The 72,089-nt window shown below is 41.8% G+C and overlaps 1 long non-coding RNA gene across 1 annotated transcript; it reads left to right on the forward strand.

Annotated features, from left to right (window-relative positions):
• The first annotated feature begins 12,016 nt into the window (after nucleotides 1–12,016).
• Nucleotides 12,017–31,760, forward strand: LOC116449977. The gene is made up of 2 exons (XR_004242618.1): nucleotides 12,017–21,649; nucleotides 21,968–31,760. It is a non-coding gene; the product is annotated as an uncharacterized LOC116449977 (long non-coding RNA).
• The last annotated feature ends 40,329 nt before the right edge of the window (nucleotides 31,761–72,089 follow it).

Raw genomic sequence — 72,089 nt, forward strand, 5'->3', positions numbered from 1 at the left:
ACATAACAGGAAAGACTGGATGTTTTCCATTCATATTTTTAGAAAAGTTGCTTCTCATCTGTGCATATTTGCTTTTCAACATCTCTGGCAAGATCTAAATGAATTACTTAACTGGAATTGAAAAGCAAGTCTTACTTTTAAATTAAGGTGATAAAAGCTGTTGTATTTTTTTATTTTTTGGAATATTACTATAGAAGATAAAGATCAAAACCAGACCCAAGGGGAGATAAGACTAACAAAACACCCAACCTCTAACCTCATGGCAGGAGACGGATTATTTTAGAGAATGACTGGCTACGATCCGAGGCATGGTCCATGGAGTCTGGTGAATCCATGAGGTTTCAGTCGGAAGCGTTTCCACGTGGTGTCAGTGTTTTGTGACAGGGAGTACAGGGTGTGCAGAGCTGGGAGTGGCACAAGGCCATGTGAATGAGCTTCTACTGCAAGAACCACGCCAAGTTTTGTGCAAAACATGGAGAAAAGCTGAGAATGGGCCTCATGGAGAAAGACTGAAATTGGAATTTCAGTTTCTTCTCCTCTGTCAGTGGGAAACGTGTAAAGTATGGTGAGCCAGAACACAGCAGGAGATTTTTGTTCAGAAACCAAAACTGTCCTCGGAAAAACACTCAGATGTTGGGTGACCTCTGCTCATTCCATCGGGATTTGGCAAATTTGAAATTGGGGATGTTTTTACAAGTTAAACTGACCCCTCTGAGGGCAGCAAATATGGTCTGAGTTGTGTGAGAGGTGGTAGCACCCACTCCTTGCTCCATACAGCTGAAAACCCCTGTTTCCTTGGAGGAGGCACAGGTGGCATCTATTTTCTGCAAAAATCAATCACCTGAATTGTAGGGCAGGAGAATTTCTATGCCCACACCCACCCCCTGAAAAAACTCTCCTCAGTATTTCCATGCTTCTCTTTTTGCCATTAAGACAAGATTTTCTCCTGCAACTGAAAAGTAAGTGCTTCATAAACAGTTCCTCCGTCTGCAAGTGGACCTTGAAAATTGATTATTTTTTGTTTGTTTCTTTTAGTCTCCAAATGTTTCTGCCATTATGAGGCAGGCAGTTATTTTGCTAGGAAGGAATGTGAAGAATTAGAAAAGTTGAAAGCGATTAGGACTCTGTCTTTTAAGACAGAGCCTTTCACAAAGCCTGGCATGCAGCCTGCTCAGAGTGAGCATCATAAGACACCCTGAAGCCTTGAAATCCCTCAGTTTTAAACCCCATGGGGTGGCTTTTACATTATCAGGGAAGAGATGATATTGCAGAGACTATTTGCTTCATATTTTAAAGGCCTCTGAGTTAATATTTATTCTAAGTAGATGTTTATTTTTGGATAGTTTTATTGTTTATAGGAAGGCCACAAAGAGTTCAATGTTATGGAGAAATGGTTACTTTGTATTTATGGTTAACGAAAAATAAGAAAAAAAGAAAGTTCCAAACAATCCTGCCCCAGTTCTTTATTTCAGGAGACAATGTACTTTCCACCCATGCACAGGCAGTGCTTTACAGGCTGTATAATAAAACGCTGTTCCAGATATTGTCTAAATAGAAACAGATTTAACCCTGCTGTTGTGACTTGCATTGCTGGGTAATGAAAGTTTTCAATCTGGTTTTACTTTGTTTTATGCTCACTGGAGAGCTGCACATCCACAAAATCCTGCCTTATGCACAGAGACCTGTTGTTCCGATGCCATCTGTTTGCATATAAAAGGTGAACATCCCCAGAAACAAACAAACAAACAACCACAGGATCTGGCATTTTCTGATGGACAATGAAATGCAATTCAGCCCTCAAAGTGAAATTTCCTGCAAAGACTGAAGTTTATGGAAAAGAACCCAGTAGTTTCAAATGAGACTTGAAGGTTCTTATGACAAGGAGGTGGTGGTTCCTATGCCTTCCTAACAAAAAGTCAGAAACCCATAAAATTTCTAACCTTAAATCTTTTTGTGAGTGAGTCAAATAATTTACCTAGGCAGTCATTCACTAATGGCCCACTGAAAACTGCTAAAAAGACTCTAATTTAAGTTGGCTTTGAAAATTACTCATTGCTGTGTTACCTAAAGCAACCTCCAAGTGCTTCTCTACAGGGGAAAAGCCCTGTGATAAGAGATAGTCCCTGAAGATCTGAGAACAAAAGATGGGCTGCAGCATCTGCATATCAGGAAACGGTCCATTACTCATTAATTGCTCCATTTCCGTGCACCAACGGGGGGTCACCCTGTCACTGAGGACCAGAAAGATTATAACAATAATATAAATACCTCTTTATTTACAACTTTGCAAGAAAACAGCTTTCGGTGTTTGTTATTATATATAAACTGGGGGTTTTTTTAAGTTTCCACGAATAAAACACTCTTGGAGGACAGTAGGAAGTTTGTAATTTGAAGCATTTTGCTGTGGGACTAAAGGTGTGTTTCCATAAGTCACAGAGCCACGTCCAGCTGTTGGGACATGAGCTAAGGACTAGGAGGAACCAGATTCTCCTCTTTGCTCCCCTTCCGATTTCCTGTATGACCTTGAACAAGTTACTGAGTTTCACTGCCTGTGTGTACAGGCAGTACCCTGTTATTCTTCCTTTTATAATCTATGAAACTCCCTTTTATACTTTTAAGTACTTTTTATCCAGAAATGTGACCCTAGTTCGAGTTCCTGTAGCTTCTGGACCTATTGGTGGGGGTCAGTATAATTCCCTGCTCAGAAGTGGTCCCATCCCTGAGCTGGTGCTGAGGGAGGATGGAGGGAAGGTACCAGTGCTCAGCTGCCCCAGCACTGACAGGGGCTGCCTGGGGCTTGCTGGGCCTGGGATCTCCGTGGTTTTCCCATCTGCAGATCAGAGGTAACAGGAATCGCCTCCTGCATGAGAAGCTGGGTGGGGGTAAATACAAGTGACACTAAGGGCAGGCATTATTATCATAATGTGTGTCTTACAAGTGCTTGGGGTAGTCACTGTAACAACATCCCCTAGAATTTGTGTCCACTTGAACTGCTCTGTCTGTGTAATCACAGAGCAAGAATGGGCAGGTATGACTCTGATTCTTATCATCGAGGATTAAAACACAGCAATCACCCCAGCCCACCTCTTAGTATTCATTTTACTTATTAAAGCTTCCCAACAAGTCTCTGCAGTGATGTTATCTGCTAAATTGTGTCAGGTTTCTGATCATTAAGTGGATTGGTCTTCAAAGAGCTAAATGAAAATGAGCAATAAATATCAGTGTTACTTAGGTCATATAGTGTAAAATGACAAGGAGACCGAAAGACCTTCTGGCAACTGCAGAGCAAACAAATATGAAATAGATTCACTAGCTCTTTTTGTGGGTTTTTAAAAAGTTTCTCAATTATTTAATTAATTTCTTTTTAAAGTAAGTTAAAAGGGAGAAGCAGACATGGTCTTAAAAACCAGAAACTCCTGAATTCCCCTGTCTGTTTTTTTCAATTGTTGTGACCTCAAATGATATATTTTTACCCCTGCACTAACTTTCTTCTCTACAGAAGGGACATTGTAATATTTATGTATGCTCTGGGGAAGGTATCATTATTATGGCAATTTCTCCAGTGCTTTGCACATAGACAGATGCATTTAAGAAGGTGAGCCTCCCGCTGGTGGGTGTAAACAGGAGCTTGGAGTTCTGCACCTGCAATTGTGTTTCCTGTATAAAACTGAGCACTTGTACCAGTAGCAACCTGACTGCAGAGATAAATGAGGCAGCAGCAGTTGCAGTAACTCCTGCTTGTATCTGTGTTTTCATTCATTTGGAAAAATAACCAGCCACAAGTGTTGCCAGGGCAGATTGTATCCTCAACCAAATACTGTGAAAATCTTCCAGTGCAATATTAAACACTGTGTGATTTCTTAGGTAATATTTTAAAGGACTCATTTTTTCTCAGTGAAAATGTAATGAAAAAAAAAATCAAAATGCTGCAACTTCTTATGTCTTGATTATTCTTTTTAGTCCCTCCCTCTAGTCTAAAATTATGGCAGCAGCCACGGTGAATGGCAGCTTTCTCCTTGAAAAGCAGCCTAACCCTGTGAATATTGCTCTGGTGAAGCCTCATGCTCCTCCTTTATAACGTGGCAAGAGCTCTGAGAGCCTGATGTGTCCATGCATGCTCCAGCAAACCAGGGACAAACTCCTCACCCCACTAAAAACCCACTCACCCAGTTCTCAGAGGCCAGAGTTTTGCTCTAGCCAGATTTTCCCAGTCCTTTCACCAGCTTTTGTCCTTCTGAAGAAGCAATATTTGAGAGGGAGAATTTATCTTGCAATAAAAATAACGAGATTTTACTGTGCTCATTTATATTTTTCTTTTACTGTCTTAGATGCTGGCATCTCTGCTGTGGTGACTGAAGCACTCTTGAGTTAGAAGTGGGATCAAAAAGAAAGAGGAGATTCAATTCAAATAAGGTTTAAAGACTGAGGCACAGAGAAATGGAAGGAAGAGTCAATTTTTGAAACAGAGGAGAAAGAAGGCTATGACCCAAAAACCCACACTCTGAAGGTAACTGTCATTTCCTTCTTCTGTGAAGAGTGTTGGGGTTTCTCTAAAGGAAGTGGGGGGTGGGGAGAGGACAGTTCCTGGTATTTTCCTCAGCTTAGAAAGCAGACAAAAGTCATCAGGCTTCCTATGTGACTGAGAAGTGTTACGGAAAGTGTGAACTCTGCAGTCAGGTACCCTGGTGAGGACTGTCAGGACTAGGAATCTTTACTCACGTTTCAGTCCACAGTGCTGTTCCCTGAATATAAGGAAAAAAATTCTAGTTGGATGCTAAAATGATTCAGGGAAGTGTTAGAAGGTCCTTGGCTCCATTTGTCCTGCTGCTCAGTACTCCATGAACCCTTCACACTGGAGTGTGCTGTCCTCTGCACCTTCCAAACATATCTGGGCCACATCTGCCATGTGGTGACACAAATACACCCAAACACTTTCTACACCTTGGTAAAATGTTTATTCCCAAAAGGTGCCAGCAACAAAAGAGTCAAATGGGATGGCTGGAGAACACATGTTAATTGGTTTCAGGAGATCTTCAAACAGGGCTCAGAAACAAATCAAAGCCATGCAAGGTAACTGTAAAATTTATTGTGCAAAATTAAATTATGGGATACTTGTTAAACATAATATTTTAAACTTCCATGGAAGCATCATAAGGCTGCTAAATTATAACTGTGATCAAAGCATGATGTGAAATACTCTGGCTCCCATTCTGCAGATAAGTAAATCAGGCACAATGAAGAGGAATGGAGGCTCAGATGTGTTTCCTGGGAATGGGTATAAGGACACACATCACCTGGGCTCTCATCTGATTGATGTCTGTCTCCTGCCTCCCTTTTCCTGGTGAATGTAGAGATCATCCATCTTCACAGCAAAGGGAGGGGGGCCAACTACAGAGGTTTTGGTTGCTCTTATGGGATCAGATCTCTAGTGACTTGGACAAGGACACAGAACCGAGTGGCAGCATTAGGATGAATGCCAATGGATTCTGCTCCCATTTTTCAGTTAATAGGTATTCAGCTGAGGAGGGCAGTTTTGTGCAGGGAAAAATTCATTATATAAATATGTACTGAGGTGAAGCAAAGCAGAATGAAGATTAGAAGGAAGAAAATTCTGGTCTTGGTTCTCAGCTCCTAAAGCATGAAATTCTAAAGCTGGAATGGTTTGCCTTGTGCTGGAGCTTGGTGTGCAGGGCCCATGTTTTCAAGGATGTCATTTTGCATTTGTTGCATCAGTTAGGATTTACATAGCCTTCTATGAAATCAGGGCCATAAATGTTGATTTTAAACAAAGCTATTTCCATAGGATCTTTATTGTCTGTGTAGTGGTAAAGTGCTATGAATAATTTTTCCCAGGTGCTTAAACAGGTGGTGTCTTCAAGGGAAGCAGGGCTTCTTTCATGTTCCCTATAATTTGTGCTGTCTTAAGCCTTCATTGTCAATGTCTTGGGTGAACGTTTACAGCTGCCTGAAATGTTGCATCCCCACAAAGATGCTGGATACCCAGCTCCACGATTGGAGTAGAAGTGTTACAGTTATTTATTTACAGGGAAGGAAATAACACAGTGGCTCTATTTGCTACTCCTAAATTTATTTTCTCTTCTTTTGTGCAGTGTAAAAATGTTAGTCATCTCCAATGGCCCTTGGATATAAGCTTTCCAAATATATTCTCTATATAGATGCACTGATGACACTCCAGCAGTTCAGCAAGAGGAAATCTGAAATAGTGGCACTAAATGACAAGGAAAAAAAATCACCAGGGAGAAAACTCTCCATAAAAGTCTGAGGATTATTATGGAGCATTGGGAAATGTTGCCAGTGCTGGACTGAATACTTGTTGAACCTTCATTTCTCAGACATCATTGATTAAAGGTGGATGGAAAAGTGCCATATAAAAGAGCAGACTCACGAGCTTCAGCTTCTGGTTCCATCTGCTTTGGGGCTGTAAGTGCAAATCCATGTAACAAAATTGGGATTTTAAACCTTGTGTTTAGGGCCCAAGCAGAAGAGGCTGGACTGAGGACGGGCTGTGTTGCCACCATTAGTACATGATGCTCATGAAGCTGTGCCCCCTTCATTAGGAGCTTCATTCGGAAACAGGAAGCAAACTGCAGCAGCCAGGTTTGAAAATGGGGATTGATGTGACTGCAAGTTTCCATCTCCTCATTCAGTTTTTTAAAATGCCATAATACTTTCTTTTCTAAGAAACACGTGTCATGGACTTGGATTTATCAGCATTTTTAAAAGCAATGGATGTGTCTGCTTGCTGGGATCCATCAATTATGAGGGCATATATAAGCTATTTAAACATTTCCATGTGGTTTTGGGGTCTCCCTCAGTGATGTCCTACATCCATCCTGTCCATGCTCATTTATTCTGACACACAGAGAATCCACCATGACTGATGACATTGCTAAAGTGAGTGATTGACCTTTCCCTGGTGTAAATGTGCAGAGATTACCCATCTGCACACAGAGAGAGGGAAAATGCACATAGGTTTCAGTGGGGGTACCCAAAAGAGTTTGTACTGGGATGATTCAGGAGATTGGTTGTTCAGCCAAAGAGCTCAAAGAAATAAGAAGCAGAAATATGGTAGTATATGAAAATATCACTTCTGCTTCTCCAGCCACATGTAGGTCATCCGGAGGATAATACTACTTATATATATTTATTTATATAGAGATATATTTATGGGTGTATATAAGTGAATATAAACTTTTTTCCATTAAAGAAAAAGCTGTGATTAGGGCATGCAAGCTGAAGCAAACTACTGACTATCTATTTTGTTCAAGAACTCTGGGATAATTTTTTTCTTCCTGCTCCTCATCATTTTTCCAGCCATATGGATTTGCCAGTTCACTGCATCATTGCATGTTTATAACACAGCATTTCTTCAGCAGCTGTCGCTATCTCATAATGCCATAGTACATCTTGTGTACCGAGCTGCAGGCCAGAGTGAGATAGAAAACAGCTTACACTTAAAGGAAAAAAAAAAACCAAACAAACCTTGACATCCATTTGGATGCTGGTTGTGGATGTAGAAAAGGCAGCGAAAGTGCTGTGAACTCTCTCAGATACATCCGTTGTTCCAGCTTTGTGTCAGGCTGCTAATTCACCACCAGGGCTTCACATTTAGCCTGATACAGTTTAAGATACATTTACCAGAGACAGATCCTTTCTCTCCTTGGCTGTCCTGCGTCACACAGGTTGGCCTCTGGGACACAGCCTGGGAGCCTGACTTGCTAACCAGTTCTAAGTACTGTTTTTGACTGGGAAAAAGATGGGTGAAAATAGAATAGGTGGATGCCCACACAAAAGCTGTGTGCAAATTTTGGAGATTTCAATGAAGTGCATAAAAACTGCCCCCAGTCTGGCCATAGGGATATATTCAGGTAACAGCTGAGATACCAAAACGTTGATTGATGTGTGGTGGTCTTCCCTGTCCTAAAGATAAAGGATCTGGAAGAAATGACTTAAAATGGTGCTATCTAGAAGGGGTAGAGAAGTACTGACACAAGTACTGTCTTCTTCTACTGCTGTTTTCTTCCTCACCCAGCAGCCCTCAGACATGGCCAAGAGCTGGAGCAGTTCCTGTCAGGACTCTCTTGCCCATCACCCACACTGGGCCAAAACGGGATCTGCTGAGCATGTGGGAAATGCTCCTCTGGCTGTGTGAGAGCAAGTGTGGGTTTTGGGTCACAGGGAAGGGAGTTTTTGCCCTATTTCTCATGCAATCACAGAGAGCTTGAGATTCATTGTGTTGGGGCTACCCCAGCTGAAAACCTGCCCACACAGGCTGCATGTGGTGCAGATGTTCTGGCTGTGGTACTTTTTCAGAAGTTAGGTGTATGTGACTTCAGTTCATGCTTATCATTTGACCATCACCAGAACAGAAAGAAAGGTTTGGCTTTTTTTGTTGTTGTTGTTGTTTTTCTTTTTCTTTCTAATGAATATTGTGACATGATAGCTTGAATTATCAGAGCATCATACAGTGTGCTGCAGATAGTGGTTTAATGATGTAACATCCCTTCAGAGAAGGTAACCCAAATACCTGGCAGTTAGATTGAATGTGATCAGATAGCACTAGGTCACAAATTGGCCTTTCTGGCTCATCTCATGTGAGCCTGTGCGATGAGATTTTCAAAAATCAAACTCGACAGGGAAATATTTTTTCCTGTATTCAGTCATCAGCAGAGAAAGAGCAATCACACAGTACTAAGATTATCCAGCATTAGAAAGAACATCCTAATCCCAGACATGAGAGACAGGATGTCCATTAGGAATGGTAGCCACTGATCAATAGTCTAATTTAGCACAGAGAGGTTTTATTGCTTTGGGAGCTGGAAGGAGAAGAGGGAGGTATTGCAGTGTCTTCAGTTCTAGTCCTGCCTCTGTCGCTGATGCACCCCAAAGAAACACTGGCTGACTCCACTGCTTTTCCACAGCCATAGGATCAAGCAATAATTTTAAACTATCAGACCATTATATATTTTGAATGTGCATTTGATTGTGTATGGGGTGGCATAAAGCAAGAAAATCCATTTTTGACAATGTCAGGAGTAAGCTGACATTTGCCTGCAGTTTATTTCAGATCAAATCCAGCAAATTTCTAGGCCATCAGCAAAGAAAATAACTATGAAAATTTTTTTCAGGCATTTCATGCCTTTTCCTTCTTTTTTTTTTTTTTTTTTTTGTAATAAAAAAAAAAGTATAGGAATAAAATTCCAAAGCAGAACTTTTAAAAAACCCCCATACTTTCTACAAACATACAAATATTTTCTACAGGGTATTTTTAATGTATTCAGAACACCTCTGTCCCCCATTGCCCTCCCTTGATTCTCAGAAATAAGACTTCAGACTGGGAGCTGGCGAAGTGCATCACCTTCAAGAGTGAGCTCAGCTGCCAAAGATTTTTCTAACCAGATGGAGGGGTAAAAGTTGCTATTGTTACATGAACTAGCTAACTAAGAGTGAGCATTACCAGTAAAACCTTTATGTGCTGGAATTTCTCTAGGAGTCAGGCAATCACATGAGTGGGAGGTGGCAGGCAGGGTGCTGGCACACCGTGGCTCTTGCCCCTGCTCTGCCTCCTCCCAGGAATTGCTTCCTGTCTAAAGCTCAGGGAGGGCATGTCTAACTTAACACAGGGAAAGTGATAAAATGTTGGTAGCAGAGCCTAATAGATTTTCAAGGAGATTGAGCAGGAGCCACGGAAGGTAGCAGTGAGGCATGGAAAGCAAAAGTACACCAGCCCTTGTTTAATTATCTTTTTTTCACACTGCATTAATCATCACAAAAACAGGATTATGCCTATTTTTACATCAGTGTTGGAGGGTAATACAACTGTCATTTTGTGCACTGTCTGTCATTAGCAACTGTTAAATTAAAGGTTTGAAAAGTAAAATAATGAAGTCAGACTGCTCCCTTGACCTATTTTTCACCAAGAACTTTTTCCCCTTTGACCTCTGAATCTGGATTTCCCTTATCAAATCATTTTGCTTTCCCCAGCCCTGCCACCCACCCTGGTATTTGTTGTTCCCATGACCTCTCTCTTCAGCTGTCTGGTACTATGTGGTGGTTTGACACAGTAACTTTTTTTCTTCCTATAGCATCTCTAATTCCTTCACCACAGAAATCTTCCTCCTTCTCCAATTGCTCTTCCAGCATCTCTGCTGGTGCCTCCTGTGACCACAGGTTCCAGGTTTCCTCAGTGTTTGCTCTGGGGCTCAGCTCAGACTGTGTTCCTCCACCTCAGTGACCATGGCCCAAGCCTTCATCCCTCCCTTGTACCTTCTCCCTGTTAATGTCTCTGTTCCTTGTAGATGTAAAATGTCCCTTATGTACACATTCCCACTTGTCTCTGCTTCTCTTTACTTCTCAATCCCTATTTTTCTCTCTAACTTCCTCACTCCCCTCCTCCTCTGTCCCTGTTTTCTCCTTTTTGCCTCCACCTTTGAAATAATTTAAATCACTCAATGTTTTTGCTGTGGTCTCCATCCAGAGGCAGCCGTGACCTGGTGCTTCTAAAAGAGGCACAGAAATTTGGCTTCCTCTATGCTTAGAGTCTGGTTTAATGATGTGGGATCCTTTCTCACCCCCACAAGGGCAATAAATAAGTTATGAAGTTACATATACCTGTTACTACACTTGCATAATTATTCTTCCTACACTCTGAGAGGTAGAGGTTCTGTATTAAATTTAACTGTAGCAATTGTCTCAAGGATGTCTCAGGCTGACTGTTGCAGCAAAACATGCAGCTTTTGGTGCTCTTAAAAGACTGACCCTGCACTTCACCAGGAATTCCCCTGGTCTAAATTTCTGGGGCAGGGCTGAAAAAAAATAAGTGCATGGTGTCCTCTTGGGTGGAATTCATCCTAAGCTTTTCCCCTTCTTATACTCCTGAATCAGTACAAACCCTGGCATATAGCTCACCTGCACACACCTGTGCTTGCTCTGTATTAGCTCTGCCTTGGAGGTACAGAGGTGTGAGAATTGCAAAGTTAGGCAAAATTCCAAGCTGATGTGTAAGATGCTGGGGTTTTTATGGGGGTGAAATGGTAGGACCGTAGTCTGAAATCCAGACTATGACAATTTCCAGTGATTTAAGGGTACTAAATGAATCAGATCAGTCACAGCTCTGGTTTCGGAGGAATGTGCAGGAGTATATCTTCCCACATTAACATCCCCTGACTGTGATCAGTCTTTATCACCCAAACCTCGACCTGAACAATGGACAATCGACTGCAGCTGTTTCTACTTTACTAATTTGATCTACCTAAGGAAACCACTCTTGCAGGAACTCTAAAGATGAAAAATAGCACCAATTATATTCTCTAATACAATTGATTTCTTAGTACCCGTGTGTACGGTTCTGATTCTGTACAATTCTACTGCCAACTCAGTAAGAAGGGATTTTATGACAGTCTGAAAACTTTCTTTCCAAAGACTTTGTATGAACACACTGCAAAGCTGTGTACATAGGCAGACACTTCACAACTGAATAAATAAGATTAACTGTATTCAGATCCAAAATTTTACCCATTTTTACAACAGTGGGTCAAATAAATGTAGCAAAATCTCTTTTTGGTTCTTTTCTTTTCCATTTTTGCATGCTACCGTGTGCAACCTTCATTGCAATTGTCACTGAAGGCAACTCTGCTCTTCCACTACTGAAGCCACAGCAAAGGCATTGGGAGGCAGCTGAGATCTTTCACAGAACAAGAAAACCTGTGTTCATGCAGTAACTTATAGCACAGTGTAAAACCCAGCATGTTTAAGATTAACCAGAGCTTATCCCTTTTCATGCCATTGAAGAGTCACCTCTGTAACTCGCTGACACCTTAGCACAGCCTCCATTGGGCACAGTTACACAGGTATGTATTATAGCATTAAAGTTCATAATTAGGATTTTAAAGGACCTAAATTTTGTTGTTTCATTCAGGAAATCAGTATCTGGCTGTGCTCTGAAGAAATGCCTGTGCAAGAAGGTTACTCCATCGGGTCGCTGCAGCAGGTATTTTTCACCTTGCTCCAGAGAAGGGTGGGAGGATCTAGCAACTGATGAAGACAGGATAGCAGACAAGATGGAGCTTTGGCTTGATTCCATATGATAATTTCAGTGTAATTGTTTTGCCTTTAGGCTGCTGTATCTGATTAGACCAGTCTCTCACTGATCCAAGGTTAGGAGAATGCAAAACTGCTGTAGTGAAGTGCTAAACACAATTGCAGCCAGACCAAATAATCTGGGCCAGTTACCCATGCAGATCTGCAGATAGAGGCACACATGCAGTTTTGCATGAGGAACATAACACACAGTAGCTCCAAATTTGGGAGGAGGATTAATAATTTGTTAAGATAAAAGTTGTGGTCTCTACAGTAGGTTGGGTAATCATATAAATAAAGGTAAAAGTCCATTTTAGAGCAGCCTTCTTTTAATACTAATTGGATGCAAAAATCTTATCACATTAGTAACCTTCATACCTTTATAATAAGTCTTTTATTGTATTAGCCAGCTTGGTTTTCACTAATATGATACGAAAGACTTGCTAATATATTAGGAAAGTCACTAACACCATTAATTTACTAGATAAATTACTTCTCTATCTTGGAACTTTAAATGAAATGGAATTCACTAATCCTAATTGGTTTGCCTTCTACCAGAATTATTTCCCATTAGTTCAGCATGTTTTCTTTTTTCATACTTGAACAGAAGAGATTTCTTAAACTCAAAGCCTTGGGGTACAGTATATGGGTTTATTAATTATCAGGTATTCATTCAAGGGGGTTAATTAAGCAATAACTTTCCATTGACTGGAATATACAAAGGAATAAAAGGCTTGACTTGTCCTGCTGATTAAAGCAGTGAGGCCGTTGTGCCATCATTTTGCTCCATTTGGTTGTGGGGGAATAAAGTTTTCCCACTATTTAGCACGGAGCTCAGAGCCCCCATTCCTTATGCATAGAAACTTTGTTGGTTTGTTGATTTTTGTCCTTTTTTCCTCCCCCATCTCTGCCTGGCAATGAGGGTTGTGACCTGCCCTTGTGGCTGTGGATCTTGGTGCTGTAGCCCATGTTTTTGTCACATGGAGACTTGAGAACTGCAATGCAGTAACGGGAACTAAATCCCCTTGGAAATGAGGAGCCGGTGCTGAAGGCAGCATCCTGCTGAGTAAGTCGGGTATCTCACTGTAAGCACAACACTTCTGCTGAGGGGTTGGTACTTGGCCGTGTATTGGCTTCCAGGCAGAGTTTATGGTGTTGGCTTTGATGTTTGGGCCTAATTCAAACCTTTTTGGAATCAGTGGAAGGACTCTCCATGTACTTCAGTTGATTTTGGATCAGGCCCAGCAGTCTTGGAATAGCTTGTCTGTGCGAGAGACACCCTCTCTTCTCTGGGGACGTTGCCTCATCGTTTGAGAGGAGCAGCATGTCAGCTAAAACAGCTACTCTTGGGAAGGGGAGTGAGCTGCTCTCAAACAAGGACCTGAGAATCTTGCAAGGGTTACTTTGGTCTCGGGCTCACCCTGCAGGAACTTGAATCTGTTGTCTTTTAGGACATACTTTTGAGAAGTGGATCCTTTGAGAGCATAAATTAATATATTGGAATAGGTGGAAGAGAAAGGGGGTTTTCCTAGAGCTTCCCCAGGTCCCACTGAACTCCATTTCATGTAGCAGCCTCCCTGGGGCTGTGACAATCTGTTTTAATTAGAGCTGTCTCTGAGCATCTCTTGATTAGGCTGAGGAATGGGGCTCCACCGAGAATTCAGCTGACCCAAGCTGTGGGAGCGCAAAGGCCATCGTTGCGCAGGCCTCCCACGTACCCTCATTTGCACTGTGTGAGACTCCAGTCCAACCCAGCTCGCTGCTGGCCAGGCTCTGGAATCCATTTATAAAAGCTTGTGGTTGTGTCTGTGTGTTGGTAAACGCATATGATGCACTGGCTGGGGCTGGCTGAAACTGCCGCTCGCAATCAGCCCTGCATCACTGAGTCAGCGCATCCCGAAGCCTGAGCACATCTCTGCCCAGGGGAAGCAGGGCTGCTCCCCACCACGCCCGGGAAGGTGGGGCCTCCGGGTACCAGCCAGGAGCCCACTTGTCCCAGGCAGGAAAAGAGAAGGAGGTGGAGCTGGAGGCTGGAAAAATGTGTGATATTGGAGTGACTGCTGAGTTTATTCCCCAACAAGCGTTAGCTTGCTTTTCTTCTTGATTGTTTTGGTGATTGTGGTAAAGTGCAGATGTTATGCAATGGTAGGACTGGTAACACTGGCCACTGCCAAGTGTAGTGCCAGGAGTCATTTATAAGCTTCCCCAGCAATGAGCTCTGTCAGCACATGCTTCACCTCCTTGTTGCCATTGCAGGCACCACTGTTGAGCCAAGCTATGCTGTGACTGAGACGCCCCTTCCACACCAGTCTGGGAGAGGAGCTTCTTGCCCCCGTGAAGCCACTGTGCTGTGCCCTTGCCATGCTCTGTTAACTCTTGCAGAGGAGCTCTGCAGCCCAGCTAGAGAAGCCAAAATTCCAGCATCACCTTACCAAGAGGGACGTTTTGGTGAAACGAAAAGGTTTCGAAATCCCAACAAGAAAGGCTGTAAGATTGCCTTGAGTGCTTGAAATAATGTATGTATGCATACATCTAGGTATACCTGTATAATTGCATGAGCCAAATGGCTTGCTTTGGCTTGCTTATCATTCTAAGACATAAAACAGGTAATCTAGCTTTATTTGACACCTACGATAATCATCCAAGAAAATGAGAGGCTCTGTAATGGAGGTCTATAAACAGGTCTTGCAGGTCATTCCCACCAGCTGGCTCTGCACACCAGGGCTCTATGGAAACGTGACTATAAACACTGTGTTGGATCAAGAGCTGCTCTACTGACAGAAGAGACGAACACTAAAGCAGTACAAAACTGAGTAAGTCTCAGAAAATGATTCACTCTCTTAATTAATTTTCCATTTTGGTTGGTGGAATGCCCTTAGGTGGCTGCAGTGGGCTCGAGTTTCTTCTTTCTGGGCAGAGTTCACCTTTGCACAAGGACTGGGAAACTCTCCTCTCCCACCCTCCACGCACTGAGAAGCCCAGGCAGGATCCTTTAAGGGAATATCTTCCTCTACCCAAATCATTCTGAATCACACTAATTTCTTAAGGCACAATCGCATGTGGCTCAGAGGCTTATATAATTACCAATGCAGTGGTATGCTGGGAAGCCTGTAGCCTTCCTTTGTTAAGCAATGCCCCTTTCCCATCTCGTGGAAAGTATCCCCAAGTGCAGTTTTCTGTCCTGACAGCCCCTGGTAAAAGCAACTGTATGTGTGAGCAGCCCTTCTTGCGAAAGAGGCAGCATTCCCAGCTGTCTTGTGCTGGGATTCTTCATTCCCTGGGTGAGCCAAGCACTCATACAATAAGGCAGAGCAGGGGAGCAGAGTCAGACATGCATTCCCTATCCATGCAGGATCCAAATGCCCATGGTGTGCCATCTTGTACCAGGGCAGCCGGAGCAAATTCAATGCCAACGTTTCCAGAGTGCTTTTATGTCAGGTTTATGTGGTTGTCCAAGTTGAGTATGAACAGTTTGCTTGCTTTCTTTTGAATAATAAAATATTGAAGGCTCTGCTCCAGCCATTTCTTCCATGATTAACAACTAAATCCTTAGTCACAGTTTTCCCACAGAAATCCTTTACTCGGATCAGGAGACAGGACAAAAGGAGAGGAGAGAGCCCCCATGTCATGCCCCAGGCCATCCTAGGGAGGGGACAGGCAATCCTGAGCCTTATCTCTCCCAGGTCTTCCCCTACAATATGCCTGGAGAAGTGACTAAGCTGGGGAGAGGAGCTGGAGCAGCATGAGGTGGATGTGTAGGAGGTTGCCAATGGGGTTGTTCCAGCTTATGCTGGGAGTCACCTTGACCCAGAGCTACAAAGGAAATGTAAAACTGAATTTCTTCTTTCCATTTCTGCCCCACAAACTGCACAGCATAAAATGTATCACTTTCTTATTTTCAAATAGCTTTTCTATATGCATTATTAATGTAACTAAAACCCAAACCTTCAATTTATCACTCCCTGGATACTTGCACTTAGAAATGTGTGCTATATCATTGTCTGTTTAGAGATGGTGTTAAGTTCTAGCTTGAAAAGAAAGGTGTGGTGTTGGGAACTGTATCTTTCCTGAGAGGACACCAAAGTAAAGTGGGGTTTTTTTCAAGACAGAAGTGTGTAAGGGTCTCCCTTGATAGGGTGTAGGGGGACCTCAGGGCAAAGAGAGGGCATGGCCTGTTTTACTCTTTACCACCATGCAGGAGATACAATTTGGCTACTTCTGCCATTGAGCCTGAATTAATGTGATTTGATTTTTCCTCCGTCCAGTATTTTACTAATAAACACCAGTTTAAAACCCAAAATGTAGCCCATTAATGAATCATAGATATTTTGTCCTATCATGCTTTCATCTGCTTAAGCCTTAAATTTCTACTGCCCTGAGGAAGACTTTGATTAGGGCTCCATACGGTGCCAGAGATGGAAGGTTTATGCAGCTGGGGGTTTCTAGCAAAACATCAGAAGCTTTAGGGTTTCTCTTTGCTCCTGAGAAATGCTGCTGGCAGAAGAACAGGTTCTCAGAGTCAGACTGACAGAAAAATTACTGACACCCCTAAGAAACCAGGTAGGGACTGCAGTTTTGACCTGATGAGGATTTTAACATCAAGATTCCCATGAAAGCCATGTGAAGTCAATGGAGATACTTCCACTGATTTCTAAGGACTGTGAGGTATACCCCATAGGGTAATGATCTCACAGGCTCTTCACAACCTGTCTTAGATGGATTTGAACAGCAGATCTGTGCTAAAGGGAAAGGGGGCACGATTCCCTTTCCCTCTGAGGAGGAGAGAAGGTGCAGAGTATGCAGCTGTGGGCTTATCTACAGCTTGGTGTGGCCACAGGGCAGGGACTACCCACTGCAGGGAGCTATGAGGGATGTGCCACCTGCCCAGACATTTGTGCCCACGAAGGCTCACCCTGAGTGAAGTGTGCTGCAGTGGAGTGACCTGGAGTCACCAGTGCTTTGGAGCCCATCATGGGCTGTGCAATGCAGGGGTGGAGGCCACAGTATCTTGAGTCCCAGTCTCTCTTCTGCCAGGGGGAAAACAGGTCTTTAGAGGCTGAGGGGTGGTACCAGACCAGCGTCCACATGCCCAGCCTGTGGAGGTCTGTTCCTTCAGGCAGGAATCACATGAGATAGTTGAGTTGAAATTGGGAGAAACTGCTCCAGCAGCTCTCTGTGATAGGGTGTAAAGTTTCATTTCTAACATCTAGAACCTGCACTCGACTGCACTTGAGAGAAGCCACCTGTTCAGCTCTGGGCACTGTCATCAGGGCCAGGATTCACCTCCCAGAATTAGCAGCCAATGTCAGGATTTCGGTGTGCCAGGCAGTAAAGGGGTCCCTTCTCCAAACATCTGCCCCCAGCACCCCACTAGAAGAGAAAAATATGAGCACAGGGAATTAAAGTGACAGCCCCTGAGATCTGGCATATGTTACTGTCTCTCAGGCTGATTTAACTGGGCAGCAGGTAGAAAAGACAAATATTCACTAGAGAAGCTGGAGAAATGGAGGCAAGGCAGAATGAGATAAAACCTCTCCGAGAGAGTGTTTTACAGTGTGGTTCCTTGGGGGGCTGGGAAGGAAGGAGAAAGTTCACCATAAATGGAAAAAGGCTTGAACTATAATTAATTTACCTTGTCTGAGCTTTTTACCACATTTCCATGCATGAGAAAAAAAATGCACCAAAACTCACATGTTCTTTATTTTTTAAGTACACAAGAGATAAATGGCTCACAACAGATTAATTTGGCCATATATTTGCTCAGACTATGGAAGGGCTTGTGATGGACTTCAGCTTCAGATGAAATAATTAACCCAGACTGAAAGGGCATTTATTGGAAAGGCAATATGGAAAAAGAGGTTGCTGCTGTCTGATCTGCCTGACTCCTGCAAATTAACAACTTAAAGGCGAGGTTTTCTTGGAAATCTGTAGGAAGGAGCTAAGCTCCACTGCTTGCACTGAGCCAAATGGGCTTCAGAAGCAATGAAGGCAGCTCCCTTCCCAAGGCTGCTGGTCACTCAAAGTTGATCTGGGATGTGACAATCAACCCAGGTTCTCTCTGGCTCATACTTTGCCAAAAAGAGGTTGGGGAATCAACCTATTTTTACTGTTTCTAGCACCAGCTGTAGGAGATCCCAGCTCAGTTGCCTGTGTGGGTTCTGCATGCCTGTACCAAATGTAATTTGTCCTCTCACAGTGGTGTCGGCAGCAGAAGAGACACTGAAAGATTTGATCAGCCTGAAGCCAGAACTCACATAATCACTTTTGCTATGTAGAAACTAAAGTTGATAAAAATGACAGGATTCCAGTGAAGGTCTGAAGTGTCCCCAGGTTCAAGGATTCTTGGATTAAGGGCTGGAGTCTGCTAGGAACTCGAGGTTAAATTTTGCTCTTTCCCCTTTGTAGTGTTGACCATACAGAAGAAAAATACTTGGAAGGAAGCAAAGTATATATATATATACTTCTGCAGCCTAAGAGCTGGTTTCAGTCCTGCATACTTTTATGTAGAACTCAATAAAATGCATTTGCAAACATAATTACAGATGCATCAATGTCCTCTAATAATGGATTATATAAAGCCTGTTACGAAGTGCATTCATATCAACTTCTTGGCGAATTATACTACCTGCTATAACCAGGTGTTATAAAAACAATTACAGGTCTATGGGAATTACTGACACAAACTATGTACCCTTTAAATGAAATACAATTTCAGGTAGCTGTAAAAGGTGCTGTAGAGGGTGGTGGAGCTATTTTGGACATCCTGGAGCCAGCAGAACAGGAGAAGAAGCAGTTCTTGGGGAAAGCATGGTGATAAATGGTGCTTCAATGTGCGTTGGCTGACTCTTGGCTCGAGGCCTACAGGTTGATCCAGCTGTCCTTGTGTGCCACAATATTTTGTCCTGGTTTGTAGTCCCAAATTCCCATTAAAATATGCAGCAATTTGCTCACCTAAGTAATGAATGAAAAATAATTAAGACCCTAGTCCTGAATTATTACCAAGCATTTATGAAGTTTCTTCAATTTGCTGGATTCCCACATGAAGGCTTTATTTGAAGCCTTTTCAGTTGAATGGAAATTTACTGTTGAATTGGGCAATCTCTGGATAAAGTCTTGGTTTAATTTTGTGAGATTATTTCTTTAGGGCAGAAGGGATGTTATTCTGAGTTATTAGGTTGAGTATTTTGCTGTATCATGAGAAAAACAAATGGATTTCTTCTTCTACTTCCTCATCACTAAAAACAGCCTCTAGTAAAAGATAAGCAGAACCAGTACAGATAGAAAGGAAGCCCCTTCCCTTTTCTCTCTGCACTGAACCTTTACCCAAAGGTTTTTGTTTTTTTTTTTGTATGGTTCCTGTTGTTGTTCATATATTTCCTAGTTCTGCCTAGGACATGGAGCACAGTCACAACCACACAAGTTCCCATCATCATGTTTCTTTGCTATTCAGAAAAAATCTTCCCCAGTCCATTTGTTTTTGCAATAACGGATGTTTGGGCAGTGTGAGAAAGCAAAGAGTGCGTGGACCATGGGTGTCACATCAGTGACCTGCAGTTCAGTTTAAGAATGGAGCTGCAGAAACACACTCCTCAGTATACCAGATGCAAGTTTTTGAGGGTGAAACACACCATGCAGCAGGCCCAAAGCCCAGCTCTCTGGAACCAAGGACCTGCTTGCAAATGAGTGAGATGCCCTTTCAAGCAGCTTTCCTGCATATTTTCCGTATGAAATCCAAGTAGATTATGGTGCATAACCACTGTTATGCAGACGTGAGATTGGGATGCAGCTGGGACATATGCTTAGACACAGAAATTGAGATTTACTTCCATGTAAGCAGCTACCCTGATAATTTGCAAGTACATCTTTCCTCCAAGGACCTGAAAGCACTTCACAAATATTGTTGGAGGCTCAGAATGTTCTTGCACTTAAACAAACTCGTTGTTAGAGAGGTTAAGTGATTTATTTGAGGTTTCTCAGTAAATCAGAGGTAGAGGTAGGAAGTGAAACAAGATCATGACTGCAAATGACATCCTTTAACCTTTGGAGGTGCTACTGTGTACAAAGGCCTGACCCCACCAGCCTCACTCATATGAGCAGTGTCTCTGAAGTTAATGGGATGACTGGCATGAGAAAAGGGCTGCAATATTTGCCTCTTTAGGCCTTTCTCTGTGAAGTGTTTAATATTTCCCCAGAGGTACGTTTGGCTTCACCTTCTACAGAGTGTCTTATAGCAACAACAACAACAACAGCAACAGAAAAGTCAAATCCATTTTCTTCCTTTAGCACGTAAAATCAGGATCCAAGGCGAGCACTCTCTCTGGGCAGGCGCTAAGCCACGGGGACCTGCAGAGAGTTGGTGTTTCTTGGAAATGGGCTTTGACTTCTCTGCTTGTCTCTTTCACAGGAAAGTAAGAGATTTTGGGACACAGTATGGACCTGCACATTTCCTAGCTGGTAAAAAAAACCATAGTCCATATTTCTTCTCAGCAAAAGTTTGGCACTACCCCAACTTCAGCAATCACAAAGACTAATATGTAAGAAAGACTGCACTAAAAATACAACGTAAAAATATATCCTTAATAAAATGAAACCAGAATTCCCAAATTCATTTTTCTTTCTCTGCAGAAAAAAAAAGGGTTGTGGCTACAAGCCACTTTTTGCCTATTTAAGTCTCTGTGCTTCTTATTCCACTTCTTTAACAGGCTTGAAATGAATGAAGAGGTAGCAGACACGAGAGTGACATAGGCAGTAAATTATGTAAGTTCTATAAATGCGTGGCAATGGCAAGCAGGTTTCAATGCTAATGCAGCCGGCAGAGATTTCTGCCATTAGGGAAGAAAGGAGGGAACCTGCAGCATCTGAAGAGAAATGGGCTCAGGGAGTCCAGCGCCTGCTCCAGCCTGCAGAGAGGGGAGCCTGCCACATTCAGGAAAGGGGAAACGACTCCTGAAACGTGCACAAGTGACAATTCCCCGTAGCTTGAACTTTGATGACAAAGGGAAAGAGATCATTAACTGTGAGCGAGGAGAGTTTGTGGAAGAGAGAAGAGAAAAGGGGGAAAAAAAAAAAAAACGCTCTTTAACTCTGGAGTTTTTAAAAGTGCCCTTGTTTGTTTTCTTGGCAGAGGAGCGGAGCGTTTGGCACCCATCCTTGGAAGGTGGCCCAGCTGTACAAACGCTGGGGTTGGCCCTTTCCACGCTGTTGCTAAGCTGATGGCCCAATAGCCGGCGGGGCTCTCCACACCCCACCCGTGCTCCGGCCGCATCCAGGCTCCAGCCCGCCTGTATTAAAGGCTTCTTTTCTCCCACTCGCTAATAATAATAATTCAAGAAAAAAAAAAAAAAAAAAAGGAAAAAAAGAAAAAAAGAAGAAGCCAAAAAAGTGCCGAGTTTATGCAAGCAAACCCTCCCCAGCTCTTGCCAGGAGCTGAGCAGAGGGGAGCTGGGGAGCACCAGCCCGTACCCGGCTCCCGCTGGGATGGATAGGGCTCAGCGCTGGGCTCTGGTCGGACTCGTTCTGCGCTCCCTCCCTCTACTCCCACAGCCTCAAGGTATAGGGCAGAAACAAAGGGATTTTTCTCCCCCGCCCCCCCCCCCCCCGCCCCTTTCCTCCTTTTTTCTTTTTTAATAACTTTATCAACTCCGAACCCCAGGATGATTTGTGTGTTTCATACTCTCTCTGTGCTTTTACTCTTGGTTAGAACTTGGATCCTTTCCATTTCTCAGTTAAAAACTCTTTTTTTTCTTTTTCTTTTCTTTTTTTTCCCCCCTCTCTCTTTCCCCCAGTTGTTTGTGGTTTTGCATGAAAGGGCACTGTTAACTCCTTCAGCGCCCAGTTGGAAAGGGCTCTCTTGGCTCTGCTGTTTTAGGTATTTCTGGAAGAGCAGAATAAAGTGCTGGGTTTCAAAAACACAGTCTGAAGAAAGGACAGCAGTGATGGAAAAGATTCACACTGAAACCGCTGCTGTAAGTTAACCCCAGCTAGAAAAGCAGAGCCCCTGTTATGGACTTACAAGAGGCCTCACCAGTCCTGCAAGGCACAGGATGAGGCCATTCCGAGCTGGTGCTCAAAAGCATCGACTTAAGGGGCAGAAGGTGAGAGGTTTGGTAAAAGCATGGGAGGCGGTGACTGTCCTGGCTGCTCCACACTGAGCGGGGAGCCAGGCCACCACATGCTACTGCTGGACAGGGCTAACACCCCTTCCTGGCTCAGCATGTGCACAAAGCCTTGCTTTTGGGTGAAAAACTGGGAATTCGGGGTTTTTTTGCTGCGTAACTACAATATAAGCAAAAGGTGCAGTTTTGCACCGAGGTTGTGTTAAATGCCATGTGGCTGAACAGGAAGTCCTCAACACACCAGGACACCTATAAATCATGGGAAAAGCTGGGCAAGTTCTTGCTGGAAGTTGCAAAATGTAGAGGATTAATTTTCCCTGTTGTCCATAGGAGATGAAAGACTGGGAAGTTGGCATCTGTCACTTAAATCACTTTTTTTGCCCTCCTCATCTACAGTTGCAGCTGCAGACAGTGGGGATGGTCTCTCTCCCGTGGGGAGGCTGGGCTGGGTACACATGTCCACGCCTGCACTGCTCCAAGAGCTTTCCCAGCTGAAGTCCTGGAGCTTTGAGGGAATGCTAGAAACAGGGATGACTTCAATACTTGGCAGCAGCTAGGATAAGTTATCTTTTTCCTTTAAAATAGAGCATGTTACGCAAGCAGGTTTTATTATAATTATGGGTATTTATTATTTCTGTAGATTATAAAATAATCTTCTTGGAAGCAATAGGAATGTAAATTTAGTATTTCATGCTATTTGTGAATTAAGTAACACAGCATTTCTTGTACACCTTCTCAAAGCTCATGAAAAATCCCCTCTTATATTTGCACACCCTGTGGTAATTAGCAAGTAGTACTTTTCATTTTTTAGACTTTAAAAAAATCTTTCTGTATTGGTTAAAACAAGTGCATATTTTTTCCAACATCCTCCCCAGTATGATTGCTGTTCCTGAATGTTTCTGAATGTTTCTACGCGTGTTACCATGTATGTTTGTTTTGCCTGTTAGTTCGGTTTTGTAGAACAAATGTAGAAAACGAAAATATAGATTTTTAACCGCAACAAGATTCCCTGCAGACAGGATTTTTTTGTACAGCTATAGAAATGCAGCAGCTCAGAGGAAGAGCACAGCATGTAATTTTACATATATCACAGCCCTTTTTTATTACTCTTACCACAGCAGCTGAATGGAGAATTACAGAAACTATGTCCCTGATTCTGTAAAGATTTTAAAAAGAGGCTTAACTTTAGGCATACAGGTAACTTCAAAGGGAATTAAGTGAAAATAGAAGATATGAGTATTTCATGACAGATGAATGCATTAGAGAAAATGATCTATACAAAACTTCATCCAGAAGTTCTGGAATTACGTTAATTGACCTTGGTGAGCTAAACAAAAGCTCAGTCGAAATTATTTTCAGAATTTAAACCCAACACTTTTGCAAAATAAAACCCAGTGTAATGGATATTCCTATTATTGTGTATCCGCTGGTTTTCTGTAGGCAAAGGGTGAAATCCAGCACTGCGGAAGGGAGTGGGAGCATTGCCGTTGATTTCACTGATGCCAGAATTTTGCCCAAAACACTTACACTTCCTTTGGCTCTGACTTTTCTTTTATTAACTCTGACATTGGTTTCTGCATCTCTGCTGTCACACTGCATGGGGTGCAAGAGCATTTTAAAATTAACAGTGGGCTTGAGCTGCAGAGCATGGCTCATTGATCAAACCTCTGAATCCATCTGACAGAGTCTGATCAGGTGTTTGATTCCTGCCCAGACACACCTCTTTGCACACTTGCAATTTTGTTGGCACACCTGTTGTGACCAAGGTGGGAAACTTTGTGCATTTAGCAAATCCCAGTCTGGTGGGGCAAACTAAGCATCAATTTTCCTTCACCACGTAGGAGCAAGCTGTGTCAAGTACTGCACATCACTTTATGATCATGCTAAAGCCACTGTGACAACAAGCCACCTCAGCAAGCTGTCATTTTAATGTTTTATCCATTTTCTTTTCGTGTGTGTTCGCTCCACATTCCAGTGAAGCCTCATCTCCCCTGCCCACCGCCATCGGCTACTAGGCTGCAGCAAAGCCCCGTCTCGAACATGTCACATAGAATGAACTGGGAAAACTCCACACAAAACGTTCTGAACGCTGGCTTCCAGAGGAAAATTCTCTCCTGGTCAGAAAGAGAGAAGGATGAGTGAGACAGTGGTAGGTGGCACCTGCACAGGGGCAGCACTCAGCCTCCTGCAGCCAGGATTGTTGTCCTGGTGGTTTTCTGTGGGACACAGATTCAATCTGTGTGGCGGCTGCAGTGGGAACCCCTCTGTGCCTCGCTGCCACAGCTCTGTGGGATGCCCGTGCCCATTTATCACTTCAAACTAAGCTGAGCAGCTCCACTGTAATACTGCAAATTACAGGCCTTCTAGATCATCATTTTAAAGCACTTAAGCTTGTGTTGTCTTTTAGCTTTTTATTCATCTAACTAGTTAAGGTTTTGAAGACCTAATCTAGTTCCCATTAAGACAAAGAAGAGGATTCCTTTCCCTGTGAAGTGTTACACCCCAGGAAGCCAAAAACTTTGCTGTCTGCCTTCGACATGTATATCTTACTGGCATTAACAGCTCAACCTATAGATTTTTCTTCATCAGTGGGGAGGTTTTATTCTTATCCCCATTTTACAGGATGAAATCTCTTATCCAGTAAAGTATGTGAGCATGTGCCAGTTTCAACAGAGCTGGTGGAATATTTCCAGGATAGACAGTGTTTGCCAAAAGTGCAATTTGAAGTGGAAAACTATTCACAAATTCTGGTTGAACGTAATGCAGAGTTTTGTCAGAAAGAAAATCAGGGAAAATACTTTTCTCAGGGCAAATGTTTCATTTCAGTATTTTCAAAATAAACTATATAATTTTCACCTTTCTTATACCACTTAATTTTCAAAATTAACCATTTTTCTTCATTATTATTTTTAAAATAATATGGTCAATTGAATGTTAGTAAGGGAGTGAATTGTCACTGCTCAAAGTTTCATTTTGATGGTTTGAAAGGGAGGGTTTGCTCAGCTAGAATGTTTGTTGTTTAAATTTTGCTTAAAAAACAGTATGAAAACTTCCATTCTAGATCAAGCAATGCAATCTGGGCTGACCCAAAATGAAACTTTGGGGGGGCTTTTATGTTTGTTCCACCAACACATTGTGTGTTTGAGGTTGAACCTCACCTGGATCATTTTTCCAGTCTGCCGTTCAGCCACCAGGCCGAAGGGAACACGTCTGTACAGCTCCTGCTCCAGCAGTTTAACTGCTCTATTGTTTTCACTTGACTCCTGTGAAACTACCTGTGCTGGGAGTCAGCCACGTGGCTTTGAGTCTCCCTGAATCAATGCCCAAACAAACTTTTGGGAAGTCAATCCAGGTGATGGGCAGAGCCCGGCGGGGAGCCTCGGATTCCTGGCTGGCCCTGTGGTGCTCTGAGTTCAGGACCCTTCTTCTCCAGGTTTGCAGACCTCTCTGCAACACATCTGGGTTAAGAAGGAAGGATGGGGGCTGAAAGGGAATTATTTTCTTTCGCAGCCTTCAGTGCTTATGACCCAAATTGGGGAAGTGTGTAAGCTGGAAGAAATGCCTGGGTGGATTTGAAACTGAGATCAGGGCTACATTTTTCAGTGATTCTTATATTAGTTTAAAACGTTCTTCTGCCTCTTATGAGCATAACTTCCTTTAAATAAATACACAGATAACTTCCCCTAGTTGCCAAGAGTTTTCCCATCCTCTTATAATAGCTCCTCATAATAATGCAAAATAAGCGATAAAATAAAAATGAATTGAAATAATTTTGCAATGACTACTTTAACAATTAATCTGTTCAGGGAACAGCAGGAACAACAAAGACATAAATTTAAACATATACCTCTAAATAGCATAATTGCCTTTTAAGTTTCAAACTGTACACACGAAAAAGAATTCCAGCCATCCAAGAGAGAAGGAAACATGATCCAAAGGATGCTTGCTACACACCAAAATATTTTCCACCAAACTAAGTTTTATGAACTTCCCAATACCAGGCGATATGTATCTGCAGCTCACTCATACTGACTTAATTTGTTGCTCTGTGTGACAAGTTGTAGTCTGATCTAGCCTGACATGCCATGGTATGCACAGCACACATATATCATGATAAGACAGTTGAAAACCAAAGACAAACAGCCCCAAAGAGAGAGTTAAATAGCATGATCCAGTAGGGGCCTGCATCCATCAGAGGGAAGCTATTTGAAATGGCACACCTTCCACTTGCAAGTAAATAAATACTGATTGCATGCAATAGCTGGGAGTGAAGGAGATAACACCGTGTTCCCACGGACAACTTGCTTTCTTCTCCTCCATATGTATCAGTTACATTCTTTCTAATGACATCCTTTTTTATCAGTGTAGTGAAAAAACAGGGTGTCTTGGACTCGTAAACCCCACTGAAATGAGAAGATGGAATCTCTTGCTGCTCACTGGAGAATGAGACGAACCCAGCTGCTACTGCTGCTGTAACACGATGCTCCTGCATCCTCCTTCTGTTCTTTATTACGTTGGTAAAAGCACCAGGAATTCAACTGGCTTCATTTCTGGCCAACTTCAGGTTCCTCTTCTAAGGACACAAAATATTTCTGGGCTATAACTGAAGGATTCCTCTGGCAAAGGGGATGACCTCTTCAGTGTTTGAGGTTCTGAGAGAAACTACTGCCCAGCTGTAGCAATGTTAGTTGCATTCCCATTACCAAAAAGCCCAGTAGGAAACAGGTGACTTTTTGTCATTTAGTGAATGAAGGTGTTGGCAATTATGACAAAGAGCTCACTTTGAAGGGGTGGTTATAAGACACAATCAAAACATGTCCGTTTCACTCCTTGTGTCTCAGGTATCACATCTGAGGTGTTTCTGAGGCCCTGGGATGCAGAGGTTTAGAGCATTACACAGATCTGATTTTCATGCCTAGAAAACTGACACACACTAACACAATGGTTTTTATACCTGTATTTGGGCCACAAAAGAATATAAAAACCCAGGCAAACATGGCAGTAATTTGTAACGAATTTTTCAGTTTTCTTTTTATAAAGAGTGGTGTTTTGACCAAGTGAAAGCTGCCTTCACTTTGGTCCCTTTGAGTTCAGCATTGTGAGAGTCTAGCTGAGAAGCTGAGAACTTCAGTTTATCTTAAAGTTTATCTTAAAGTGCTCTTAAAGCTGTGTCTGTGGTGTTGCACTGCCTCACTTTGAGGAGCTGGGATGAAGAACTGAGCACGTGCTGCATCTGCTTAGTGTTTCTACAGACTGTGCAGGATGATCACTCATCCAAAAAGAAACACTTTCCACTCTACATGAGCATCAGTGGAAACGCAGATAGTTTCAGAGCAGTTCTCTTTTTATCATAGAAAACTGACATTCTCTATGGACCTGCTCCAAACCCTGATCGTGTCAATGAAAGGACTCCCATTGAATTCAGTGTGACTTGGAGTGGTTCCTGAAAATGGGAACAAAGCAGCAAATTTCATAAATCTTCTGATGTGGTCCTTAAAGCTAGAATTCAGACCCCATGGGGCAAAGGTTTGTGATTAGAAAGATGATTTGGCCTCTCTTTCTTCCTGAGTTGAACCATTCAGGCCTCACTGAAGATTCATTCTTTTAGAAATATCATATGCCAGTCAGCACAGGGGATCATCGGTCTGTTAAATGCTACATTATGCCTTTTACTTTTCATTATGGTATGAGATTTGATTAAGGCAGTCAATGACCCTGTGCTTAGAAACAGAAGGAAAAAAAAAAGGGAAAAAAAAAAAAAAAAAGCTAATGGAGCCATAGAGCTAAAATATGTTGCTGAGAAGTGCAACAATTGAAGGTGTGGAAGAGAGAGGAATTATCACAGCACTGTTGGCACTGAAGTGGTGTTGGGAGGCTTTTACCTGCCATAAAGCATGTGCTGGCACTATTTCATTTTCCACCTTGGCCATAATGCAGACCCTGTTTGTGTAGGAGAGTTTCCCAGCCTGAGAGCAGAGGAGCACATGGATGCCCACACTCCAGGATCCCAGGCAATGCTCACCAGCAGCTGCTGCTCTCAGCAGCCCAGTGCCTGCTTATGGCTACGCCCCTACACCTTTCCCAGGGAAGTTTCTAAAGGTGCTTAGGAAAATAAAAGGAGTTTTACCTCTATGTCTCTTTGTGCCATTGACAGAAAACCAATTTTATTTCCTTCCCTTCTCTCCCTTTAGACCTTCTGCATGTTCCCCCAAACTTGGTGCTGCACTTGATGTGTCAGAGCCCACTGGGAAGGAGGGACTGCTCTCTGCACAATTTTCTGTCACAATTCTTTCAACATTTTGACTCAAGGTAGTTTGGCTTTATCACTCCCTGGGTGCACTGTAGGTGCCTGTCTCCCGAGGCTCGTGACGTGAACCATTGTGTTGACATGTGGAGCCTCTTCTCCAAGCTGCTCTGTATAAGTCATTCAACCTTTTGATTAGGAGGTTAATTTGCATGGTACTGTGCGTATTCTTTTACTGGAATATATATACGATGAAATGTATGATGTAAGTTAATCCAAAGCTAAAGAGGCCAATAAAAGCCAGTTCCTTAAGGAGGAAGAAAAAAGAGCAGAGCTCAATGGAAGAAAAGCTTGGTCTCAGTCCAGAGTCCTGACTCATTGTTAGCCTCCAGAGCGTCCTGACTAGCATCAACGTGTCCTGGAAGCAATGTGATTTTCCTACTGTATTAACGAAAAAATAATGAAATGTAATGCTAAAACAATAGGACATACCAGAAAAATTTCCACTGAGGAATGGGGCTCTGTAATAAGCTCATGTCAGAATGATTTCCATCCTGTTTGCAGAATCTGAGCGTATGGTGGAGTGACATGACTTTGTGCAGGCTGTGGAGAAGGGAGCAGCTCCTAAAGGTGTGTAGACAGTTTCTTCTGTACCACGTGCTTCAGAAAGCTGGGAAACAGAATATGAAATATATTTCTATTAACGGGAGCCACCCAGCCAAGAGGGAGCACTAGGAATGTGCTGTATAGCTGCAGAGAAATGTTAAGACCTCTTGGAAATCTGAAAAATGTTTCAATGGCCTTCTACCCGTGTCTCTCCATAACTATAATCTCAATATATATATATAATTTGGAAGTGACGGCGTCCTGGAAGCTTGACTAGTGTGAGCTCACAGTTATCTTTTGCTTGATCCTGTGAAATAAATTATAAGCAGCAAATCCCAACTGCAGATAAATTCTTCTCCATCTGTTTTCCTATAAGAGAAAAAAATGTAGAATTGCTTTCATGCAACAATTGCACAAGCAAGTCATAAGCTTAGAGACAAAGGAGAAGAAAGCTAGAATGCTTTCTGGTTTAATGCCAAAGATTTTTAAGATAAAAATTCTCTGAAAGTAACTTCAATAAACCAATGACTGTTGAGCTTAAACAAACCTCAAGTCAAGTTACATTCAATTTCACTTAAATATTCCTTAGGAGTAAAAGAAAACATAAATGCACAAACCCAAAATTTTTATGTCTTAATTGTCATCTTTTTCCCACAATGTGTCCTAAACTAAAATGAGGTCATTTGGATTTTGGTAACCAGTCTAAGTACAGTGCAAAATATATTTCAAGGCAGAACAAGAGTTCACATCCCAAAAACAAAGGAGTTAGCAAATATATAAAACTGCATGAGACTGAATGCACTCAATGCCTAGGGAAGTATAGTTTTACCTGTCAGAAACAAAAAAGTTGGTCTGCATCCATTACATAGACATAAAATAATCTCAGCAAGGGCTGCACCACAGCTAAAGCCTGAGAAAATACTGGCTAAACTTAGCAAAAGAGTTCCTAAATCAGAGTTGTTCCTAGCAAGGAAAATTTTGCTACATTTAAAAATAAAGCAGGTACAATCCTGTGTGAATCAATAATGTGTGTAGTGACAAAAAAGTGACAAAAGATGCTTATACAGTTATAATTACAGCTTGCAGGTCACTTAAATGCCTTGCATGGACAGTCCATAAAGAGAATACGACCAGGCACTATGAATAAGAGCATGAATAAATAGTAAAGATGTAGAAGTAAGGCTAATGAAAAATAAACATTCTTGTTAGGAAGAGAGAGAGCAACAGTAAGAATTAGAGTGATCCGGATTTTCAGGAATACAAGTGAGTGAACACGTACTGCAGACTTTGCATATGAGTATCTGGAAGGGATCTAAAAATCAAAAATAATTAAATGTTTGGTAGTTACATCTGTCCCTCTTTAATCACAGCATACTTATCTAGAACTTCGTAGGCAGTGAAGACTTTTTTTCCTACTTTCATATTTGTTGTGTTTTTTCGGTTTCTATTAAATATCTACCAGAAGTGCTCTGATCCCACTCGAAATCCAAACCCCCAAAAATGCATGAAGGGAAATAATCCAAATGTCAAATGCAACCACGAGAAGTTAGTCAATCCATCCAAACAAAAGCAATCGAGCCACATCCTTCTCTTTCCTCTCTGGAGACTCACATACATCTAATAATAACCCACCACGGGCACTTCGAGGAAAGGGAAGTGAGGAGGAGCTGTGAGTTTTGACCCCATTCTAGAAAACAAATAGTGTCCAGGCATTTTGGTGAAAGTGCATCAGCTGGTGGCATCCCAGTGTAAAAGTTTATGTGAATAATCTGAATTACACACAGAGATCTGGTGGAGCATACAGTGCCACTTGCAACGTGTATGAGCAACTCAAGAGGCTCTAACAACCCCTCTCTGCAACCTCTGAAGTGTTCCTGCTGTCCTGCAAGGGTCTCTCCTGCATGATTTCACATCAAGTTGGTATTGGAAAAGCCATGAAAAAGTAGGATGAGTTTTCCTCCTGATGAGACAGTCCGTTCATGATTCACAGGCACTGGGTCTCCACTGCCCTTGCTCAGGTCCTCCCCAGCAGCAAGGGATGGTAGCAGCACCCGTCTAATTCTCCTGCAGCCCCAACTAAAGTGTGAAATCATAAATGTGCTTTGGCAGGATGTATTTAGGTGACAGTTTTGGGGAAAACACTTGGTTTTCTGTTGACCCTCTTGCATCAAAGACGCTGGCAAGATTAACTGGTGGGTAGTGGCCACAGAGGGAGCAGCTGTGCACTGTCTGGGGATTTCATCTGGCAAACACTTTGTGGAGTTTATTAATCCCCTTGAGCTGACCAGGGCTGCTTTTATGTGTGAAGTTAAATATATGCCTGCTTGCAGGGTGAGGGGCTTTATGTATTTATACCTCATGTCCTTGAAAATCTATCTTTCATATGTCAGTACTTGGTTCGTGTGCCTTATTCCCCTGTATGCTACCCTGAATGTAAGTTCTTTATGAATCTACCTGAAATTGTCTTTTGCAAATGTGTTGGTTTCAGTTTGCAAGAAAGTTGTTCCTCTTTGTACTGCTGGGCATTTCTTTTGTTCATTTTCCTTTGTTAGAGGCTGACAGCATACTGGCTGCAGTTTTCATGTGATCATTCCTGAAATTGCTTCGTGCTTGGACAAATGTGTAGGTGTTCTGTGCAACTTCTTTAAATACTGAGTGAAAACAGTACTTCAAGAATAAAGGAATATACCACAAGATTCTGTTTCTTTCTGCCATTTTTGTCTCTCATAATTCATCTAATGAGCTTATTTTTGCACCCTATCTTTCATCCCCCACTCTATATTAACAACTTTTCCCTTGATTTCATTGATTCTCCTTGCCCACAGTGGCCTTTTTTAATAATTTATTCAATATGTTTATTCTTCTGAAAGTACCGGCTGCCAAGAGAGGTTGTGGAATAGTCATCACTGGCTCACCTAGACACCCATCTATTAGGGATTATTTAAGGATAAGGAAATCAATCTTTCTGTGATTCATGAGGAGGAGGGGATGGATTAAATGACCTGGTAGAATAGTCCCCTCTAATTTAAATTATTCTGTTTTGGGTAATGTTTCTTATTTTGTTGGATTTGGGGTTTTGTTGTTGTTGGCCTTTTTCTTTTTTTCTTTTTTTCCCTTTTTTTTTGTTCTAAATTCTTTTTGATCTCAATTTCCTTTTTTTTTTTTTTTTAAGATAATGTCCTCTTGTGTTCATGTTCTTTGAAAGTATAGAGAATTTGCATGAACCAATTTTTATTAGTTCCCTTGAGAATGTTAAAAACTTCAATTAGGTCACAGTGAAGTCTCTTTTCCAGAGTGAAATTCCTTAATCTTCCTTAATAACTTAAATCTTTGAGAAGTGATGTTGTTCTGCAATGCATTTTCCTCAAAAGTAATTATATACCGGCTAAGTTGCTACATAATAGTCAGGGCTGTGTTGTGCTCTGAGTATAATCAGTCCTTGGGTTTTGTAGAGCCTATTAGCCCTGATGGGCTGGAAACACATGACTGTCAGGATGGAGTTGCAGGCTGGGAGATAGGAATTTCCAGTTTCCAAGACGCCGGCATTTTCTATTTGCACAGGAACCTCTTGCAGTGTAAGCTGATATTCTGCCTGTATTTCTTAGTAGATCTGCTCAATTGTAATTTGGGGATTATTTTAACAACAGCAGGCAAGGAAATCCATGAGGCAAATGTGAGTTAACAGGCTGAGATATGATGCAAGCTCTGCCTTTTGCTTCATGCATGTATTATCATCCTTGCCCAGTGTTTGCCATATTTTCCAGTAGCATGCATCAAGCTGTTTAACACTGTCAGTAATCAAAAGCCAAAATCCCTGTATTGATCCTGGGGCAGTAGGAAGCCAGACTATCTCAAGTCTGGGAGAAACTCCCCTTCGTGGCTGCCTTTGTGCCGTTTCTTCCTTCACTTGTGTCAGCTTTGGGGTCATTGCATAACCACCCCGAAACACTTCTACTTTCTGGAATTAAGGGAAAAGAGCCATCCAAATCCTCTTAAGAAGCTTTGAAAGAGCTGCTTGCTTTCCTGTGTGCGGCAGTGAGAGCACCGTTAGTGCATCGTCGGGAGCAGGAGCAGCTCTGTTTCATTTCCTTGGCCTCTGTTTCCTGACCAGGAGCTCAGTGTGCTCCAGTGCCAGCCTCCAAAGGGGGAAAAGAGACTCATTGGGCTAAAGCATAAAACTAAAGTAGTGCCAATGTGGGTTGTGTCTAGAAGAGCTTTGATGTAATATCAAGAACAGTTTTATCTCACCTGAAAGTACATAATGAAAATTATGGAGGACTCTATGGTCCCTATGGATTTAAAGTTTCCTACCAGCTCTGTTGTAAGGATTAGGATAATCTGCTTGGAAATCTGCAAAAACAATGAGGATTGAAGATGTTGGTAAGAGGGGTGAGTTGCAGGAATCAGTAAATTATCAAGTTTTCCTTTGCTTGTCTCCTGCAGACTATATTCCTATTTCTGGTCTATGCGATCTTAAAAAGTGTGGGATTGAGACAAAATCTCATGGCCTAAACATTCTCCAACCTGAAAGGCTGCCATTAAATAGCTTCTCTTGTTTTTTAATCCTCTAGTTTTATGAGTTCATTTCTTCCCTGGGTGTCTTCAACATGTTTGCTCATTTTATGGACAACGAGATGCAGATGTTTTGCAATTAAGAGCGTAAACATTCTGCTTGAGCAACAAGAGTTTATAATACCTCTTCATCTCAGCTTGGTTGATACTATTCATATGCACAGGGTGGTTCATGCTGAAATTGCCATCTTGGTCAGCCTTTTCCTCATTCCACATACAGTAGATAAAGGTGGGTTTTTTTGGGAGAACATGAGAGATTTGGTTACTTTCCTTAACTGCTTTCAGCCAAATAAAAAATCAAGAGGGTTTCATAAAGCATCAAAACCTGCTTCCTGCACCCACAGTTTTGCTGGTGTAACTTCTTTCCCTGCTCTGCATTCTCCTATGTTTTTTGCCACCTCTGGAGCACTGTCTCTGCTAATAAATGTTCTTCTATAACTCAGTTGTCCATGAAGTCACGATGAGAAGCCCTGCTCTTCCAGTCCTACTCTTTTTCTGGAGTAAAGACTCTTTAATCATTCTGTAATAATTACAGCAATGTTTTCCCTCGGCTCTATAGGCATTATTTTGAGGGCAGGCACTGGTGTGGCACAGACTTAATGGATGTGTATGTTTTGGGCAAGGAGAAAATGTTCAAATGCTTCTCCTCTCCCTCTGCTGTATTTCCCGTAAATCTCCGTAGGCCTTATTTCTGCTTTGCAATCTGCGGTCGCATTTCTCCACACATTCGGTTACAACAGCCTGGATGTGGCATAGTCAGAACTGTTCTTGCTCCAGTCTTCATATCAGCCCTGCTTTGGGCACAGAAGTGACACCCCTCATCTTTCTGTCCCACCTGGTCCCCTGAGAAGGAAAAAACACTGAAGAGAGGGTGGGATCAGAAGTGTCTTAAATGCCCAATTCTACAGCATGTCGCTCCCTAATGTCACTGGACTTGGACTCTTCTGAGTCAAACCTTCTCCTGCACCAGCGGTTTCCTGTCCAAGTGTGTCTGGGGTCACTCTCTGATGAAACATATGCTTGTAAATCAGATTCAGAGCTGAAGCAAGAAATGGGCCCAGGAGAGTGTCTTCAGACTTTGTTTTGTATCATATCAGACTTTAAATATTACATAGTCTTGCCATGCCAGGATATTTTTACTGTCCTAGAGACTGGAAAAAAAAAATTGTCTCTTGGCTGAAGGATTTGTCCATATTTGTTCCGGCTTTAACTCTGGTTGAATTCAGTGCATCCAGTTTCTAGGCTTAGCTTAACTTTGGGACATACTCTTGTTCTGCTATAACTTTTTACTACAAATATCATGCTCTAGCAAAACAGTCCCTGCTTGTAATAACTGAATAGCTGCTTTCTTACAACACCCACTGAAAGGCACTACAGGAAAAAGAGGTCAGATTCACTGGGAATTTTTTATTATTATTTTTGGTTTTTAACCTGGCAAAAATGTGAATTTTAAAAGTTTATGTTTCAATCTTAGTTAAAGTCAACAATAACAAACGTCGAAGCAGGAATAGAAGTCCCATGGCACTCAAATTAATATTACAAGGAAATGCAAACTACTTAAGAGGCCTGTTGCACAGCAGTGTGTTCAAGTCCTCAGCTGTAGTCTTAAGGGCCAAGTTTCTGGCACTCTTAGTCGTGTTACTTATATATATATGGACACAAATAAACACGCATGTACTGCATGTGTGCACACACACACGTGCGCCCTGGCCATTGCTAGACCTCAGCGTTGCACAGCCCGGCTGCAGATTTCAATGGAAATCATGTCTGGAAAGATCATAAGCTCTGTGCTTGCAGGCAAAGCAGGAGAAGTGTGCTGGGGAATGCAGTGTCACCACACACGAGGCTTCTGCTAGTTACAAGATGTTTCTGTTTCTGTCTTGTACTGAAAGAGAAATAAAGTGGGAGAAGGAAGAGGCAGCATGTGAAGAAGGGATCTTTCCCATAGAGGTATTGTGATTGCTGACTTTTGAGTTTCAAAACTATGATCCTTGCATGGAGCTCCTTCAGCTGAGAAGACAGAAATTCACAAAAGAATGGTATTTTCTGCCTTTGGCAGGAATAGTTCTTCACCATTGCAACAAAGAAGGGATAAACAGACCTGCTTTCTTCCAGATAACCAAAATGCCATCCCTGAACGCTGCTTGCCCGTGGTCCCCTAAGGTGAGATCACTTCCATTCCAACACCCCCACACACAAAGAAGATTTCAAATGTACCTGGTGATGAGCTGCTGAGATACAGTGGGTACTTCAGTCCAACAGAAACTGACTGCAGTGGGGAATGTGGACAAAATGATATTGTGTCAGGTACAAGTTTATCCCTGTTGTTTAAGAGGTTGAAAACTACTGTATTTCTTTATTTCCCTTGATGTCTAGGATGTGGCACACAGAATAAAAGCTCTGAACTAGGATTCACAGTTTTCACAGGAGGTAGATTTGGCTCACCAATGGAAATACAAGCTTTGATTTGGAGGAGGAGGATGTCTACAAATGCATGAGGTGTCAGCTGTCACTAATGAAGACCTTCTGGCTGAGACCAGCTGTGGTTTGTGTGTGACTCTTGTGTGCCTGTGCTCTGGAAGGACTGATCCATAGTTATCCTTTATGCAAACCTTCTGTCAGCGGCTTTGGTACCTCCTGATCTGATACTGAATGATTGTGGCTAAGCTGTGGGACAAAGTGATGCAGCTTGTTTGTTATAATATTTGGGAAAGAAAAAGATGGTCCTTCATCATATCCCAGTGTTCCTGATTATGTGTGACAAACTGGAGCTATTTAATCCAAACCATTAATGACCTTATGAAGCTTTTTAAAGCCAGTCAGTACCATGATCCTTATTTTGCAACATTTTTATGATTAAAATGTTATGGGAGGCAAGCTGGTTACTCAAACCGAGTTTGTTGAGTGGATGTTTGCGGTGGACTATCCTATCAGCCTGTGTGCTCCTGCTGGGCTGAGCCTTTCAGTGCCTCCCAGCAAGCAGTGCCCAGCTGAACTCCCAGTGACCCAGTTGTCTGTGCTAATCGCTCGCTGATTACTGGCTAATCAGTGCCTTGTTTAGAGCAGCCAAGCCAAAACCACCCTTTGCTATGCTGCACTTGGAAAGTGGGATGCATTTTTTGGTTGCCCCCATCACGTGCCATGATTGCAGCCTAGGTGGGCAATGAACTGGGGACTTGTCCCACGTGAGGCCAGCTCGGAAGTTTTAGCTGGGTGCAGACTTCCCCAGTTCCTCTGTAGCCCCACACCATGAAGAAACCACCATTTGTAGTGTTATTGGCCTCTCACAGCTGTTAGAAGTGAGAGGGCAGAAGTGCCTGCTGGGGTCAGTAGGGTAGATTTTATTCTCTAATCTCCTCCATACAGTGAAGCCACCCCAAGGTTGTGGTCTTGGTTCACACTTGTCACGGAGTTCAACTCAACATGGAGAAAAGGGGGAAAGAGAGGGGGAAGGAACCCTTACCTGTATTTCTGCAAATATGTCACTAAGTAGAAGCCTGAAACTAATAACACTGTTAAAGTGTCAACTTTTGTTACCAGATTTTTGTGCAGGCAAGAGATGGGAGTTATAAACATTCCTGTGATAGCTGCCACAAGAAGAGGATCCCATTTGGCAGCATGCTGCATAATTCAGCAAGCAAAATGTGGCTTTAAAAACCAATGTTATCTTTGTCCTTGGCCAGAACTGTGAAGGCAATGGCTTGGCCTTTTTTCCAGCGTGTGTATTAAAGGGTTAATCAGCTATATAAGGTTAAATTTCACCCTGGGGATTTTTAGCATGGGCTTTCTGGCCAAACATATCTTGCTGTCAAACAAATACCTGCAATTTCAAAACAGGAAATAGAGATTTTTTGTGGTTTACAATTTATGATGAGGGACACACTCATGACATGAGCTATCCTGATCTTGCTGATCTAAAAAAGACTACAGTGACAGCAAGATCCAATCAATCAATGCAAACCTACTAGTTTTGACTTTTGAGGTCTTAAAACCTGCTTTTGCTGCAGATACATTATGATCTAATGGATATTTTTTAGAGTGTGAAATGCATTTTCTTTTTTTTCCCCCCCTTCATTTGTTACTTTGCTAATGCAGCCGCAAAAATAATCTACACTCAAAAGCAGAATGTTGTGTTCTACGATAGCCCAGGTTAGTTAATCTGAGTTATACACACCTTAATGTTTAACTTCTTTAACGGGAAAAGCTTCTGGTCCCATGTGAAAATTAGTTTAATACACCACATTGCTAAAAACACTTTTTCTTCAGATCTTACCAGCACTTTCTGTTCATTTGAGGTGCCAGACAGGAACGACAAGATAAGAAATGAGTCTTATTAGCAGAGATGTTGTGTATGAATAGTGATCAACCCTCAGTTTGTTCTCCCTCCCCAGTTATCAGGAAAGTGAGATAGTTTTTCTGGGTGTTGTATCAGAGAGGAAGTATATGCCTGATGGTTTGAAATATATTTCACTCTGGTTGAAAAGACCACGGTCCCCTATTAAGATCTCTAAACTATGGATTTCCATGGACCACAGGGAGTGAAAAGTGGGGCTGAGCCCAAAAATCTGCAGACTTCCAAGCTGGCTAACATTCTGATGGATCTGTCAGCCCTAAACTTGGATACAGATCCAGTCACACATATCATAAAAAAAGAGTATAGAATAGCAGGGCAAAACTTTATATAAGAAACTTACTATTAGAAATATGCCAGGACTTCACAATAAAAAGCAAAATTTATTGAAGTTTATGGGGTTTAAAATTTCCTCACAAAGTTTAAAGTAGGCTTGTATTTGCTTTTTTGTCTGACCCTGCTCACCTTTGCCAGTGAGAAGGAGCCAATTTATGAAGGAAGTTGGCTTTTCCTAAAGGCAGATTTGAAATTTCATGCATGATGTTAGAATTTCCTAGCATTTCTGCATGCCAAGAAGAAGTCTTTCCACTCCATTTCCCAGAAAAAAACACAGCATCCAAGGTACATAGTTTTCAAAATGTTGAGATAATTCAGCTACAAATATTTGCAACATCCAGCCCTGGTTGTTAAAGCAAACATTGCTCAGGAAATAGATGCCTTTGCCAGGGACTAGGAAGACCAGGGTATCTAAGTCTCTCACTTTTCTCTGACCATCTCAAGGAAATCCCTGCAGCACTCTTTCCTCATTGCCTTTCTTGAAGCAGATTAGAAGTTGCTTTTTTTCCCCTTTTATGATGTCTTGCATACAATAGGCCCAAATACCACCATATTTTATATTTATTTTCATGTTATTCAAGAGATATCCAGCAATTATACTGAACAAAAACTGGACTTGAATGCATAATTGTTTTTTCTAAAATTTCATCATGTTTGGGTTTTGCTCCTTGCCCTTTCCAGAAAGTTTGATGGACTACTTGCAATCTGCTTTTAATCCTTTTTTAATAGTACATGAACATCCTTCTTCCTTTGGTGTTAGAAACACTTCTTCTCCTTGATCCTGGGAATTCATCTGTTCATTTCATCTTAAAACTCTCACAATGTGGAGCAGATTGTTTGATAGTGCAGGGTGGCACACGTGCTTTTTCAAACAACTGTTGTCTTTATTCTTCTGGGAGCAAATGCTACTGCTGTCAAATAAAGCAAAATTGACTCCCACAGGAAAGCTTAAGGAGTCAGATATGCCATCAGAAATTCTGGCATATCTGGCTGCTTGGAAACCTTTTTCTTCTTGTTTGGCAGGACATGTGCTCAGTCCCTGAACACGCTGCTCAGAAGCTGTTACAAAATACAGAAGACAATAAATACTAAGCAAGTTAAAATTTTATCTGCTTTGAGATAGGGGTCTGAATGTCTGAGACACGAGAGTTCAATTGAGAAGAACAAGAGATCTCACACCACTCATGTAAATAAATGAAGAGCTGCTAGGCAGGCGGTACCTTCCCCAATGCCATGTTTTTCTTAGAACTGGGGCATACATTACACACAAATTTGAGATTATCTACAACAATTATCTAAAATTAACTGTGGTTTTCTGATGAAAAACATTTAGAGGAGGATCTGATAAGGAGTGGGCCTATTTATAATGCTTGCTACAAGAAAGAAAGGTTTGCTACTCTGAGTGAAACCAAAACACACCACGTGTCAGAGGATAAAAGAACACTGGCTTCCTTTCCTTTGCTTATTAGCAGCAGCACTGGGATTTTATCACATCTATCAGTGGCTAACTGAAAAGGGCCAACATGAAGAAGAGGTGTTCCCATTTCTTTCAGTGTGGTACCAGATGCCCTCTGAACACCTCTGCTCCCACAAAGCATTTACACACCATGGCTGTCACACAGGGCAGCTCGGAGCTCTCCTGGCAGCTTTTTAACCTGTCCACCTCAGAAAGGGGCACCAGCTTGGACAACCAAAGCAAGTTCATGTCTGTTTGGTCCTGCACCAGGGCAAGCCCCACACACACCTCGAGGCTGGGTAGAAGGGGGCTGCTCCAGCTGCACCTCGAGGGCATCTCACAGGAGCATCCTTAAACACTCACCATCACCTCAGCACACTGACACGGTGGAGCTTGGGTGCTAAAAACGTGAGCTCCTGAAGAACCATGGGGCCAAGTCCTTCTGTAACTCCACATTTATTTAGGTGTGACTTGGCCAAGGGAGCCGTGCTCATGTTTGATTCAAAGGACTCCAAAATAAGTGTGGAGTCCAGCTGGATATGGTGTTGTTTATTCCTGGTTATGAAAGGCTGGAGTAACCCCGGTGTAGGAGGCTCAGAGGGAGACATCAACATCACAGGTTCTCTCCAGATCACCCCCTCTGCATCTTTCCAGCACGGAATGGCAGAGGAGAAGCAAGCAGTAGTGTTACATGAAGTGTGTTTCTCTCAGTCCAGGCACTGGGTGGGAACAAGTCACTGTGTTTAGGGACTCCTCAGGCTATACAGAGCACAAATTACAGGGAGGGTTTTGTCAGCAGACAGTATCAGTGGAGAGGCTCCTTTTCCCAGGCCACAAGATGTTACAGGTCACAGAATGAGTCTCCAAAGAGATGCTGTGGTTTCTCTCTTGGCTTTTTGCACATCTTGGACTGCACAGAACTGAATTCAGGGACCTGATTCAAATACAAGAGAGCTAGAGTGAGGAACATTTTAAAGCTCTGATTTCTAAAACCATCAAGTTTGGAAGTTTCACCTCGTAGGTAATGTCCGCACAGACACATGCAGATTTCTTTTCTTCCTTTATATGAAACCAAAGAGAGTAAGACTCACAAAACTCAAGTCACCTTAAATTCACATGCTGAACAAATTCACATGCTGATTAAACAAAAAAATACAGCCATTCTACTTATCCAAAAGGCTGATGGATCTTGACAAACCTTTCAATGAACTCATTGTGGCTTGTCATTTGTAGGAGCCACAGAAACCAGGTGGATTTTGTTGTAAGAAATTTTCCATAGTTCTGCTTATCAGTCATGTGAGCACGGGTAATTATTTTCACGTCATGTTTGCTAGTACTGATTTACTTTGAATTTGACTGGTCTTAAAAAAAGAAAATCTTTAATCTAAACCAAACAACCCTTAATGCAACCAAATGTTTGGGTGAAGAAAGGGCAAATGTCTTTGTGTTTGTGAAAGCAGCACCAATAAAAATAACACAGACACCATCTAAGATTGTAATGCCATCAGGCAATGCAGAATAACTAAAAGGGCCAGTTGTAACTTTGCAAGGTTGAAAGAAGTTCCACTGTCTCTTCAGGATACTGGCTTTAACTGGAGAAGAGCTTTACAAACTTTACAAGCAGTTTCTCCAAAAGGTTTGCAAATCTGACTGCTTCTTTTTTTGTCTTCCATTTTTAGAAAGAACAACTTTTTAGAAATTTCTGCATGACAAATGTTTTCTCAGCTGCTAAAGCTAATTAGGAGACACAAGGATTAGTTTTGTTATATTTTCCTCTGAATAGAAGTGAAGTTATTTCATGCAATTTTTTACCCAACTCTGCTGTGTGATGGGCTGCATACAGAGCAGTTTATTTATACCACTTTATCTCACACCTGTTTGGATACTGGCTGTTTTATGGTATTTAAACATACTATTTCTTGCCAATTGCTTTATCTCCACAGTTCCTGCTTTTGCTGCAAATGTTTCTTATTAACTCTAGAAGAAACATCAATTGCTCCCTGCGCATTATTAGTGAGGACAAAAATAACACAATTGTTAGTTACTTCCAACATGTTATCACTGCAAACCTATAAAGCAGACATTCTTTCAAAATACTGTAGGGGCTCTTTTACTCAGTTGAAAATAAATAATACATGCTTTAAGGACTTGTTATTTCACTGGAATTTTGTTTTTAAATGGAAAAAAAAAAAAACAATCCAAAATTCACTGAGTTCCACTGCTGTGCAGTGTGCTTTCTGAGGTATTTTATTGAGCACACCTCTCTAGCTGCAAACCTAGAACACAGTGTCAGGCAAAAAAAGGGGGCACACAAGATTATTCATGCAGAAAATGTGTAACTCTTTGGGGATGCCTTCCTCTGGTTTGGATATTTCTCCCTATAGCCTCACTTCGTGGGTTAGTGATTTTCAACGCTGCAAGTAGGAAGGAGGTGGGGGCCACCCCTGTGCACATGCTGCTATGGGGCTGCACTGCTCAGAGCCCTCAGGAGGACTAAAGGACTTCTACTGCCCTAAGCCCCTCTGAGAGGGCCCTGCAGTGTCCAGGCTGCAGAGGCAACGTGAGTCAGACCGAGTCACTCACCTGGCAGAGATTGCTATTGGCACAGAGGTCACATGAATGCTGGTGCTTCTCCTACCTTCACCCTGGCACATCAGCTCCAGAGCCACGAGCTGAACAAGCCAGGGCAATGGTGCTGTGTTTATCCACACCTGTCCTTTAGGCAGCGTGTCCTGGCATCACCATTCCTGGGACCAAGGCTGCTTCCAGCTTGTACTGACTCCTAACAATAGCCTGGGCTGGAGCTGAACGCTCAACCTCTATTAATTGCCCATAACCCCCTATTGTATTGTTGTATTGATGTCTAGAGAGATATCAGACAAGGGGAAAAGAAGTGCTGAAGTAGGTGTCCCTGGCTGCAGAGGTCTGGATCTTTACCTCAGCATTTGCAAAGCCTGATTTCAATGCAATTGTCAGGCAAATATGCCCCGATTGCAGCTGGGACACAACAGGAGTGCCTGGAGAGAGGAGTTAACTTTCAAAGCAAACTGCTATAGCCAGGATGCCTCACTTTGTGCCTGCTTTCTGAAGTAGGTTCTTTCATCCACAGCCAGAGCACACACCACCCTCCATCCTTCTTCCTTGGGTGGTGTTTTTACTGGAGGCATTGCTGGATTTGAGCTTCATTTTATCCTGCCTTACTGCTACTGTTTAAAAACCTGTCCAACTTGAAGACACGTGTCAATGTTGCATTTAGGGCTCCAGCTTATCATCTCTTGCTTCTTTCTAACCAAAATAGCACCATTTAAAACAACCTACATGCCTGGTAATCAAGGGAGCCCTACATGAGCTCTTCACAACAAAACTTCCCTTACCAATCCGGGGTTTTATTACAAAAAGCAGAATTTCCAAAGGACAGAATTTCTCACCTGAACCTGCCTTCAGTGATCCTCAAAGGCTGGAGTTTAGTTCTAAAACCACAAACTTAATAGGTTGTTTGTTGGCTGGATATTTTTGTCATTTCCTTTAGGCTTTGCTGTATCAACATGAAACTCAAAAAGCCCAATTTGCATTTACACTCAGGTGCATTTGCACTCCCCTTTGTTAAAACAAACAAACAAACAAGCAAACCAGTTTTTCAAAGCTCATTCCCTACAAGCCTAATGAGAGGTTTCTTCCACTGAAACATCTGGTTTTAGCCACTGCTGGTTGCAGGATACTGACAATTCCTCTGTTCTCAAAGTGTAGGGAAAGCAGTGTTAATCCTGGGCCTGGGGAACGAACACAAGCCCAGCCAAAATAGCTCTTGTGACTATAATCATTCATTGCTCTTAGATATTTTATGGTGCATCAGAAAATGGATTCTATTTATATGAGAATTTCTTAAACTAACAAGTTTAAGAAATTTTTTGTGCAAGTGAGAAGTAGGCTCCAAACATGTGCACATTAAACAGAGGTGTGTGACTGATGAATCACACAAGAGCCAACAGCACCTGATTTCATTAACTGTATTAATTTCTGCAACACACACCATTTAATAGAGGCCTCATCTTCAAGGAAAAGTTTTTAAGGATTTAAGGAGAAGAAAATAAAACTCTGTTTGGATGAGAGATGTGCCAAGCTACCTGCAAAGCACAGTATGGCACAGCATCTGCTCAAAAATGCTGTGAGAAGGTTCTCTCGTGCACTGTGTGCTGCTGCTTGTAAGCCTAGACCTGTAAATCACACTTCAGCCATGAATGTTTTCCAAGTGCTTTCTAACAATATATCACCTTGCTCAACAGTTTAAGACTGTCTGACAGGAGAGCATGTATAGTGGTAGCAAATTAAATAGATGTGGGCCAGTGACACAGACCCATCATCTTTCCATGGTTCAAATTTAAATCTGTTTTCTCGCACTTTCATGGTGTTTTAATATATTTTTCTTCCTTAAATTTGTTACCATTAGGCAAGAAGGACCTAAAAAATTCTAAAATCTGAACTTGGTTTGGTTTTTTTCTGGTTCTAAGTCACTTCCAAGCCCAGAGGACCATTTGTATATGTTATATATATAATCTCATGAGAACAGAAGATTTTGGCCAAGAGAATTTAAAGACTGAGATTTCTCTGCAGTTGAGCAGAACTCTTGTCTTAATTTCTCCACTCAAAACCCAGACTAGCCCTAAACTGAATCCACCTGCAGGCAGGAACATCTTTCTCACCATTCCATATTTTATGCTGTACTTATTTTTGTCATTGGTTAAAACCAGTCTGGTTTCTTTGGTACAGACAATCCTGTCTGATTCTGAGATGTGCACTCAGTTGTTCACCTCTGGTTTAAAAATGTGGCTCAACACACCAAACAATATACACTCAGGGAAAGAATTCTCTGTGTAGGAGATCTTGTATATTCTTTGCTATCACACTGAAGATTTAAGTCCTGCCTCAGTGTTTTCATAATTTTACACAGTTGCTGCAATTATTTATCTATAGTCAGAACCATAGCTCTTGTTTTACTGCTTAGTGCTTAAAAATCCTTAACAAGTGTCAAAGCAGAAATGAGTTATGTTTTATCTATTTCAGAACTCATAATTAAATTGCTTTTTCTTACACTGAGACAAAACCAGAGGAAAAAAGCCAAACTCCTACCAGCAATGCTCATCAATTGCATATTTCAATCAGCACAGTGCAGAAAGAGAGAGCAGTTAATACAAACCTGGGTGTAATTATTTACTGAGCAGTTTGCAGAGTATCCGTGCCCACTCTGTTTGTAAACTGGCCAACGTTTTGACTCACGTAGGAGACACATGTAAAATGCTGGATATCTGTCCTACAGAAGCCTCACTGTAAATAAATAAGACTATGTGTGATGTCTCCCACAGTTTACACCACATCACAGCCCCTCTTACACAAGAGATCTGTAGGCACAGCAGAGATACCAGCGTGCCCATCTGCACTTTCATCATCCCTTTATCACAGGGCTGGTTACAGCTCTCCTCTTTGTAGACAGGTAACGAAGCCAACATGAAATTGTCTGTTCAGCTCAAGCACTGAGGAGACGCAAACCATGTATAAACCACCCTCCTCTTCAGCAGGGCAGACAAAGCTCAGCTCAGCTCCCCTGGCACCTCTGGCAGGTTTACAGCCCTGTAGCTCAGTGCTCTGCTCAGGGGCACTGGGGAGATCCTGCAGCACCACCTTTAAAGAGCCACCTCTTCGCAGAGCAGATGGAGACAGGAGAGCCCTGGCTTGTGAAGGAGGTGCCATCTGTACATGTAGCTCAAGAAGCAATGGAAACCAGCAGCTGGTAGTGGGGCCCTGGAAGCTGAGTGCCATGGAGGAGTCCCGTTCACAGCAATAAATCCTGGGAACATCCCACCCAAAAGCCAGCTCTTCTCCTGAGCTAATGCTGCTCAGAGATGAAGAGCTGAAGATGTTCAATTCAACAACCAAAATTCACTTGGGAAAGGGTGTAAGGGCCTGATTCAAAAGCCACTAAAGTGAGCAGTGTGACTTGTTACTGGCCTTTGCCTTGTGGGGCTGGCTCACACTGGTGAGAAATGGCCCCCTCCCTTCCAAACCCCTTTGGCTCACACTTTGTGTCTAATGTTTCAAAAGCTTCACATATTTTTAGAGTGTGTTCTCAACTTTGGGAGGTGAATTGCTGGGAATTTGTTTCTAATATAGGTAATTTAAACCAACTATACAAATATGTGACCTTTTAAAACACTGGAGGATTTTGACATATTTCAGATCGATGATAAGACTGTGCCTAAAAAAAAGCAAAACAAGAAAAACAAAACCAAAAAGCTAAGAAAATATCTCCTTCTGTTTCTGTTTATAAACTGCAATTATGAGGCAAAAAACCCCAAACTTGTCTTGTTGCTTCCTTTGTTGACATACCTGTGTTTTTCAGTGAAGGAAAATGGATTTGAAATAAATTCATGACCCTTTTTGTTTCTGAAGGGGGTATTCCCTTGGGAATATTATTTTTCTAGAAGCCTGCTGCAGATAATAGATGTGCTTTATCTCTTTAATGATGGCTTTCGAGAAGCTCATAGAAGAGCAATTGCAAGCTACACTGCAGCTTCAAAAAGTTGTACTTTAACACACCAATTACTATTAATGAAACACTTGGAAAAAGATTTACAAAACCAGGCCATCTCTTTAATTATTAGCTGTGCATTTTTTCATTCAGTAATTTTTTCCCTGACCTCACTGATATTTGGGGAAATCAATTAATTCTCTTGAAATCTGTGGAGCTCCATTGGTTTATATAAAACTGCAAGGAAAAGTTTCTGCAGAAAAAAATTGCCACATTAAAATATATTTTAAAAGCATACTTACCAGAAGAGCTTAATCTCCATTAAAGTCTACTTTTTGGTCCTTTATGATTTTCAAGTCTTTAGTAAGAACCAGATTCTGAAGTAAGATTAGAGCACTGCATCAGTTTCCAATTGATTGCTTTACAGATGTTTAAAAGGAAGTACGTTATCAATAAAGATTATTATCTCTATCAAAATATTCAGTGAATGCTAATGTTATTCTTTTCTCATTTAAATATAAAGATCAAGCCAAGACCCTGCTTGCTTGAAATAAAAAAAAAAACCAAAAAAACGCTATCAGTTGAGCAAACTGCTCCATGAATATTTTTAATAGATTTTTTTAAATTTTTGTTCGTATGGAATTCAGATGAGATTTCATGTCCTGTTCTAAGATCAGTACTTGGAATGAGAACATTGCTGTCTCACATACACCTAGACCTGAAAAACTAAAATATCCAGAAAGAGAACTGATTTAAAATTATGTTTCTTGAATGTCTTTAATTAATTAAATAAATAAAAACTTTTTTTTATAGTATTTCTGGCCCAGAAATCTGCTACCCTACAGCAGTTGGGAGAGAGATTGGTAAATAACAATGTATTTAAAAATGAGGTAAACAAAATACTTCTTAAGTCAAAACATTAGTGTTTGGCTACCAACAATTTCAATTAGTGCCAGCTATGTCTGGTGCAGCCGTGAACATTAATCAGAAAAGAGCTACTGAAGACATTTGCCACATTTTCTTATTTTTTGCTCTAATTTCACTGGCTGCTTTTTGTGGCATTTTTCAGGCCACCAATGGTCAATAGACCAGGACTGATTAACACTACTTTAGAAGGTAAAAGTCTAAATGGCAAAACCCAGCTGAGTTCACCACGTATCTGACTTGGCCTTGGAACAAGTCAGCAGGGCCTTATTCCTCTGTTGCTTGTGACTTGTCCAGACAATTTTTCTAACAACTACTTCAAAACTGAGCCAGTTTTGAAGGGGAAAAGAGAGGAAATTAGGAATCTTCAGAAGAAAATTGGTTGAGTGTTGCTTTAATGGACTGAATCATAAACCTCCCCTTAACCACTCAGATTTTGTCTCTGCAACTTTGCAGAGAGTGACAGCCCAGGAAAACACGGCCCTGGAGCACACCTAGGGAGAGAAAAGGCCAGGATGAAATGAGTAGCCAGAATGTCCTGTACCAAATACAAGCACAACCTTGACCTGTTTCATCCCATGGGATCTGCTCAGCACTCGAGCCAAGGAGAGGAGCTACCAGCTGAAGGCATGTGAGCCCTACAGAGCAGGGAGTGGGCAAAAGGCACCGCTCGTCATTCCATCAAGGACTCCACATGCCAGTCTATGCAATCTGATTTGCAATCAATTGCAAGTGATTACACATTGTTTATCATCGATTGGCACAAGGAATCCTTGAGAGAATAATGAGCTGCAGCTGATGACAATCAGAGACTACTGTCTCATTGCAAGTTTGATTGCACATCCTTCCACTGGTGCAATCGAGCACCCACCACCACCACCACAAAGCAACACTGTAAATAATAAATAAATAAATAAATAAATAATGGCACCAGAAAGCAAAACATCAAAAGCCCTTCTGAAAAATAAAGGCTGAGTGGAAGTTCTTCAGTATAATGCTAGGAAGGTTAACATTGTTAGAATGCTTCAGGCTAGAAATACAACAAAAAGGTTTCAGTAGATCTTCCAGCTTATCTTTGGGCAAAATAAAATCTGAACAGCAGGCAAACACTTCTTTAAACAAGCAGGAGAAATTTTGGACCAAGGCATCTAAAGGAAATCTATTACTTTAAAATGAAGCCTGCAGCCAAGTTGGAAGCTTAGAAGGAAAGATGGAAATTTTAAGACAATCTGCTAATACATCCTGGTCATCAGAAACTCACCTGTTCCTCTCAACATGGGCTGTCTTTCTATCAAAAAATGCACAGAGAGCAAAAGTAAGTTGTTTTATCCTGCTGGAGCTGTGAGCTTTATCAATTCAGTGTACAGCTCTTTACAAGTGAAACACCCAGGTCTGTGTGTTTTAGAAAACAGCAATTAAAATTGCATTAACCAGCAGATCATGGCCAAAGGGAAGATCATCCCTGGTTTTATGTTGTGGTTTAGGGATAGGGCCATTAAGGATTGGGTATTTATTTTCTGCCTGGCATGGTGTATAGAATGATCAATGCCTGAGACAGATTCCGAAGTTACAAATCTATTTTAAAAGTAGCACCAAATGCAATCATGTCTTGTATCTGTCTCAGTGCCAATGATTGTGATGAAAAATATACAGATCCCTTCATTAGGGATTTAATTTTTGGAAGTTTACATTTAAGTTAAGTCTTGAAAACATTTTTGCTGTCCCAGCAGTGTCAGCAGGAACTTTGCCATTGCCTGTGCTGGAACTGAGATGTTTGCCTTCTGATCTGTAAATCAGCTTTGTGAAAAGGAAACAAAATCATTGCTTTGAGGTCTTTTGTTTCATGTAGCTATCACATAGATCTCACTGCCTCCCTGATGGTCAGCTGTCCACCACCTCCATTGCAGGTTTATTCTCTGTGTATGCCAGTTTGTATGTTCTCCAGGATCTGTGACTCCTATTTTTAGCATTTCAGAAAACATGGATTCCAGCTGGGTTATCTCATTTAGGTGATTATTTGAAAAAGTGTCACTATTGTGCAATATTTTTTGGAGTAACTATCATCTGGTGACTGAATCAGGTGCCCAGAGATCTCAATAAATCTGTGAAAGTGAGGAGATAAAAATTGTTTCATTACATGCCAGAGAAACATCCAAATGGCCAGGTTTCATTTGGACCTTTTTTTCCATGGGTCTCCCCATACCAAGCTCCTTCAGAAACCCTGTTTGCAGCCCTGTGGGCCCTAAATAAAAACCTGACACTCTCATTTAACCTTCACCCACTTGCCCAGGCAGAACAAAGCCAAGTCTGCAGGCTCCCCAGTTCACAGTCTAATGTTTAAATACACCCACAAACTCTGTACTGTCCAACAAAAGCCACATGACTTAGTCCTCTCCTTCGGTGAGAAGTGTCAGGTAGAGCTGTACCAGCTTGTTAGCACGGAATGCAATGTGCTTGGTCTCAAACTGTTAATCAATATCTGTATCTGAGAGGTGACATTTCAACAGCTGTGGAATGCTGGAGCCTGTTAGGATCACTCTTTTTTTTTTTTTTTTTAAAGTGTCAGATTATAAACTTCATAAATAACTGATGAGCACACCTCTAACAACACCACGTGTGTTTGTGTCTGCCTCTGTCAGCACCTTTCTGGATGTAAGCACGGTGACCCTGGAAAAATAGAATGTACTGTTTTACACACTTGCCCTGTGCTGTACAGTTTTAATTAAGCATTGACATACCCTGAGCCATTTAAATACCCTCAGATCCCAGAGAGGTAAAAGGATCACAGAAACATAAGGCTGGAAGAGATCTGAAGGGGTTGACTGGTCCATCCTCTTGCCCCAAGGCCAGACTTAGGAAATCCCCAGAACATCTCTGTTGAATTCATTCCTTAAAACCACCCTGAAATGGAACATCCACCACCTCCTCAGGCAATCTGTTTCAGCACTTAGAATGTCCAAACTATCAAAGAGGATCTTCCTAATATTTAACCAGATAAACTTCCTCGAGTTTAAACCATACAGAAAAATAAGGAAGCAGGGCGAGGCAAAAATGGTGGGGAGAAAGGGATTGGTGTGAAAAGGGGAGTTGGATGAAGAAAATAAATCTTTTTAACTGGAAAATGTACTTAAAAGGAAGCGAATGTTCAGAGGAAAGGCCATGCAGAGGAGAACATGTAGTTCCCTGCAAAAGGCTGCAAGAAAACATTTTCTGGAGGGAAGGAACAGAGTCTCTGAGACCAAGAATTTGCCTGTCAATATTTTTCCCTTTCCCCTTTTGTGTTCTTTATACCTTCTTTCTTTTGCACCTTTCCATGCTTCTTAGTATTCCACTTTTCCACTGTGCTATAGTTTGGTGGTTTTTTCCCTATATTTATAGGTTTTTTTTCTTCCATAGGTTTTATTGACCAAACAATGCATTAGATTGTCGGGATGCAATATGCCATGGGAATTTCTGGGGCCAAACCAGCATCAGTGACTGTAGGTGAATGCATACTCCAGTACAAAAAATTTTCACACCTCATTCTCTGCTTGTACATGTTAATACCTACTTACACATTGTGAGAAGCCCAAGAATGAAAAATTTTAACCAATCTTGCATATTTCACATACAAACTGGCTTTTGAAAAGCTTTTAAGCATCATTTGCTGAGCCCTCTCAACACCTCCCTGAGGCATTGGCAGTCCTTCTTTACACAAAATGATAAGAGCAACTCAGGTGAATATAAAAGGAAAAAATGAGAAATAAAATTAAATCAAAGAGGAAATGCTGCTAAGAAAATATGTCTCAGTTTGTTGTTATCAGGCTTATGGTGCGAGACAAAAATAAAGCTTGTTTATGATTTTGACCTCTTAGATGTTGCAGGGGCATTGTAATTTAATCATAATCTAATAATTTACCAAATCTCCACTTCTGAGTAACAGAAAACCATTGTGAGAACAGCAGTGAATTTTCAATTCTACTTGTGTCTTCATCAAGGCTATAAAAACTTTTTACAAAAGACCACAAGAAAACCAGTGAGGTGATCACACACAATAGGAGAGCTGAAGTTATCAATAGAGTAATTTACAATAATTGTATTTGCAAATTGAACATCATTACAATAACTATAAAATCCCAGAAAGATACTTGATGCTCTTGAGTAATTACATGCAATTAATTTGTATCTAATTCCAGACTCTGGCACACTCTAGCCTAGCCTTTCTCAGAAATGCTTTCTGGCAATGAAAAAATAAGATGCTGCCCAGGCCACCTCTGCTGGGAAAGCTTTATGTTGTGTGAGAAGGGTTCAGATTTGGCAAAGAGAAACAGTGCATCTGCAGGGAAACCTCTGAAGGATCCCAGTTTGTCCCTTGTGGAAGTGATAACAGCGTTTATGAGATAATTCCAGTTGAGGTCTTTGGCTCCAGCTTCTCGCATCCCTTCTGCTGGCTCGTGCTGAGCTGTGCCCCCACAGCAGAGTGGACACAATTATTTGGCAGTGGCCAAACCAAGACAGGGAGGAGAAGACCTTCTGTAATCTTAGCTAATGTTTTCCTTTCCCATGCTGATGAGTGAGGAGCAGGAGAATTTGAGCCTCCTCTTCCCAAACAGCGGAATGTTTGTCACCGAATGGTTTATACTCCCACAGTTTAATTGAAGAAAGGAACTAAGGATTATTTCTGGACCATACCTCTACTTTTGGCTGGTTCTAGGGAGGTTTGTGCAGACCTCCAGATACAAAGAAAACTAAACAAACAAAACAGAGGGAGAAAGGAAAAGTGTGGGGACTTTAGAGACTGCAAAGATTTTAGAGTCCTAAAGTAAGAACACATCAAAAGGCAAGGGCTTGGTTTCATGAGCATATATTTTCTACAAATCTATATTAGTCCATGTGTCTTGGCCCAAAGTTCTATGTTACAGTTTACTATGGATATTGATTTTCATCTACTTTGCTCTGTACATGTTCAGTCTCAACTTTTAAAGGAAGAAAGAGATTGAGGCAGAGAACATTGAAATGAGAAAGAGAGTAACAGGCACTTTCACTGCTTTGCTTCATGATACACTGACCTAGTGACACCTGGGATGATCATCCATTAATATACATTGAATATTTTTTTCAAATTCAACCACTACCAGACACAAGGAAAACTTATGTGTCTCTGTGAGCAGACAAACATTCAGGTGTTCAGGTGGACTGGCTTGGTTGGTTTTGGGTCATGGTCTGCTGTACACAGTACCCCAAGCAGTACACTGGGTGGGGAGGAAACCCACACAGCTTGTTCTTAGCCCACCAGAAATGATGTCTTGCAGATAAGTATTCACCAAAAAGCTTCTGGCCAGCATTATGAATTATCTAAAATAATACTGTTGTTTTGGAATACATTAATGATCGGCACCCAGCCACCCACCACCTCCAGCCACTACCTGTGCAAGAAGGTGTGATGAAAATCTATACTGACCTACAGAGATGTTGGAAGAGAAGGACTTCTGCCCTAAACTCCTGCAAGCCCGGGTAGGAGGAAAAGGGATTCCCCTGGGGCAGAAACGATGGCACCTCTGCAGGCTGCAGTGCTCGGAGTGTGACAGGGCGCGGGGCAGGGCACTGTGCAGGCAGCTGCCTGTCTTTGCTCCCCGTGTGGATTTCAATATGAAAGGTGTGTGCTGCAAGATTCAAAATCTCTAGCATCAGTTGTTGTTTGCTGTTGTTATAAGCAGCCCTGCACTGCTTTTCCTCTTGGAGTGTGTGTGTGTATTTGTGTGCATACACATATATATAAATACATATATGTACAGGTATGCATATCATATAAATAAAACCAATACCATCTACAAGCTTGGCTTTGATGTTAATGCAGTGAAACAATGCGTTTTATTTGGAGTAGCTCGTGAATAAATATTGTTGCAGGCATCACATAACAAGAGAACTTGAAACTACTCCATGCTGCAGCGTTGAGGCTCTGTATAATTAGGTCAGTGTTATAGCTAAGGGGAGGAGGAGCCAGTCCTGAGTGATGTGAAATCCTGAACCTTTCAATTAGAAAGCTTTTTCTGTGGGGTAACTTAGCGTCATCTCCATCTGACGTTAAGGGAGGTCTGTTCAATGTTTAAGGTTTTTCTGGAGGGATCTGTAAAAGACAAAGCTGTGACCTGCTATTCCCTGCTTGCTTGGAGTAAACTATCCAAAAGCACTCCAGATGTAGAAATGACTGCCTGAGTGGGAGAAATGGTGGGTAGAGTGTAAATCTCCCTGAAACAGGGAGCAGTTAACTGCAGCAGAGCCTCAGCTTTCAGGTTTTTACATTTTAGCATATGCATCAGATGCTCCCGGGAAGGGTGACACTCAGAAAAGAAGTTGTAATTATTTGTTTTGGAAATTAAGTTATGTGTTAAAAAACACATGTGCCTTGGGACTTCTAGCTCTAACAGCTACTTAAGTTTCAGTAAACAGAGTGAACAAATGAACCGAGCGAAAATTAGAAGAAAGCTTCTGACTCACATCCTCTCTCTCCTGACTGTAATAAGAAATGTCTTGAAAGCAAAATGTATTATTTTATGTTATCAATAAACTCCCCATAGAGTTTATGACAGAGTTATTTACCTCCATCTGAACGTTAAGGAGGGGTTGAGGACAGAAATACACACTTCTTTTTTGAGATGTTTCAAAAATTTGGTTGTGTGCAGATCAGAATGAAGCTGTACTAAAATGAAACAAAGTATAACCTGAGAGAACATTAATGATAACTGTGTGACTGGGGAACTCATTTGGCAGATCAGAGACCCAGACCAGAATCCCAAACTTCTTGCAAAACCTTTGTCTCAAAATTCATACCTTTTGGCCAAAAGTTGTGATTTTGACAAAGCAGCTCTTTTCAGCAAAGATATTTTAACCAGCTCACCAGCATGCTAAATTCCCCTCTTCTCATCCTCCACTTGACTTCCTCCAGTGTTTTGGTTTGCAATGCCAGAACAGGAGCAATCAATAGCCCAGAAAATTGTAGTATTGCATGTCGCTGTAATAACCTGAATGCTGGTGTCTGTGTTAGCTTCTTTTCTGGCTGTCATGATGCCTACCAACAGAAAAAGAGGGGCACTTGCCACAAAGCTCCTCTGAAATTAGCCTCCCAACGTGTGCATGAGGCAGCTGGGAACCTTGTGATAACAAGCAAGTCAATCTTCACTTTCTCATTGTCTTCATTCAGGTGAGTCTATCACCTGCCCAGAGGACTTGGCAGAGGAGCTTTCCTGCTCTTGGCTCTAGAAAAAGGGGTAAGAGGGACAGGGTTCTTCTTCTGTGTTAGGAAACTATTACTCCACATTGTCTGAGGGATTTTTAAGTCCCATCCATTTATTCCATGAGATGGAAAATATTGAGATGCGATTACCTGGAGATTACATTGAAATGTGAATACGTGTGAAATGCACAAGTACTGTGTTGACTGCGGCTTCTTGTATTTCCTGGCAGGTCTTGCAGATGCAATGGGGTTTATGGTGGAGTTTTACCTCTGAATAAGATCTCTCCATGTCTCTATCTCCTGAACTGCTGTGTTCCCTGGTTTCCAGTGCTGTAATATCCAAAAAGTGCAGTAAATTGTGTTGCTATGTTCCCAGAGCTTAGATATCATATAGCTCTTGTGGATGCACTGCACATTGTATTGGGGAATGAGGCCCCAGCTCAGGGGGAAAAAGGGCTGCGTTCAGGAAGGTTGTTTATCAGGAGAAGTGGATTTTCTGTGAGGAAGACAGAGAACTTGATGGGACAAGGAAAATAGTTGGGTTTTGCCTGTGTTGCCAAATTTATATGAGCATACAAAGGACAGCAAATGCACAGAGAAGGCTGTTTAGGGGATTCTTGGTGGAACAGAGTAATTACTGTGGGTTAGTAGAGGACATAACCAGCCTGTTAGCAAAAGGGGCACATATAGTTCAAGGGATTCATTGCTCTTCCTTTGTCCTTGTTTCCCTCAGGTTTCATGAGTGATGAGAAAGCTATTCTAATAAACTTCTTAATGGGAAGAGAGATAGAAACCTGACTTTTTTGCTTTCTATACTGCTCTGAGAAGTCACTTGTGGTGGTTGAATTGGTTAAATGGTAGAAGTCCTTACAATTACTCTCCTTTGCCTTGTGCTCTCCAAAGTTTTGGGAAAGGAGCTTGGTGCAAATGTGGTGGTTGGTGTCCCTGTCTCTGAAAGTTCTCTGGAGGAAGTGGAGGCAGTCAGCGTAAACCCAGGCCAAGGTTCTGGGCTTCCTTCAGTGGCAGAGATGGAAGATGTCTCTAATCAGACCCCTAAAATGTGTGTGTTTTCCCACTCCCAACTAACGCCAAGTTTCTTCTAGAGCTTACAATGGATGCCTGTGGGCTGAGGACATCACGCATGGTGTGATGTCACCAGGGCAACCTTCCGAGAGCTAGAATGAAAATCTGGTGAGATCAGATTAAATCATATGTCGTGCTTTCAATAAAGCACATTTTCTTTCCCCCAAGTTTGTCTCTGGAGATGACAATGAATTCCTTTGATAGAAACGAAGAAGGAGAAACTTCTGCTAAAGACTTTTGTAGGAGCTGTTTTTTCTTCCTCTATTTTATTTTTTTTTAATCTGCAAGAATCCCTCCTATGTATGCTGCTCTCATTACTTACAGAGCTTTTCACCCAGCGTGGTTGAGACACAGCCTTTTAAAGCCTGCAACTGGTGTTTTTTCTCTTCAAGAGGGTGTTAACAGAAGGTTACAATTATACATACATTTTAATATGTAACTCTCTATTGTAAACAATTCACTCTTAATATGTCTGGCTTTTGTTTGCTATGAAGTTACACATTATATTTGGATAAATGATTCGCTTGGCTGTATAGTAATTTCTCCTTATAGGTACAATCTCACTCCAGTCATCCTAGATTATTTTTTAACATAATCTAATTTGAAAAAGAAAATCTCCTCCCTGTTTATAAAAATATTATTTGTTCCTGGCTTTCATACATATATTTGGAGGAAAGAAATGAGTGATACTGAATAATGTAGCACTCAGTCTCTCTAACCACAAATTATGCACCTCTATTTGCAATTTATTCTAAATGCTTATTGTTGTTGGGCTTTCTCTTTGTGTATTCTCTCATCTTGCCGCGCAGATTCATGCTCATAACTCCCCTGAATCCATATGCAGAAACACAAGTACCTGAGCTGGATTGTGGTATGTGAGCTCCTGTAAAGGCACAGACACTTCTGTGGTTGCTGTGAGATTGGGTTTAGACACAAAAATCAGTGGGTGGAGAAAGACAAAAGCCAACTATTGCACCACCCGAGCACGACCTAGTCCATATAGGAATGGGGGCGTGAGTATCTGCTGCTGGTATTGGAGCAAAACAGAAATAGGGGGGAATTGTTCCTGTGCTGCCTCAGAATGGAATATCTTCCTCCCTCTTCTTCCTTGGGGTGTGTCCGTGAGATACGATCTAGCTCTGTGAGGGAGAACACACAATCTCATATATAAATAACAAATATTTCTGTAGCATAAACACAGATGCCTATCTGAATAAGATCCCTCTTACAACAAGTTTATTATGCAGCAATGTAGCAGAGGAATCTCTGGATGGAAGCACTGGAAAACTCTTCCCACCAGAGGAAAGCTCTTGCTCAAGATGCTCTGGATGCCAGGTTGGGTAATGACAGCAAAGGGCTATGGGAGGGTTATCCTACTCAACATAAGCTATATGTGTTTCCTCAGTGTTTGAGGAATACTCTAAAGACAGTACTCTCAGTGTCCCCACAGAAGCAGCAAAAAAATAAACCCTCCCTCTCTTTTGTACTCCTACATTTTTGTCACTGATGGCAGTGAAATGGGAGAATGGCAATCTAGTAGTTGAAGTTTCTTGCTGAGGATCCAGAGACAGGCATTGGGGCCATAGAAATAGGTTTTAGTTTGCTTAGTTAGAGAAGAACACCGTTTCTAATCCCACAGGTTTTTCTTTCATGGACTGTAGGAAAAACTGTGCCTTAATATGTCAGCTCCTTGTACATCCCTGGTTGGGATCATGAAGACAGATGGTCCTGAACAGCTTCACATTCAGGTGTCTGCATTCATGATTTCTTGATTTGTGGAGTAACTGCTCCAGAGAAGGTCCGAGCTGGGTGCCAGGAAGGGGAGCACCAGGCAAAATCCTGTCACCACTGAAATCAAGGGCAGCATTCCTCAGATAAAATCTCCCACTAGTCCAACCTCCCACCTGCCCTCTTCCCCCAGAATTAACTATGAAATAAACTATGAAATAAACCAGTTCTGCTTGATGGCATTCTCTGGTCAACCATAGATCTAATGCCTACTGAACCAGGAACTCTGAATACAGAGTTTTATCAGTCACGAAGAGAGAAATGCAAGTCTTTCTTCCCAGGCTGTGCAAAAGACCATTTTTTCAATGTTAATTCCCTATGTCGAGGTTTTGCACAGGTTATAATTAACTTTAATACACACTTCAAACATGGTTACTAATCTACTTTCTGTTCTTTCTAAGCAAGATAAATAATACTTTCCAACTCTAGCCTTTCAGAAGATTGCAGGCCTAAGATAATATTATGAAATGGAGAGGACTGTCTCTATTTTTTACCCAGAAGTAATACATAATATACTGAAGTCCAAAGCCAAGTTTTCTGATGGCATGGAAATGGTAGGCAATACATTTCGTTAATGATCACCACCGGCTCCAGAGTTAAGCAATTCCAGCATGGAAAGACTCCAGGCAGCTCTGGAGTCCAAATGAGGAGTTTGTCAGCTTGGGAAATACAAGCATGAGAGTTTATGGGACTGAGATGACCTTTCATATGAGCAGAGTGTGGTTAAGAGATGAATGTGCAAGCTCTGGGTTGACTTTATCTTCCATCTGACTTCCCTGCTGAGGAACATCAACCTACTGTGCATAACATAAGCTCTGCCCTCATGGTCCCATGGCTCAAGCTAAAATGCCAAGGTTTCAGCCAATTTGGGACTGTCATAGGTGGATGAGAGGCATGATAAGATGGTACTTATAGTCCAAAAACCAGCGAAAATGAGCCCATACATCTAAACACCTGCAGTTCACAGGCAATAGAGCTGAGCTCACACAGGTGTGCCCAGGCAGAAGGTGTGTGGACGGGGAAACAAATCTCAGAATCAGTGGCTTCAAAGAGACCCAGGGCAGAGAGGTGACTTCAACACAGCCACATAAACATGGACAGAAATGGTGAGTGCAGCTTCCTTGTGTGCTAAACTGAGACAGTTTCCTCATGAGAGTTTTCAAAATATACCGAAGGTTTTCTGTTCTAAAACAAAGGAAAATGTATTACAAACCAAATTAAGAGCTTTGTTCTTTAACTTATATATTAAATACATTAAAAAATGAACCTTTCGGTATTTGTTTTCACTGGGAAAATGGGTGTATCAGGTATGGCTGTGATGGTGAGTGATAAACCAGGAGCACTAACCTGGCTTCTTCCCCTGTCAGTCTGGTTGAGTGAGAGCAATATGGGGCTTTGCATTTCTGAAAGTGAAGCCACTTATTTGAGAGTTTTGAATAAACAAGTTTACCTGCATCTGTACCTCGAGTTCCTCCCTCTAAGGCCCATGCACATTCTTACCCTGCTTTTCATAGCCTCAACAGATAAAATGAGTTGTAATTACACCTCAAAGAGGCATTTTTCCTCTTGTTCATGCTCTGTTAGGCAGCAAGCCCTCACAGCCTGACTCCTCGCCATATTACTCCAGTATTACACTTTGTTATAATCTGTTGGACCTGTGGTCTCAGGAGTTGAAGTGATGGAACAAAATTATTTCATCACTGGATATGAAAATCTTTTCAACTCTCTTATGTTGCCATCAACTGAGTCGTTTCCTCCAGTCTAGTTGTTTCCATTTTCTGAAGACATCCAAAGATTCTCTGAATTTTTTTTTTTTTTTTTTTTTTTGCTTTCAGGCATATTTCATAGAATGGTTTGGGTTGGATGAGACTGTAAAGATCACCTAGTCAAAATCCCCTCTCAGTTTCATTTGTTGAAATTGAGAACATGTCAAAATTGTCTCCCGAGGTGGGAACCCTGAAGTATTCATTTCCTGAAAAGTTCAGCTTTACTAATCACAATCAGACACTACCCAACGTAACAGGTCGTCCTGGGCTTGTAACAGCCTTCTCAGAAATCTCACTTCCCATCTCCTATAATAAGATTATCTTGATGGTGGCTTTGAGTCATTTTTGTGGATATTTACATGCTATCTACTGACTTCCCTCCTGCATTTAAGGGCCTCAACCAAAGTCCAGTGAGAGATTTTCCACCATCTTCAAAAAGAGTAAGATAAGGCACTTGGAAAGATCATTCATTTAGAGAAAATAAGTTCTCTTTGCAAGTACTTACATGCTGCTGGGCTTGAATCTTTGCTAAAGGGATTGCAGGCTCTACAGTGCATGTGTGAGTCATGCTGGTGAATCAGTTTTCCCTGTTTTCAAACTGTGGTTCTCTTTGTAATAAAGCATACATTGTATTTTCACAGCCAAAGCTCCACCACCACAACTCTTTCACAGATGTACATGCTAAGTGGGAGAAGCTATCCATGGACTTAAGTATCTCACACAAATAAAAGGGGAATTACCAGAATTACGCACTTTTTTTATTTGTTTCCAAATTTGATCTTTTTTAAGGTGCAACATCGGTTTCTTGCAATAGTTTCAAAATACAGGAACAGTTAAGCTGCTAAGTATTTTGAGCAGGAGTCAGGCATTTCTGTCAGCTAAGTTACCTTCTGTAAATCTAACTTCTCTGGGGAAAAAATGCACCCATTTTTCCAGGGAGTAACTCACGACTAGTCTATGATGAATGTTGAGTTCAACGAAAAACATATGATATACTGCATGGTGCTAATTATCTGGTATTTTGCTGTTTTGTCCTCATCCCTCTACAATATTAATCCTCAAGCCATTTGTGTTGTGGAAATGGTCTTGAAACCATAAAAACAAATGCTGTTTAGGGTGTTGGGCTCAGGTCCCTGGTTAGTGTAAATCAGCCCTGACTGAAGTGTTTCTATATTTCTATCTATCTCCTGGAAATCCAGACTGTTACCATCTTCTTTGGCCTTTCACAAGATGACCTCAGACCTGTTCCCAGAAGAAATGTGAAGCCCCTCACCATAGACCCTCACCATGGACTCATGCAATGATGGGACATGAACTAGATGAACCTCTAGGTCCTTTCACTGATGGGCATTGTGATACATCAAGTTGTTAGCAACACAGAATTAGATCACACCAGATTAAAAATTTTAAAAAGAGCCAATTGCCTTAATCATTAGCAAGAAAAAGGAGAACAGAAATAGAGGAGAGAAAGATCTGAAAAGATTTTTGAACAACAGTTTTTAGGGTGTTTGATTTACTATTCAAATGTGCACAGCTGCTGCTCGGGGGGGAAACGGCACCATGCCAAGAAGGAGAGACAAGGGTAGAACAGTAACGAGAGAGGAGAAGATTGTTTGCAGACTGGACTATTAAATGGGCTTGGAAAAAGTCCCCTCATTCCCTCCATAAAATAATCATCTGCTTCAGCATCCCAGTAGCTCACAGATATGCCACTTAAGCATTGTTGTTGCCATGAACTGATGGCAGGACCAGAATCCACACTTCATTCCTCCAGTCTGGTTTTCCTGAAAGGCAACATTAGCTGCAATGAAAGCTCCCTTATTGGTAGCATCTCCCTTGTGCTCTCTCTCTCACATGTTCAAACAATCAGTTTGAGTGGGAAATATATAATTATTCATTTTAGTGAAACAGCAGCAGTCAACACGGCCTGTCCACAAGCAATTCCAGCTCTCGGTGTGGCAGCAGCACCATCACACAGGAAGTCATAAAACTCCAGCACCCGACATCTGATGGGAGCGGTCCAGGTATGGATCAGAAACCGTTGCCAAAACTGATCACAGCAGCCACTTCCTTACTTTTCAACAAGGTGAAGGATGTCTCCCTTTGGACTCTGAGATTTGTCATCATTCTAGCACTGCTATACTTGTACAGACACTGATTGACTCAGGCTTAATAGCATTGATTGCTTCGCTCAGGTGACACTCCCACAACACGGCCGCCCATCCTGCTGCTCCGCCACAGGCACCTGACATTTTTCTCTGCTTCCTTTGATGCTATTTTTGTTGTTCCAATCTCCTTGTCTTTGCTCATGTTTTGCACTGCCGGAAGGTTTCAGCACCACTCTGCTCTTGCTGTAAGGTACAAGGGCACAGGCAGTGGGGGCAGGTGCCTTTCTGTCAGTGAAGGGGGCTTGACCCAGATTTTCCTGTGCTCCACACTGACCAGTACTCAGCAAGGGAGAGGAGCTGGGTTTGTGTTACTGGTTTGGATTACTTTGTTTATGAGAATCTTGCTTTTGGTGATTAATGCCTGTGCATTGTACAAGAGTGGCTTCAAATTTCTCTTTGAAACATGGCTCTAGAAATATTGCCAAGATGATATTTCTTCCCAGGCAAATGGTTCCTTTTCTATGGAAAATGGGAATGCTTTGTTGGTTGCAAAAGACCCAAATATGGTACAAATTGTCATCTTATTTACAAACACAGCCTCCTTGTTCCAGTAAGAGGTAAGAATACACTGTTCAAACACTGGACTGTTCAAATTTACCATAAACTAAGCAGGCACTGCCTTCCCAAGTGACCAGTTCAAATGATTCACCAAACCAGCTATTGAATTCCACAGCGAGGGCTCTGGACACAACATCTGCTTCTGCCTAGGCTCTGCTGGTCACAGCCTTCTGATCTTCCAGCACTCACTTGGGAACAGGCTGTGGACGAGCTGGAACTACTTCAGTCTGATTTAACACGATACTTTTTTTTCCCTCCCTGTGGTATGGTCACTATTTCTTTTACCTTTTAGAAATGAAAATATTTTAAGGAGACATTTATTTAATTCCTAGTCCTACTGGATTTTTGAGATTCAATTTATCATGCTCAGTGGTCATGACAAACACACTGTATCCAAGCGCAGGGAGAATTATTTGAATGCAGATTGACATGAAGGAAAATTTTCAGAGGAGCTTATGTGACTAAAGTGTACAAATCCCATTAACTTTGAAGTTTCTACCTAATATCTTTCTAATGATCTTAAGAGTCCAGTTGTCTGGTTTACTAATTATGAATCCAATTTTCAAAAGGGTCTGTCAGACTTTTTCAAATGGGACTTAAATTCTTAAGTCACTAAAGCACTGCAGCTTGTATATTAGTGGGAGCCTTGGTTTTATTTGAACTTAAAAATACATCAATGTGATTAACAGGCAGGTAAACTGAGAAACTGTGGGTTAGGACCTTGATTTCATCCAGCTGCCTGCTCAGGTGGTGTTGGTGTGTGTCTAGGTGGTGCCTATGGACACACAGCCCAAAACAAGTCACCTATTATCCATCTTACCTCCAAACCACTCTGCTGTAGTCTCATTGTAATCTTTCTCACACTTCTTAGGTTTTTTGTTTAAGTTGCTGCATACGATTTAAACTTAGTTCCTTGCCTATGATAATGTTACCATGTTAAAATTTTGGTTTTCTTTACCACCATTCTACAGGCCCTAGAAGATACTCTTGAGCTTTTATTCCACATAGTTTCTACAGACCCACGTAAAGCAAGGCCTTTTTGCCTCACCTCCTTTTGTAGATCATTGCTCAGTGTAAATTGGCTACCATTTGCAAATTTTACAAATTTTCATGCAGAATATTTTTTATTTAATTTGACTTCATTCTCTGTTTTGCTTTTCTTGAGTGACTCCCTTTTCTTCGAAGCCGTACGAATTAAAATCCCACTTTGTCACTTGCTGAGTGTAGCAGGATGAATGGTTAAGTATGTCCTTGGAATCAAGTCTCTTGAGACTTTTACCCACTAATATTGTTCCTGCAAAGATCCCTCAAATTTGTTGTGATACTCATGCCAACGTTTGAGTAGATGCAGTTTTCGGCTGACTCTTTCACCCAAAGCAAAATACCCCTAAAGCCCCAAACTGATTGTTGCTGTGACTGTTCTGGGGCAGTTTGACAACAGATGTTTTACAGCAGGGTAGCTTAGTTTTTTTTGGGCTTATTTAAAAACATTCAGTATAGATGCATCTGTGTTGCAATCAATGTGCGGTCATTTGGCTGGTTATCCTTTCCGATAGCACAATTCAGTTGGTCTGACTGATCTACTGATTTTAAATAGCCAACATGACATTAAAGGGCAAGTTTCTTTGTGAGGTCATGATTCTGTATTTGGGAAGAAGAAAAGAAACAGTCTTCTTAATACAAATTGTGGTTTTGGACTTGATTTTCTTCCCCTTTCCAGTATGACACATTTTTTTCAGTTCATGTAAATGGTGCACCAGAAGGCAAATTTTGATCCACGTTTTGGTGTTTCATTCAGAAGCACAGGCTGCTGTTCATTATTTTAAGTATATAATCCTGAACACACACACATACCCATACCCTTCCCAACATAAACTCCTGACATTTACACGTGGGATTTTCTAGGGTCACAATTGTTTTCCTCAGAAGTTATTCATCATCTTTTTTTATATGCTTACAGGTAATTACAGACAACACTATCCTCTTCGAAAATTCCCTGAATTCTGGGAAATGAACTGATAACCACTATAGCCTTCTCCTTTTCTGTAGCATTGATATCAAATTCATCAGAACAATCCAAACACTGATTAAGACAAAGTATTAGTTGATTTTGGTTGAGTCATCCTTTGTTTGCATCCCTTTCCTATCCGGTATCTCAATCTCATAATTACTTTTAAATGTCCCACATGGTACCAGAACTGAAACACTGTTTGAAGTAAAACATCACCAATTATTTCCTTTTTTACTCCTAAATGAGCATTGTCAAATTAAAATGTTATTTTCCAGTAAAGCTGAAGGGAAAGAAAAGTAAGGAAAATGGTCCAAACTCCTTTTCTGCAGAGATTTATGACCAGAAATAATTTCAAATTATATGAAATAGGCATTTTTTCCAACAAAAGACACAAAGACATTCTATGATGTAGGGAGCATTGTGAGTACGCAGCAATAGTGCTGAGTATATCATTTCAATTGTGATTTCTAACTGGTTTAACAGTTCTTTGTTTTGGAACTGGATTACCACCTTGACCTTAACATTCAAAGCTTTTCTGCAAAGATTTGGGTTCTTCAGCCTCTGGACTAGCCCCACAGTAGCCTGGTTCTTTTTGTTACGCATGTGGGAAATATTTGGACTAAATAAATGGACTAAATAGTTTATTTGTTCACCACAAAACAGAAAAGGATAGTTGAAACCTAGGTATCTCCCTGAAAGATTTTGGATATAGCTGAAGCTTGAAAATTAAGAAAACAGCCAACAGTCTTGCAAGTTATCAAAATTTTTAATCGCAGTCATGCAGATCCATACTGGGAGCCATGAGCTACCACAACCAGAGTGATCTGCACTGGACTCAGACGAATTTTCCAAATAAAACCACTCCCAAAGGATCACCTTGAAAGGACGAAATTGTGAAAACTTTTTTTAACTACCCAGGCTCAGTGAACCAGTCAGTTGAGCTCTGCTTGGGACTACTGTGAAGCCATAAAACGTACCCCAGTGGCTTCCAGGGGCAGGCAGAATTGCAGTGGGACTTCTTGAAGTGCTTCAATGCATCTGAGCTCACCAATAGCCCTTGTATAAGGAAGCATGAGGTTATTAAAGGGAGTTTAATAGTGTAGAAGTGAAGCCTACATTAAACCAGATAGCAGCCACATATGCCTACTTCATTGCAGCTCGGCTGCACAACCTTCCCTATATAATAGGTATCATTCTCTGTGTAGGAAAACCCTTCCCATAAATGCTGTTAATCTCATTCTAACCATACTTTTGTAAATACAATGACATGGTCAATGGTCCCTCTGAGACCGCATTTCCCAATAATGAGGGAAATGGTATTTACAGGAAGGACTTAAATATTTCTTTTGTACTGGAGCATGCATTTTTGCATGTAGTGTATGAACCCCCTAACACAACTATGACTAATGTACCCATCTAATTAAATTTTTACAGCATTCCAGCATGTCAATGTCAAATGTTTGCATCCAGTTACCCTCCTCATAACACTGTCAAATAAACTTCTGCTTTTTATATTTAGTGTCTGCCTCCCTCCTTCCTCACCGTGTGAAATCAGGGCATCATCATCATCTTCATGAAGACAGGAAAACTGCCTCCTGCTTCCTCTTGTCCCAGCAGTGACCCCATAGCTTTTAACTTGCAATTTCAGATCTGCTGTTCTGCAGGAGGATCCCACGCACTGTTATTCAATGCGAAGATTAGAATTTGGAGTTATAAGATTATATGCATTTGCAAACAAAAGAAAACAAAACATATATAAAACTCTATTTGTTTCATTTGCTGTTTTCCCCGCAGAAAAGTGAGGCTTTCCCTCTAACCAGATAGCTGTTTGGAAACAATTCAGGCAAAGATAAAACAGGAAAACAACAAGCTTAAGGCTGGTAACTGTTAGGACATCAAAGCCAGGTGAAAAGGTCCATAAGGCACCTCTAGGTTATATCCCTCTAAATAACAAAAAGGTTTATGTTTGGGGATAAAGTGGGATTACTCCCCCAAATCAGATATCACCAGAAAAATACAGACATTGTTTAGTTCAGTCTGTTTAATCTTTCCTTACAACACAGGCAGGTCATCATGCAATCTCCCTGAATCCCTAGGTAAGCACTCAGTGGTTGCCTTTAATTAGTCTGAAAGTTATAGTTTAAATGCAGTGGCCTGACATCTCAATTAGGTATGCAAGATAAGATCCCAATAAATGATTTCTCAAGTCGAATATTCTTCAGTGGGGCCTTCTGGGATGCCGACACAATGGGTGTTCTCCTGACCATGCAGCAGATGCAAACAGGGCCATTTGCAGGGCTCTGTTGTAAAGGAGCACTGCATAGTGCTTTAATCCCTTAGTTTAAATGCTTTTTATTTGAACAGGTTCTAGAAAAGAACCCTTCATTAATATCATGAGGAACAGACTGGGGCCAAGGCCATTAGCTGCCTCATAGCTGTAGATATGGTTGAATCTACATGACAAAAAAACATTGTTTGGGGGAGTTTATCAATCAACTGCAAATGACCATTTTGAGTTCAAAAGTTTCTCCAGCATCAGATTTTAATTAATGAGTAAACTAAGAGGAAAACCAGGACTTCTAGTGATGCCCATTCCCTCCTCCTCATGGGGAATATCACGGACCAGGTTTTGGTACAAACTTAAGCTCTATGCCTCAGGGTGTGAGTTTTGTTTTTAGAGAATTTGGGACAATTATTTTTCTCAAAAATTGTTGAGCCTTTGAGAGTTACAAGAAAACCACCAAGAAGTGACAAAGACATCTGTAAATATGATGGGGCTTCTCATAGGAGAAATTGGGAAAAATATAATCCAAGAAATCATTGCAAACAAGTCAAGCTCATTCTAAGGAAACTGAAGTATTTTTTCCCTTGGACTACAAAACAAGGTTTAGGTTATGTGAAAAGAGATTGAGATGCGGTAAAATAGTTCCTAAATTCAGGGTGCTGAATAATCCTGACTTTGTTGCTTAGGTTTCCAGGTGAAGTGTCCGCAAAATGCTCAGAGCCCAGGAATGGGATTCATATAGGTGAGGACAGTCAGCAGGGGACTGCCTAAGCGGCCCTATAGGGAAACCCAAGCGAAAGGGTGTGGATTTCTAAAAGATTTAGGGGCCTTCCTCAGGACCAAGCAGAGAGCTTTCCTTTTTCAAAAAATCCTGGTTGTGCATCTTCCACGGACATTGGAAACCTGAATCCTTCCCCTAAAAGTAGAGAAAGGAAAGCTCTTCTCTGCTCTGTAATGCGGCAGTAGGGAAGGTGGAACCAGCCTGGGATGCTGAGAGCACCACTTTCCTCCTGTCCTCCTCCTGAAGGCATTCAAACCCACAGCTCTTACCTCACTGTGTTGAGATTCCTCCCTACACCATGGTAGGACTCGAGTCATTTACTGCCCTCCCCATGGAAAGTGCTCCCCTTCACACAGAACACTGCAGCCTGCAGAGAGGAGGAACCTGTGCCAGGACCCCAGCAGGTTTTAGCTTGCTCCAAGATAAGGAGGGGGAAGCACAGAGAATCTAAACCAGTGCATGAAAAACCCAAATGCTATCTAAATTTCGCATTTGGTGATTAAGTCGCTGGGAGAGAGAACCCGCATTGCCGTGTCAGTGGGTAAGCAGTAAGCTGGTTCAAACAAACAAGTGCTTTTCAGCAGGGGCTTACTCATAAAAAATTTCATATCTCATTAACCAGTTGATTCTGCAAACCTCCCCCACCCGTTAATTTTTTCCCCCATCTCTTTCCCTTGGCATGCTTCCTATTTCTCACAGCAGCAGCTGTGCACAGTTGAATAGTAAATCAAACACCCTAAAAACTGTTGTTTTAATACAATGTCTAAGATTTCCCAATTCTCTTTTCCCCCCTTATTTTTCTTGATAACCATTCTGGCTCATCTTTGTCTGGTAGTAAAATAACTAAATCTGGTAGCAAAAGCCTGACCTGTATTTTTATTTTTTGTAGAAATTATTGGGTAGGTTAGTAAGTGAAAAGCAAGTAATCCACAAGCAGTTTAGATAAGAGGATATTACAGGCTTGTGTTGTTAAGTGGTATTAAATACATTTTTAAAATTACATTTCAGTAGCAAATGACTTTTCTCATCAGACTCTCTTGTGGCAGAGCTATTTCTTTCTTCATCGTGGTTATAAGTCTTTGGAGAAATCAGTGTACACATCCCCCGCAGCCTTCATTTCATCCTCTCCCTGGGCCGTGCCATCTGGCAGTGTCATCTTTCTCTAAGTCTTCAGGTGCCTCTGTTGGCCTGAAAAACCTTCTGAAAGCAGGCTGAGTTTACCACATCTGAAGAGACATCCTCTCCAGGACAAAAGCACCTTCAGGAGTTCCTGGAGCTGTTTGGAGGCTTCCCAGCCCATGGTGCAGCATCAGAGGTGGCTTCCTGGCTTGAGGAAGGGTAAATGAATCTGCCCTGGCAAGGCTGCAGCTCTTTGAAGCAGATTGTTCAGAGTAATCAAGTGCCCAATCTGCTGAAGGAGTTATTGAACTTCTGTTATCTCTGTACGACTTGGCTTGTCTAGTGTGGGATGTGCAACTTCTGGGTCGGTGTTCACATCCTGATTACACACAACACTGGGGTTTTTTTTCTGTTCTGGTTTTAATCTGGGCTGTGCAGGGGAACGAGCCAATGGCAAATCCATCTCAGTGACATTCTGTCTGTTATGTGTTAGGAGGGGAGCTGTTTTGATTATGCCTGTGATGTGCAAACCGCAGATGACACTCTACTCACTGCCAGTGGTACTACCAGTGCTTTAGTGGGGGAAAATGTCCTTCCCTAAAGAGCAGCCTCTGTGTTCTCCTCTCCTGTGAGAGGGGACTGTGAACACTGCTGAAGGCAGAGGCAGGCCGTGGGGCAGGGATGTACACCCAGCAATCACATCTTGTGCAAGCAACTTTTTCCAATAAGCCTCCAAGAGCAGATTCCTTAATGGAATCTCCACGCTGCTGTCAGTGGAGGCAAAGTCAAGACCACATCCTTGACTCCAGCCATTCTGAGAAAAAAGACAGGTGTCAAGACTGAGAGAGGGAATACCAGCCTTAGAATGCATCCTCGCAGATTCTGTTGGCATCCCTCAGAGCTGAACATGGCCATGGCCATGGGGAGAGCAGAACTCCTGCCATTCGTCGTTTGTTTGCCTCTGTAAGACAGCTCTGGTAAGGTTAGAAAGGGGTTCCCATTACCCACTTGAAGCAAGAATCTTCTGCATGATTACATGGAGTCCTCGTTGTATTTCTGTACTCCCTGGTTGAATCTGGGAACCCTTAAAGGGAGCTGGAGCAGCTCTGGGAAGTGAAAGAAGATGTGGAAGTATATCATAAACCTCCTGGCTGCCCACTTCTCTCTTTTCACAGAAAGGAATCTGAGGAAATCACTACTACTATCTCTCTTTGTGCTCCTGCTCCCTTCTTGTGGGACATTATGTTTCTTGTGGCTTTTGGTCTTTTGAAGTTAAGTTTGTTATACAGTCTCGGTGAGTGCTTTGTGGCTTGTGGCGGTGTGTAGGCGAAGAAAAAGGACAGAGCTGTGCCGAGGGCAGTTTGGTCTCTGTTGGTAGAACCGGCTGCTAAAATCAAAGCCTGTTTCCTAAGCCATCTTTAAAAACCACTCCAGAAAGCTCTGCTCCCTGCTGCTCGATGCCCCTGCCTTCTGAAAGCCACACCACCTCTGCTTGTTTTGGCAGATCTCTCACTCTCCTCCTTGCTGAAGCCATAGCTCCTAGGCCTCCTCCCATGGTCCCATGCCTTGCACTGGTTTCTGCTGCTCCAGCAGCATGGCCAGCAATAAAAATGGGATTGGGTATGGTCTGCAGACCTCTCTGGGCTAAATATCTGTTATGTGGGACTGGGCTGACTGACCAGCCCTGAAGTACATGTGTTAACAGTGTTCAGCACTGGAGCCAGCATTGATGATTTGTGGGCAGACCATAGTACTCCAACTAACCAGATTAATGCCTCACCTGGTGCACAAACCCTGTGTAGCTGTACAAGTTGCACACAGTCCCCAAAAGGCTGTAACAACCACTCTAAAGCCATTACCACCTAACTAGCAAATAAATATTTGGGCATGCAGGCTCATTTGGAAATGTGGATTATTTCCTGAGAGGCTGCAATGGCTCTTCTAGGTAAACACTAGCTCAGGGCAGTCTCTACAGCTGAGTTTTGACCCAGGGGACCTTGGCTGGCAGGCAGGAGTGTGTGCTCAGGCAGTGAGCCCCAGGCTGGGAGCAACGTCTGGTTTCATCACATAATGTGTCTTCCCCTTCCCACCCCACTCCTTGTTTCTTTTTCATTTCTCTTCAGAGGAAACAATGATAATTTTCCAAGGAAAAAACAAAATAAGTGTTTTTAAAATGTTTTTGAGTTTAAAATTAGAGTTCGTCAAGTGAAGCCTTAAGAAATTCCATATTGGGGCTCCTTTTCCAGCAATGTTAAATTTTGCTTTTGCATTTAAGGGGTGTGTTTTAGTGGACAACTTCTCCTTCCTCTCTCACAAGACACTTCCATGTTGGCTCTCAAAAGGCTCTTTCTCTGTGCTCCAACTGTTTTTTCACTCAAGTGCCTTCAAACCAGATTTTCAAGGCTGAGGGAAAAATCAGGGGAATAGGGTAAGCATTATGCTCCCATTAGAAAGAAGGATTTGGTATTGAAGTTAAGGAAGCAGACAAGCTCAGAGGAATCCGGGCAAGATCTGGGGTTCTGCCTCCCTTAGTGCTCAGCTCTCTCAGTTGTGGCTGTGGTAACTTGTACCCCCATCCCTGCAGATGGTCTGGTGTCTACACTGACATCAGCCAGCTTCAGTCCCCGCTGCTGGGAGGTGTTCATGTTGTAGGATTCTCCACCAAAACAGATTTCTTTCTGCTGAAATACACCTTTAGGCTGAAATCAGAGTCCCTGGCAAATGGCTAAGCACTGTCCTTGTTTCTGTCTGTTCCTGGGGAAGGAATGTTTATGCCAAAAGCACAAAAGAAAAATGTAACCCCAAAACCTGCAGATGGTTTTGTTGGGACAGGTGATGTTCAGACATGCTAAATATTCTATATGGTCAGCACAAACTGTATTTGAGACTCTGAAAATCAAGGCACTAGATTTGTGTCACTAAACATGGAGATATAGGGCTTCACTTTGAGAAGAGGTTTCAAAGATACCCAGAAAATCAGGAGCCTATTTTAGGCAATGTCAAGTCCTCACTGCTCTTCTGCGGTTTTTAAAAACTTTCCCCCTCCCCAAATTTGAAAACATTTTCTTCAAATGCTGTCAAGCTAGAGCTACTCAGTAATGCTAAAATCCACTTGAAAGAATGTATTAAAAAATGAATACACTCAAAGATTATGCATGAATTCATATGCATGGATTCAAAGACATTGTCTTATAGACAACAGTGGCAGCATATTGAATCTCTTATTGGGGAATAATTTCACAGCATTTTACTGTGTGTTTTAGCCCTATCTCTTTGCATCTTTATCAGAAGCCCATATATGTCATCATTCATCTCTCTCCTTGAAACAACAGAATTACGGAATTTGCTGAAAAGTGTTAATGTAAACTTTTTTTTCTTTTCCCCCAGGTGATCCCTCTGGCTCTGGGAGGAGAAGGGACCCGTGTGGGGATTTGCCCTTCGAGGAAGGTGAAGGGTGCAGCTGGAATTCAAAACCATCTGGATTTGGGTTTTATCAGGTTCTCTGCGGGCCTGTGAAGGCACAAGAAATCTGGTGAATTAATCTGCCGTGGAGGGGGATGCTTTGCCACAGATACCAGATACACAGTTGTGCTCAGGATGTTTTTTGTTATGAGAACTTACTCTCTGCAGGGAAGGGGAAGCAGGGGGAGGGGGGCTTTGAGCAGGGGCGAACACCAACTCCCCATCAAAAAATTAAAGTCTTTGCAAATATCCTCTGCATCCCTGCACAGAAAGGGTTCTTGGGGAGATTTTTAAAAAATCAACAGCAAGATTCTCTTCTCCCCAGCAGTATTTCTTGATGATGACAGAGCCCCTCTTTCCCTTCCCCCCTTGCTATCAGCTGGCTAATCTGCCTGCACATTCTGACACACAGCTGCGAGAGATGAAAACTGTACTGTTGATAGATGAAACTTTGGATAAGATTACATGGTTTTGAATATCTTGATGACATATTTGTCTGAAAAGTCTTTTAGAGGACAGCCTAATATAAATGCACGGAAATGTTTCTAATGACTAGCATTTGTCTACGTACTTGGTTTGGAAGATTAACATTCACGTGTTCTTCGACTGTCATTTGCATTTGTATGTGGA

This window comes from Corvus moneduloides, chromosome 12, assembly GCF_009650955.1.
Source record: "Corvus moneduloides isolate bCorMon1 chromosome 12, bCorMon1.pri, whole genome shotgun sequence".
Lineage (NCBI taxonomy): Eukaryota > Metazoa > Chordata > Aves > Passeriformes > Corvidae > Corvus > Corvus moneduloides.